This window comes from Diceros bicornis, chromosome 25, assembly GCF_020826845.1.
Source record: "Diceros bicornis minor isolate mBicDic1 chromosome 25, mDicBic1.mat.cur, whole genome shotgun sequence".
Taxonomy (NCBI): Eukaryota; Metazoa; Chordata; class Mammalia; order Perissodactyla; family Rhinocerotidae; genus Diceros; species Diceros bicornis.
The window spans coordinates 35,955,669-36,027,757 of NC_080764.1; the positions used below are offsets into that span (position 1 = coordinate 35,955,669).

Sequence of the window (72,089 nt, forward strand, 5' to 3'; positions counted from 1 at the left end):
TTTAGCCTTATTTTAAGGGCAGGTTTGCTAGGCTACAATTTATCTATTTTTTTTCATCTGAGAATGTCCATATGCCCCCTTCTAAGACCCTCATGGAGGATACTTTTGCCAGTGTGAGTATTGCCCAATAAATCATCCTATGATTCTCTTCCATCCTCAGAGGATGATATGTACCTTTCGTCTCACTTCATAACATGAGATGAGATATCTATCTAGAAATATCTAGACACATAGATTTAGACACAACCTTAGATATGTCTGTATTCTCTGTTGTCTTAATTTTAAAAAATGTGTGATTACTTATTAAATATGGAGGAAAGAGCATAAGAATTTAAGTCAGGAGATTTCGAGAATTTAGTAGAGTTTCACAGCGTAGGTAGGAAATTTAAATTCTTTGTCTCAGTTTTCCCATTTCCATAAAAAGAGGAGGAATTGAATGAGCTCTTTCTAGGTTTGTGATCCTTTGTACCATTTCCAATATAGTATTATGATGCCATGCACTTATTGCTTAACAACTTAATTTTATGTCAAATATAATAATTTTTTATGTCAAATATGTTTAATATTTTGAGGAGAAAAATCTTTATTTCCTTGTAACTTTTTATTCATTTGAATACAATTTTATCATACTTTTCCTTGATGGGTTATAAAAATCATAATAAAATAATCTCACTGAAAATTTCAGCTATACATACCTAAAAAAATCATCAGATTTAGATCTGTAATTGTTGAAATTTGGACTAAACCAAATTATCTCCTCAACTATTCATAATAACTTACAAAGTTAAGTTGGGGATCACACATATTTAATTGTTCTACTCCTTTTGTAAGTACATAAATACTAGTAATTCGTTTTCTTTCTTTTTTCTTTACTCTTCCTAATTGATCTTAGGAACTTATATTTGAGTAAGCTATAATCTTCTTATCATCTTAGTTAAAGCAATTTTAAGAATTTTCTTGAACATGACCATTTTCAAATCATCATATTGATATTTTTATAATACCCAACAATCAAATATTTTCAAAAATTATTCAAAAACTAAACACCAATTTTTATGTAGTCATAAAATAAATGAATATTATTACCTGATAAAGAACATATGTTTAAATATAAAGGAATATATGAAACTGAGAGGTAATGTAGGAAGTTTTAAAAAAAGTGATTGAACAGGAATGGTAAAATGTTACCCTGCTCAGAAAGGAGTTAATTTCAAAGCAAATAGTGAAAATCCATACAGTCAAATGCATATTCTTTCTTGCCTTTAAAATTGCAATTTCCTTCCCAAAGCTTTGAATGGAAAACAAAGATTGTAAAAAACCATTCTTCAGTTATGGGAAAGATGAAGCCATTGTTGAATTTGTTGAATTACTCAATTATTCCAAAAAAGTCCTACAGGGATTGCCAAAGGTGATAGTAATGAATAAAATTGATCTAATCTTGCAATATGAAAAGAATTTCTCAGAGTGGAATACTTGTTGCACAGAGGAATCTTCAGGGAAATAACTGGCAAAAGCATCCTTTTTTTAATGGAAGGAAACTTACTAATATGACATATAAGAGAAAGCATGGACCTTTTATATCCTAAAGCAAAACTTGTCTATTAGAGTCTCACAATAATACTGGCTTCCAGGGAGTTTGCAAGCATCCTGAAAAATGAAAAACGCACAGCACTTGGCTCAGTTATATCTGTACATTCTTGGCCAGGTCCTTGTAATTCTCTTCATGTAGTAATGTGAAATTTAATTTATTTTATGATCTGTCAGGTACAGGCTTCAAGACTTGTGAGGCTACTAGGCATATTTGATCTACTTTAAAGACTGGCACCAATACATGGCACTCTGACTTTCATTCACGAAGCAAAGCTACCACATAGAACCTTACAGTACTGGAGCCCAGTGGTGAAGTACACCTCTATGGTATTTTACAACTTTCAAAGTTCTTTCCTATATATTTGGTTACTTGAATACTGTAGCAACCTGAGCAACTGTTGTAACAACTGCAATACTTCTTTAATTCATTTCGCCACCTACTCGACTCCATGATAGCAGCTATTATAGACATAGAAAAATAGAAAACCATGGCTGATCTCACTTTAATTTCATGATCAGGAATCCCAAGTGGGCCCTTAGCACTGCCAGGCAATTTGGCTACATTTTCCTAGTCAATTTACTCTTCTATTTTTTACATGACTGTTTCACAACTCTTCTATCTCCTCATTCTCAGATGATAACTTTGCTTCTCAATTACTAAGATAATAGATGCAATCAGAAGAGAATTTTCAAAAACCTTATCATTAAATCTATCATTCTACCAGAGTCTGTACCCGCATATTTTTCCTTTGCTTCAGTTACAATGGATGAGCCATTCTTGCTCTCAGCTCCCTCACTTGTCCATCCCATCTCCTCACCTCCTCAAGGATTCACTTCTGATTTTCTTCACTTTCTCTTCCGTGTCATCAATTTTTCTTCTTTGCTATCTCTTCCACTGGAGCACAAACATATTATGTTAGTTCTCTCTCTCTCGTTTTTTTTTTTTTGTGAGGAAGATCAGCCCTGAGCTAACATCAGATGTCAATCCTCTTTTTGCCGAGGAAGACTGGCCCTGGGCTAACATCCATGCCCGTCTTCCTCCACTTTACATGGGACACCGCCACAGCATGGCTTGATAAGCTGTGTGTCCGTGCGTGCCCAGGATCCGAACCTGCGAACCCCAGGCCGCCAAAACAGACTGCACGCCTTAACCATTACCCCACCGGGCCGGCCCTATGTTAGCTGTCTTTTTAAAGTACTTCTCCCTTAACCCCGCACTCCCTACATGTAATGCCCTAATTCTTTAAAGTCTAGAGAGTTTTAATAGCTCCATTTCCTCTCCTCCCATTCTGGTATTACCTACTCCTATATATGTATATATATATATAATTTTTTTTTGTCACCATCATTCCACTAAAACCACTCTGGTCAAGGTGACCTGTGATGTCTACATTGTGAAATCCCAGGGTCAACTCTCATTCCACATCTCGTTGGACCACTCCGCAGCCCTCAACACTGCTAACCCACCACCATTTGGAACGCTTTCATCACTTGAATACAATCTATCAGTCTCACGTGGTTCTCCTACATTATTAGTTATTTCTTCTTTGCAGTTTTCTCCTTCTTTACCTGACTTCTAAATACTGCAGCTTCACAGGGTTCAGTCCCGTACTTTTCTTCTTTATCTACAATTAATCTATTTTGATCTTATACAGAGTGTATATTTAAATATCATCTAAATGCTGATTACTTCAAATTTACATCGTCAGCTGATTCCACTCTCCTGAACACCATATTTAAATATTTCAACCGCCTATTTAACATTTTTACTTGAATGTACCATTCGGCACCCCCAATGTTAATGTATATAAAACTGAACTTCTGCTTTTTCCTTGCAAATGCTGATTCCTGAGTATATGTCAAGTCAGTCTTTCCATTTGCTTAGATCATCCTTGATGCACTGTATCAAGTGCATCCCTTGATGTTCCTTTTTTCTCTTTCTTCACATTCAATTTATTAACAAATCCTGCTGACTCTACCTCTGAAAATCATCTAGAATGTGACCAAGCCACCGTCTCCTACCAGCATTGTTGCAATCACACCTAACTCCTTTCTCTGTGTCTACACTTTTCTCTCTTTTCAACACCACAATTAGGTTATGTAAAATAATAAATCACATCCAGTCACTTCTGTGCTGAAAACCCTCCAATATGTCCCCATTTTTCCCTTGGCTAATGAGGAACTCATAATCATGGCCCCACATAATTCTCTGACCTTAGCTCCTCTGATTTCTCTTCTCATTTGATGTACTCCAGGCACATTATCCACAGACTTTTCTGGACCACAACAACGATACTCCAATTTTGAGTTTCTTCTACCATGTTCTTTCGACTCCTCTTCCTCATTTTTTTAAGGTCTTTGCTCAAATGTCCTCTTTTGTTTAGAGATATTTCCTGATGATTCTGTTAAAAATAACGAACTCTCCAAAACTGGCTTCAGTAACTCTTTAGGCTCATGTCCTGATTTTTTAGTCTTAATATTTTTTATCTAACATAAATGTACAGTGCAAAGATTTTTGTGTATTTTAAATGGTGATTGGCACACAGAGGTGCTCAATAAATATTTGCAAAATAAATAAATATTATAGATTTTTGGTACATTTACTTGCTTCTGTCTCTCTAACCATCTGTCACTCTAGAGAGCTAGGTTATATTCTCCGTGTAAGAATGGTCTTTTGTCATTTGTTTGAGGCTGTGCCCTAGTGATTAGGCCAGTATCTGCCTCATGTTGATCAATACGCATTAAATAACTAAAGATCCACAAAAAAATTATCAGGCATTTAGACTGCATGAACTTACAGTGTTATATAAATTAAAACTGAATTGAATTCAGATCATTATTTATAATCTGGCGTCAATCTACATTTTCACATCGTCTACTACGGACCTCTCACATTTTATATACAGCTTATAGCTCAACAAAACCAGACCAAACACTCTTCCTGAATATAACAGGAAATTGCACCTATTTTGTGTGCTGTTGCTTCTGGCTTGGATGTTTTGCTCTTTCTGACTGCTTGTTAATATTTCATTTATTTTTCAAGACCCCATTCAAATGTCAACTTCTCTTTGAAACTTTTCCAGAATCTCTCATGCAGAATTAATTACTCTCTCTTCTGGTATTTCACAACTCATTTATGCATTCATTAAACAATTATTTATTGAATTTTCCAAGGAGCATACTAGGCACTGTGGAGAAAGAAACGGCTACCTAGAAGAACATTTTACTGTGAATGCCCTAGAGTAAGTTTTCTAGAGAAATTGCATATTGTTATTATTATTGTTTTATATATATACTACCACAATTTTTCTATGAACACGTTCCATGAATTATCCTATTTGTGGTAGTTGTGGTTCTGAATGCTGTCTTTGGCATATAACCAACTCAAAAAATGTTTGTTGTAATGAAATTAAAATATTCATTCATTTCAGGGCTGCTTCTACAGCTGTATGCTAAAACTTCCAAAGTTTTCTCTGTTATGTACATTATTCTCTGTTAAAAACAATACCTGATCTAACCATACTCAAATCAAGTGGAGCACAGTTTCAATAAATTATATCTCAAGTTTCATCTCTGCTTCCTCCCCAACTGGCCATTGGCTGTTCCTTCAGGTGAATACTTCCACTGTAATTTTTTATATAAATTACTAACCTATTAACTAGAGAGACAAATAAAACATGTTTTTGACCTAGAGATTTGAGAGTGTCCCATCTTCTACATGTGTTTTGTTTATTTACTCACTTTACAAGATATTCTTTTTCTTCCAGCCAAAACAGCTCAAGAGTTATAGACTGATTGGAATAGATTTGAAAGATCTATTCCCTTTAGAGATATTCAAGCCAAGATAGAAGCACTGTTTAGGATGCTCTGGCAGGCAACTTACACCTGCTGTTTGACCAATAATTTATGAGTTAGAATACTCTTCAGAAAGAGGTGTCAAGATTTTCGCCATTGCCATAGAGCGAAATTAGGAAATTTCCAATTGTGTAAACTCTGTATTCTTAATCTAATTCAACCAATGAATGGATGTAGGTTCATATTCCCTGCTCTCTGCAATATATTTTCTCCCTAGACTGAAAACCAGTTCTTCAAAATGGCAGGAGTCTTGATCTTTTCCATGGTTACTTAATCAGTCTTGCTGGTGATTCTTCTATATGTCTCCCATCTCTGATCTTTTTGTTTGACGTCAGGACACATGTATGGGAGTCTTCTGCTATAATCAGCTCATATCTGCATGAAGAAAGACAGTTGTCAGTATTTGGCAGCTGTGGTCAAGACATTTTAAGAGAGAGTCCTTAAAGTTCATTTTTTTTCAGTTTTATAACATATCATAATCATCACATTTTTTTGAACATATCAGCAACACCCCTTTCAGTTTTATAACAATGTGTGTTTTTTTTGTTTTTTGTTTTGTTTTGTGAGGAAGATCAGCCCTGAGCTAACACCTGTGCCAATCTTCTTCCACTTTATGTGGGACGCTACCACAGTGTGGTCTGACAAGTTGTGGGTGGGTGCGTGCCCAGGATCCGAAACCCGGGCGCCAGCAGTGGAGCACGCACTTAACTGTTGCGCCATGGGGCCGGCCCCAACAATGTGTTTTTTTTAAATGAAGGTACAACTTTAAAATTATACTTTATAATGAGGTTATAGCTTATTTAATTTTGATTCTTTAAAGAAGGTACAGTAAGGGACCGGCCCCATGGCTTAGCGGTTAAGTGCGCGCTCCGCTACTGGCAGCCTGGGTTCAGATCCGCCCGCGCACCGGCGCACCCCTTCTCCGGCCCTGCTGAGGCCACGTCCCACATACAGCAACTAGAAGGATGTGCAACTATGACATACAACTATCTACTGGGGCTTTGGGGAAAAAAAAGGAGGAGGATCGGCAAGGGATGTTAGCTCAGAGCTGGTCTTCCTCAGCAAAAAAATAAAATAAAATAAAGAAGGTACAGTAAAACATTCACTATTATAGTTCATCAATAAAATTAGAACATTTTAAATTTGAGAATACTAGATATTCACTAGAATTAAGTAACAGAAAATGCTGATTTAAAGAAGCAATTCTTTCTATCAGTATTGATTTATACTTGAAAATATAGATTTGTTTTCTATGAAAATCAATAAACATGTTGATTAACAAGGATCATTGTCATTTTGATCTCTTTACGTATAGGCTTTTGAATAACATGTGCGTCTAAAAATATGATTTTCAGTCTAAATTTCTTAATCTTTTTTTTTATTATTGAATTAGCAGGATCCATATACCATAGGGCATATTCCTCTGTGCTAATAAAATCATCAAGAGTGACAATGCTGTTAATAGAGAAAATTGGCCACAAAACAAGGAGATTTAGAGGAGGTTCAAGCAAATTATCCATTGTAAAACCATTCACTGTTCTACTCCGTTACAATTCAGCTGAGGAAAACGTGAGGATGCAGGCATATTCTCTTTGTTTGTCAGGCCCAATCAGTATAGAAATATAAATGCCACATGTGTATAAAACTGGAAGCAACTCAACTTGATTCATCCTAAAATACAGATACAACATCGATCCTAGACAGAGCAATAGCTCGTTGTGCGGGTTCTGAGGAAATCTTCACGGGTAAAAATTTTCATCACAACGAAGCTGAATCAAGCGTTTATGGGTGTTTTGGTAAGTCATGAATTAGATATACAACAACTATTTCAATACTTTAACACATTTATTGCATCTTTTTTTTTTTAAAATCTCACTGTGGATGTGTCAGAAAAATACAGTCGGCCCGTCATATTTGCATGTTTTACATCCTCAGTCAACCAACTGTGGATCGATAGGCCCACGATGGATGGAACATGTATAGACTTTTTTTTATTGTCATTATATCCTAAACAATACGGTAGAACAACTATGTACATAGCATTTACATTTTACTAGGTATTATGAATAATCTAGAGATGATTTCAAGTATATGGGAGGATGTGCATAGGTTATATGCAAACACTACAATGTTTTACATAAGGAACTTGAGCATCTGTGGATTTTGGTATCTGTGAGGGTCCTGGAACCAAAGCCCTTCAGATATTGAGGAATGACGGTGCTGAGGAATTCTTTTTCTGTTTTAAAATTTTTTTTGAACCACATCTTTCACTGACGAGAGCAACTGCAATTTCTTTCTCTTCAAAGTAGGATTGACAATTTTAGCAAATAAAAATATTTCATGGGACATACTTTCACAAAACATTATTTATTGTTTATCTGAAATTCAAATTTATGTGGGCACCCTATATTTATCTGACAACTGTACTTGAAATACAAAACAAGAAAGTCTTAATTATCACTCAGTTTCAACCTGAAAATATGAAAGGTCTGATTGGGATGCTGAGAGAAGGACATTTGCTTTCTGGTTTATTTAGAGTTTTAATCCACTCCCCTGAAGTTGGATATTGACGATGGTGCCTAGAATGTTTTGGTTCTGTAGTCTTCTTAGGATCTTAAGATTTGAGCCTCAGTGAGTAGGGCATGAGCTCCTTTTTCTTCCACTCTGGTCCCAAAGAGCATACATTTGCAAAATGAAGAAGAAAAATCAGTCTGAAAAGTAGGTTAAAGAATCTGGTCAACATTTTTCAGACACCGAGATTCCAGGGTGTGAATCTTTCCGAACACACTGTTGATCATATGTTTTCATGACAAACTGAAAGGAGGGTGTTATGGTGGAAAGAATTTTGGTTTTGGTCTCAGGAGATGTGTTTCATCCTTGCTTCTATCTTTAACTGGATTAAATAATGTAATCTTTTAGAAACTCAGTTCATTTCTTTTTAAATGATGGAAAAGACCTTCCTAAGATAGGCCCTTTCAAATTTAACAAGCGTAAAGACATATTTCTCATCAAAATAAAAACTTTAATCAAGCCATTATTTGGAGAATCATTTAAAAATTTTGTTATCCCTGAAATTCTGCTGTGTTTTCTTTGCTTCCTCATGACACAGATCTCTTATCCCCTTTTCAATATCATATTGTCAGGATTGAACACATATCTCATACTTAAGAGGGACAAAATAAATATGTGCCCAAATACTGAAGGAATTTTGAGTATAGAATGATAAGGTGAAATTAATATCTGGCTTTATGTTGGTTTAATTATAGAATTTTTTTTCCCAAAGTAGTCAGTATCATGACTTGAATGAAAGCTCCGTGAGGAATGGAATTCTTTTCTGTATTGTTCCATTCTATATTCTAGAATCTAGGAGAGGGCCTGGCACATACTAGGCATTTAATAAATATCTGTTTCATGAATTAAGAAGTCTGCAGAACCTGTTTACAGCACCTAAAATGCAATGCCTCTTTGCTTTGAAATGAAATTCAACATAAAATTCTTGGTATAGAGAAGAGAAAATATGATTTTCCTAAATGTGGTCAGTTTATTTTAATTTTATGAGAAATATAATTAAATCTGTCAGTTAATTTAATATGATATATAAACAAAAAAGTTACTTATTGTTTTTAACTTTTGGTTTTTAATCTTTTTAATTATAAAAGTAATAACTGCGTATTTAAAAATGTCTTTCTGAAACTGCTAAATTAAGGGCCACTTTTTTATGAGTACATCTTTTGCTTTTTTAATTTAAATTTTAATATAGTCATAATCAACATTTGAAGATTTAAAATGAAAAGGTCCAACAGTGAATTCTCCTAACTTTTTTTGATCTGAGAACCATTTTCTAGTATTAATTTCATAAATGTAAATAACCTGATAAATGTAGTACACACATATGTTTTTACATATATTATACAAGAGTACTCAATTTTTCTAATCTCCTAAATTTACTTAATTTAGTTAGATCTTACTATCAGGTTCCAGTTAAGACATTGAGGAGACAGACAAATCTGAATAAATACATTTCCTGCCTTTAAGGACATTCTGGTATAATCCTTCTGATGTGAATCATTTTTCTGTAGATATTTTGTATGGTTTTAAGGGATAGGCCATTTGACTTTTCCACAGCACATCTGGCATAGTGAATTTCAGATTAAAGCCAATAAATTTTTAATCAAGTGCTTCTGTGGGAACAGAAAAGTTATTCAATGAATGCTTTTGGCCAGACTGTACAGATCTCTGTAAGGTTACTAATGATGCTTGCTTTACTGCAGTAACCCTCTCATTTCAATAACTTTACACCTTTCTACACCATAATCACAGTATTCTCAATAATAAATGATGATTATTAAAGATTTTAATGTATCAGGTACCCTTTAAACAGCTTTTCAGACAGCATCTCGTTTGATTCTCACAAAGAGATAGAAAGAGTTATCACCGTGTTAAAATTGGAAAATGAAGCACAGAGCAGCTTACACAGTGTGTAAGTAGTAGAGCTAAGATTTAAGACCAGACGACAACGGTCAAAGATATATTTCCGTTCATAATTAACACTACAATTAAGTTGCCTTAAGAACCAACTGTTTGCTAACAACTTTCCATTGGACTTCGCAGACCAGAATTGATAATTCATAGTTTTTTCATTTCATAAAAATTTATTTAGCACCTATTATTTGCCAGTTACTCTTGTGCACTAACAAAGCAGACAAGATTTTTGACTTCATAAAGCTTACATTTGGTAAGAGTAGAGACTGAAAAATAAATGCACAAGATCATTTCAGAGAAATTGTTGTATAACGTAGAATTTGGCTGGCTGGCCTTTGCCTCAGTTCTTGGGAGGTAATCTCTAAATCCTTGGAATTTCCTAAATGATGGGAGTGTCTTTGTTGTTCAAAGTGGATCCTGATAGTTTATGCTAACAAGATGATTTATGGTGGGCTCCTAGGTAGCTCGCACTAATGAGAAGACTCGGGATCGGGGCTGGCCATGCCAAAAAGACTAACCATGTGATTAAAGTGTTAGGTTTTCAGCAAAGTGATAGCAGCCGACCTCTGGGAGGTGGAGAGGGGCTAGAGATTGAATTCAATCACATGGGCAATAACTCAATCAATAAATCTCCAACAAATATAATAAAACCCCAATAAAAATTAGACATCAAAGCTTTGGTGAGATTTGTTCGTTGGAAAAACACATTGATGTGCAGAGAGAGTGACTTGTCTTGACTCCACAGGGAGAGGGAACCAGTAGCTTTGCATTCAGGACCCTCCCAGACCTTATCCTATGTGTCTCTTCTTTTGGCTGGTCTTTAATTTTGTCATTTTTGCTATAATAAAAACTACAATTGTAGGTATAGCGTTTTTCTGAGTTTTATGTTTTGTCTTAGTGAATTATCAAACCTGAGGGAGTAGTAGGAACCCCTGAATTGGTAGCCAGTTTGACAGAAACTACAGGCGTCTAGGAACCCTCAAGCTTGAGAATCATGTCTGAAGTGATGTCAGTTTTGTGAAAGAATGTGCCCTTACTCTGTGAAGTTTGGTTTGACTTTGGGTAGTTAGCCTCAGAAATCATTGCAGAAAGCGAAATGTTTTCGGAGCAGTTAAACAAGGTGATATGAAAGGGAATGTCTGTGAGTTGGTATTTAGAATGGGAAATCACAGAAGATGGCTCCCAGGGGTGACACTGGAGCTGCGATCTCAAGGATCAGAAAAATCCAGAAATAAGTAATCTAGGAGTAGAATACTCCATGCAAGAGGAAGCAGTAAGTTCAATGCTTTAAAAATGTTTTGGGCAAAGAAAGAAGCTTACTGAGTCCAGAGCAGAAGGAAACTGATAGACAAATGACAAAGATAGACAGACGTTGGATCATTAAAGTTAGATTTAACAATTGTGGTAAAGACTGTTTCTGTTCATCAAAGTCCATGTTCTCCTTTCTTTTTTTCTTTTTGGTGAGGAAGTTTGGCCTTGGTCCAACATCTGTTGCCAGTTGTCCTTATTTTGCTGAGAAAGATTAGCCTTGAACTAACATCCGTGCCCATCTTCCTCTATTTTGTGTATGGGATGCCGCCACAGCATGGCTTGATGAGAGACACGTAGGTCTGCACCTGGGATTCAAACCTATGAACTCTGGGCTGGTGCAGCAGAGTGTGTGAACTTACCCACTGAGCCACCGGGCCAGCCCCACGTTCTCCTTTCTTTATGGGCACACAGCCAGATTACATTTCCCAGCATCTCTTGCAGTGAGGAGGGGCCACGAGATTGAATTCTAGTCAAGGGAAAAATAGTATAAAATATGTGTGTTCTTTCTAGCCCACTATTCTATTTCCTTTTGGAGACCTTGATGCAAATGACAGTGAAAATGTAGGGAATGTTAGAGCCACAAGATAGAAAGGAGCTGCATTTCTGAATTATTACTTGGAGGAGAACCAACTTTCTGATCAGGAGAAGAACATATTACAATGAACAAAAAATAAATTTCCATTGCTTACAGCCATTACACATTTGGGAGTCTACTCTGACTAATAGAGAATCAGGTTTCTTACCCAATGTAAACCAGCGTGATGGCTTTTGCAAACCTTTTGACACTGGAGAGCTTTTAGGTGAGGAGAGATTTGATACTGAGGGTTGAGAGTAAGGTATTGTTAACCAGAATTTTAAAAAGGAATTCTAATCCATAAATTTTAGAAAATGGTAGGAATCAAGCCAATAAGAGAATAATTAAAGGTAGGTGCATGGGCAATATGGCAGTGAAAAATAAAATATAATCTGAGGGCCAGGAGTTTGATGAAAAAATAAATTAAGAAGGAGCACGGACACAGACTGAGTCATTGGCAATTGCCACCAAGACACTAAAATATCCTTAGCTTGTTACTTTTGGCTTAGTTGTAGAGTTCTATTATATGCTAGATGTGAAGGGATAAGTTTGGAGTAGACAATAATAACTATAATTTATTAATTATCAAATATGATTTGGCCTTGACTCTTTACGTATAGTATCTCAAAAAATTTAGATTATCCAAAACATACTATGCTAAAAAGATTACAGCAAGTTAAGATAAAGAGATTTGGGAAGGTTGAGGATAAATAATTTGCTTAATGTTGTTCAGCTATTACGTAGTAAATCCTAGATTAGAACCCAGTTTGACTGACTTCACCGACTTCACTCCTACAAAGCAACTGCTTCTGAATACTGAACTTAACCAGAAATAATCACTTGTGGGTGATTAGACAAATCCATCTGAATGACTGACTGATCTTGTCACTTTCAATGTAGATATCTTGGCATTGGAAAAACATAATCATAGTTGTATTCCTCTGTCTGCAGAAGATCTTTTTTACCTACCTGTCTCAAATTTAATTGAGCACTTCACTAATGGAAAAGAGAAAGTAGAAGGAATATCAAGTGACTCTAGGTCTTTATTTTATATCACCTTGAGAAAAGCTGTCCAAAAGTACTCTTCCCCATTTGCTTTAAGAGTGGATTAATATGCTCTGACAGTAGGTGTAATACTCCTATCGCTATAATTATGCTAGGCACAAAGTCCGAAGCGAAACTACATCAACTACACAGCAGGTCTACCATTTGCAGAACCACACATGGAATAGATCGATTGAAGAGGACAATAGTTTATTTTTTTGCTTGGGGTGTCAAATACATAACTTCTCAGCTACTTCAGTGGTGTAAGTATTTAAAGGAACGCCGTAAAGTAATATTCTGTTTCCATTTGGCATTTACTAGTAGTTTTGTTCTCTTTAAGTGATTTCCAACATTTCTGAAAGAGAACGAAAACAACTTTTATTCAAGCATCTACTTTTTGTCAGGTACTTTTGTCGATGCCATATTTTACAGACAAGGAAATAAAAGCTCAGAGAGGTTAAGCTACTTACTTGAAGTTACAGAAAGTCTGTGGCAGCAACCAAGATTTATACTCAGATCAATCTCAATATAAAAATCTGTGGTCTATTAAAAGTTTGGATTTATAAGCAAAATTGTTTTTATGTTAGACTTTGGCATTTAAAATTTTGAAAAATGAGGGGAAACAATTCTTTCATTTTTTTTTCTGGAAACATATTTGAGTAGACTTTATTCACTCACCCAGTCATTCAACAAATACTTATTGTGTGCCAAATATATACGAGGCATTTTGCTACCTGTCCTAAAACAATAAACACGGACAAAACTCTGGAACCTCATAGAATTTACATTTTAGGTAGGAGAGACAGATAATAAATTAACAAAAGTTTGTTACATGGGGAGATACTTTAAAGTTCCAAATATACGATAATATGGAATTTTCTTTTTAAAGTTCTATTAAAATAGACTTTTTTTGTCTTCATCTTCAACTGAATATGAAGTTATATGGCTACCAATGCAAGATGCTGAATTAATTTGTTATATATTTATCAACTTGTTTTACCTTATAGTGACTTACTGTTGTTGTTGAGATACGCATAATTCTTAAATGACAAAGAAAAAATAAATCCTGTAACTATGTTCTTCTGAAAAAAGATGTTTTAAAGATTCCGGCAAAGTTGTTTTGACTACTAAGAGAACTCTCTGGATATGCATAGAATCACAAGTAGTGATGGCTATTTTTTTAATCTGCATTTTATTTATCTATATTTTAGAAATCCCTCTATATGTAACAGCCTTGCTGATTAGTCAAAATTAACTACTTTCTAAAAATCCAACTAACAACACATGAAAACTAGGGTAACTTTTAATAAGAAGAAAAAGATGTTTCACCAAACTCTAAATCGATTCACTGGGAGATGATCTAAAGCTGTTTGAACATCTGTTTAAAACGGCGCTGGAGAACATGGTTCTTATTGGATTAAATGAAGATACTTCAGTTTGGAAAATTATAGCTTCTAAAGGACAATGCATAACGTCGTCCCCATTTCTAACCCGTGCATCTTACCGAGTCCAAACCAGATGTAAACAATTTAGTGGCATTTAATGAAATCTTTGTCTGGAGACCTACAGTGGGAGAGTGCCCACTGGTCATTACTCAGGCTTGCGTGGAATTCCATTTATTTTACAGTTGCTTCTAAATATAGAAAATATAATAATCAATATGTCACAATCACAGTTGTTCAATACATTGCACCTTTTTCTTTCTTTTTTCTGCCTCACAGACTATGTTTCTTTTCTTATTTCTCTTTATTTAGGTGAAAGAAAATGGCTTTAAATGATAGGAACATCATCCTTTAGCTCTGTTTTCTCCATTGTAGGAGACAGAGCTGCACATGCAAAATTACTCTGCCCAGGGACTTGTTATTTGAAAGCTCTTTAAATCCACTGTGAGAAAACAATCAAGTGGACATATAAATGTGATTGAAACAATTCCAAATTGTTGCCTTTGAAGCTACATTTGCAAGATAAATATGTTTCCATTTATTCTGTGGGTTTTCTTTTGTCTTTTTCAAGATAGTAGTAACTAATATGAAATATTTTTGCTCATTCATTTAAATGAAAGCTTAAAGGTGCATGGATTATACTTGATATTTTTGTGCCAAAATGTGCTTATATCAATTTAACTTTCTAAGAAAACCTTTCAGTTTTTATCTCAGAAAAAGGCAAAACAACATTAGTTTAACCTACTTGTTAAGAATAATCACATTATAGTTACAAAATTCTCTGGCTATATGGAATTTATTATGATTTGGGAAAAATTTAAACAGATATTTTCCTAATGTATTTTTATCTTTCACATTACATATGGTGATTTTATTTTTCATGGGACAGGCCCTGCCAGACAAGTTTGATCAGAAATATGTAATCACATTCAGTTCTCCCCAAAGAGAGCCAAGAACCACTAGCCTTCTTCAACCTAGATTCAGACATGGAGAGCAAGGAAGGATTTATCTTTACTGAGAATGAAAGGAGAAAACTGTATATATTTTTAATTGCATAATAGTCACACAAATCAGATAAAATAGTTAATTTGAAACATATTTTCAGTTTCTCAGAAAAATTTTTAAAAAGTGACTTTTTTTTTAGTTCCAGAAGATTTGGGATAATTTAGTACCGCTAAAGTCAGTAGTTCCCAAGCATGACTATTTCCACACTCCTTACCTCTCCACTCCGGAGACATTTAGTAATGTCTGGAGACGTTTTTGATTGTCACGTCTGAGGATGTTACTGGCATCTATGGGCAGAGAACATATATGCTACAAGTACAATGCACAAGACAGCTGCCACAACAAAAAGTTATCTGGCATATGATGTCAATAGTGTCAGGGTTCAGAAATCCTGACTAAGGTAAAGATGATCTTGTTTTGCCATCACTAAGGCTAATTAAAAAGTTCTGTAGAATCTGTCCTGCATGAAAGGAAGTAAGTAATTAAATAATACTGTGTTGTTTGTGTTTATATACAAACATCTAACAATGGCAATATGACCTATATTTAATATTTTATATCAACTACTACAGAAAAATAATTATACAGAAAAAAAGCTGTGTGATTAACAATTTTTTGAACAGTTTTAAAAAAGGCATTTTCATGATTCTCTTATTCCGTGCACCTTTTCACTGCACCAAGTCACTATGGAAATTCTTAGTCTAACAATTTTTATTGAGCTAAATTATCGAGAACTCTGCTACGTGATAAAAAGTTTTGATATTTCTGATTAGAAAATAAAGTTAATCCCATGGCATTTACTCATGCATATTTGACCATGAACCTTTTTCATGTTTCCAGAATGATTGAAAAGAATTTCTGTAATAAGAAGAAATTCACCCAAAGATTTTCACAGAAAGAGTTTATTTTCTGAGACTATCATTTACCCTTTAGAAATGGGTAAACAAAAGAACGATCTATATATTTCCTAATTGTTTTCTGTTACATATATATATTGGCAATCTGACACTTATTAGAACATTTCAATCAAATGGTCAACAGATGTTATGAGAACATAGGGGAAAAACATGAAATATGGTGAGTTGGGTATTGTGGATTATATAAAAAAGGGTAAGACACAACGCTGTTTCTAGAATCTTACACTGTGAATGTTTTATGCACCAATACCCAAAATATCTCAACATTAAAAAGGATAAAGTTTTGATGACTCATCCATCTATTAATTAATTTATCCAACAAACATTTATATATAAAAACCATAAATGACAATTCCTATGCTATATGCAGATACGTGGTCTACACACAAGGGCATTACAGTTGGACATAAATGTTCAATAAGCAGGCAATCATGCTTGGTGGTTTGTTCAATGCAGTATTTTTCAATTACTAGCATAGAGCCTGAACATATAAGGCTTAATAAATATTTGTTGCACTAACAAAAATATTGATGAATATATTAATATATATGACATGACAGACATACACCAAGTATAATCGCAGTTTAGAGAAGGAAATAATATGCATAGACAGGCATGTCATAAGGGTCTTCATGATGAGGTAGTATTTGACCTGGGCCTAAGGGAATGATAAAATTATTAAAAAATTATGGGAAAATTGGGGAGGGGTGAATGATCCTAGAAAACAAGATAGATTTCGTTTTTGTGCAAGGTAGGCTTTAGAAGATAAAGCATTCTTGTTGAATTACCAGGTAGACTATTAGAAATATGGGTCTGCACCTCAAGAGAAAGGCTAGAGCTAACAATACCAACTGAGGAGGCAGCCACATAGTGGTAAAAGAAGCAGCTTGACAGTGAAAGAATATAGGAGTGAGAAAATAGGGGAATATAGAGAGAAGGGCAGAGAGAGAGACGGAGAGAGAGAGAGAAAGGCAGAGAGAGATATTCGAAGCCTGTAGAAGTGAGGGATATATGTAAGGATTAATTTTTCTGTGGTCGTGAGTAGCAGGAGAGCCAAGAGAAAAATGACTTTTAAAAGGAATTACTAGGTCACAGCGACAAAAATGAAAAGACATCAAAGAAGATGAGGCTTCAGAAAGATCATCAGATTTTTCATGAGGAGGTCTAATATTTCATACACATAAGCCAAGTAATAGAAAAGAGGAGGGACAGAGGTCAAGGGAAAGTTACGTGAAAGAGACATGTAAATTTCACTCCTCCTTCCAGCACCACTTTTCTGGTTCATGGCCTCATTATATTTTACTTGGGCTACAGCCATTGCCTCCTAAATAGCCTTTTCCTGGCGCAATGCCTTTTATGCACAGCTGCAATATGAATCTTTTCAAATCTCAAATTTGAACGTATGGCTCCCTTGCTCAAAAGCCATCACTGACTATTATTTATAGTCCCCAGTTTTCCTCCCGGCATTCAAAGCCCTTCATTTTCAGCTTCCCATCAATTTTTCTTATCTTATTCTTTTATGTTTCATCGCAGTTTGAGTAATTATATAACGGAGTTTTCTATATTTATTCCGTTATTTCTTGCCTCAATGTTTTTTTCCATGTTTTTATTTTACCAATCTTGGAATATCATTTTTTGCAATTTCTCAGTGTGAATATCCTAGGCATCTTTCACGTCGTAGATTAAATAGTTTGTATTCAATTAGACTCACCTTAATTCTCCCCACCTGAAGATTCTCTTCTGAAGTATCTTCGGATCTTCCTCATGGTACTTATATACTTATTTCTTTATCATATTTATTTGCTTCAGTTGATACACATTGCTTGCCTGCTCAGCATCTATTCCATATGCTTCTGTTGATGGCAGCCTAGTTTCAATTAGGTAGATATCCAGGCCATGTATTTCATGTAGGATTGACCCTGTTCCCATGGCTGTGGTGAATTGGCTTGTGATCCAAGTGAGCAGGGTGGAGCAATCAAGCATCAACACTTGGACTTTTCTGACACTATAAAGAATGTGTTCACATTCTACTGGAGTCACTTAAGCGACAGAATTAATGGCACGAAGAGGACCTGCCTGAGAATCAAGTCAATACAGATTAAAATGGAATTGAGGAGAAATGAGAGACGAAAAGAGAAAAGTCAAATTCTAACGAAAAATTTTTAAGACTCTGGGGTTAGGAATTCTGTATTACTTAACTCCAGGGAGCACCATTCTTTTGTGTTCTGTATGAATGATGCCCCCTGGAATTGTGTGATGTGGCAGCCTGACATTTTAGTTATTTGAGCCAATAAATTACCATTCTCAGATTAATCCAATTTAATTGAGTTTCTGCCACTGTGTTTCTCAAATGAAACAAGTAATAGATTCATATGTAGCTTTCAAAAACATTTCTTCTACCAGGGAATACATTCTTGAATACTGCATTTGCTTATTCACTTTGAATTCAAATGGTTCCTAACAATGCTTTCCACATAGTAAACAAATGTATGTTTTAGTGTTTTCTGTTAAGGTGGCCGGTTCTAAGATCAATAAGTGAATGTCAACAGAAAGAAAACAGAAATATAAACCATAGAGGAAGGGTTTACGTGCTATGTACAGGGCTAGTAGTTCAGGGAAAACATCAAAATTTTGTTTGAGGGAAAGTCATTTGTTTTTGAAAAATTAAATTGAAAACCTCAAAACAATTATAATTTACATTATATCACTCTGGTTATTTGAACTCATAAATCATTGTTATAATTCATTGTTTATGCTATTATTTATATTATAGGATTTTTATTTGTATAACTGTGGGTAACAAGGAGGACTTTCAGCTTTGTATCAATAGCTGTATCCATCTATCTATGTATCTATCTCAATAACTATATCTTAGAAGAAATATGAGCTTGTTCTAAGTGCTTGAGAAAGTAAAATATCTTCACACACATACACACTTAAAACTCTAGTAGAGCCGTAATAACAAGGAACATTCTGCCAGTATTTGGTAAGAAATCTAAAGAAAATAATCATTATGTATGAAAATGTATGAGATCTGGAACAGTGTTTTACTGGTTTTAAAAGAGCAGTGAAAAGAAGCAGGACTTGGGATAGAAAGTCCAGGCAAAAATTATTTTGCTAGTCTTTATGTAGTTGAAAAGAGTGATTATTAGCATACTGCACATTAAATTAATGGGTTTCTCAAATGGCAAAAAGTATTTAAGTTAAAGTGGGTAGAAATTTACTCTTTGAAGGTTTGGAATGCTAAAGAGGACGAATATGCTTAGGCGTGGAATCATTTTCTCTGATGTTATTAATGCTAAGTCAAATCACTCCTTTTCTGGTCTCTTTCCAAGGCAGTTATGCCTGGAGATGTGAGGAGGGACCAGATGACTTCTTAAAATGCTTCCTTTGATTTATAACTATCAAGATGAGTATATGTAGACATGAATACACGTGTACTCAATTTGAGAAATAGGGGTGCTCCAGATATGTGTGGGTATAACAGATGTGTACTCCCTGAAGAAACCAATGGAAAAATCTCCGTAGCCAAAAACATGCAACAGAAATGCAAAGAAGTTTCTCAAGATTATTTTTACCTTTCACAATGACAATCTACTTAAGACATTTTAGTGCAAGTTCTACAATAAAACCTTAAAATTTTCTATCTAGTACTCTTTTCCTACTTAGAGAAAAAAGGTCAGTATATTAAATAATGTGATGCAAATTACTACCATTATAAACAGCTCCAGAATGAGCTTAGCTAACAGGAACAGGAAATAACCCAATATGTCTTTTAATTACATTTACATGGTTACTATTTAGAGCAAGACATTTGCATTTCTGTTTCTGTGTAGTTCTGACTCTAGAACATACGTTTTTTTTAAGCAGCTCCAATATTTCCTTTAAAATGACAGACTTAAATTATCTAAGAAAAAAATCAAAACATGGGTTCATCCTTGGAAAATTTTAGTTTTAGCCTTGGATATTTATTCTAAGTGGATTTTAATGCTGTTATTCACTTTTAACTTTACTTACATAGTAGGAAACCAGTTTGAGGCAATTGACATTATTTCTCTGAACAGTTTAAGCTTCAAAAATCCTGAATATTGATAATGTAAGGTAATGAGAATGGATGGCATAATCTTTATGTAAATATAAAGAACTTTCCCACAATTTTCAGCAGAGCTTGAGTTAAGGTTAAAATATTGCTGAACTCTTTTATAAAGCACAACCTTTAAAAACAAATAGAATTAGTAATAATAATAAAACTTGTCATGAAGACTCTGTCCATTACAAATAGGCCTGTTTTGAAACTAGTCTATAACTATACAAAATAATCCTTTCTAATGGGATTTTTTAACAAAATTCTAAAAGGATCTTTCCTTAAAATTTTTAATGTAATACTTATCTGTGATCAAATATGATAAGGTTTAGGGTGCAGTAGAGAAAGCTATATACTCCTCCATCTTATATGGTGAGGTAGCTTACTTTCTTAATTCCTAAACCAACATTCTAGCACACAGTGCTCTTGGTTAGGTGATTTCCTTTTCTCTTGTATTTAAATAATATATATTCTTCATTAACTTTGATTGCAATGTAGTTCAAAGCTTTTCAGTAAGATCTCCCCTTTTCCCCACCATCAATAACTTTCCCATTTTATGCCTGTTCTGCCATATCCACTAACAGTCTGGGACTCATGACTCAAATCCAAGCTATGTCCCAAGACAACTTCAATTCCTTGAAAACACTTTGCAGACTATGTACCTGGAGGAAGGCCTACTATTTCTGAGAGTTAAGCCACCAAGCTATCTATCCTCAAGGAAACTTGGGCACCTCTAAGTTTATAGAAAACTAGATGAGCTCTTGGCTTAATCCAGCTATTCTAATTCTACTTCTCTTTTTGTGATTGATTTCCAAATGATTTGCCTTGTGTTTAAATAATGTGTAGTTCTGTTTCTCTAGTAATGCTTGTGGCCTAAAAGTTTTTGGTCTGACATTACTATGGCTACTCTAGCTTTCCTTTGATTTGTATGTATCTGCATATTTTTCCAGGATTTTACTTTCAATATTTGTCCTTATGTGTGATATGTCTTTATAAACATCACATAGATGGGATAGGGTTTTTTTGGTGTGTGGTTACTAATAAAATTTGGATTGATTTCTACCATTTTATTTTGGTTTTGGTTTTTCTCTGTCCCACTTTTTACATTCCCTGCCCTCCCTCACTTTACTCCTTTCTGTTGATTGGGAGATATATTTACATCTTCCACCTAAACAATGTAAGGATCTTTGAAGATATTAGTTCTAGTTAGAAACCTCATGACTCATAAGGTTTTACAGTATTTTAATTACATCTTTTTTTATAATTCAACAAAACAAATATTATTTTGTACAGTTTAAGCTTGTTTAGGTTTACCTTTTTGGATTTTCTTTACTCACCATTGGCTCGTGTATTTTAGACTTTTCTTTTGGGTTCATTTTGCTAATTCCTGTTGTATAATCTAAAAAATTCATTTAACGAGGCTCTATTGGTTGGTTGTGTCATTTCAGTTTTTAGTTTTCCTAAAACTGTTTCATATACTCTCATTGAATAACAGTTTCTCTAGGTATATAGTTTTAGGTTGCTAATTGTTTTTTTCTCAATTATTTGAGGATATAATTCTGATATCTATTGTGGCAGTTGAAAATATCAACTGTGTCAGTTTAATTTTTATTTGTCTTTAATTTTGGGGGGAATAGTTTGTCTTTTTTTCTCTGGTTTCTTTTGAGATATTCTCTTTATCTTCATTCATCTGAAGTTTCATGATAATGTGTCTTAGTCCAAATTTCTTTTTATTCATCATGGTAAGGTTTATTTTGCTCCCCTAAATCTGATTATTTGTACTTTGGGTCAGTTCTGGACATCTCATCCAATAGCTCTTTGAATTTCATTTCTCACTCATAATCTATTTTCTTTTTCTGAATCTCTTTATTTTACTTTTCTCATATCTTAATCTCTTTTTGTCTCTCTTTCTGCATTATGGGAAAAATCTTCAGATATATTTTCTAGGTCACAAGTTCTCACTTCAGCTGTTTCCAATGTACTATTCAGTCCATAAAAGAATTTTTAATTTTAATTGTTACTTTTTTTTTTTATTTCTAGAAGATTTATTTGGTCCTTTAAAAAATTCTGCTGGATCTTTTTTTATAGTCTCTTGTTCCTTTGTCATAATTTAAATACCTTCTTTTTAATTTGAAACATTAAATAATTCTTATTTTATATTCTATCTTATATAATGCTAAAATCTGCAGTCTTTATGGATTTGTTTCTGTTTTTTATTATTTCTTACTCTCATGCTGGCTTGTTTCATTGTTTATTTTATGGCTTTTACTGTGAACTCAATTTCCATGGGACTTTACCTATGGTAAGACATTGAGCTCTGGGCTGAAGGTGATTTCTTCGAGGGAGGAGTTTTATTTCCTTCTGCCAGGTCTTTGGGACACTACCAATCTGGAACTATTTTAAATTCAATTTTGGTTTTTGATTAGAAATTCTTAGGGGGAGATTTTATTTTTCCCCACCACCTATCCATAACTAAGGCTGCAACAATCTTCCATAACATCTCTTTTTGGGTCATGGCATTATGTGAAGGCACCCATCCAACTTCCCTTCTCACACAGGGCCTATAGTTTGCTTTCCATCCCACAGATATGTGAACTTTTAAAATGGAAAACTGTAGACAAGGACTGGCAGATGTCTCATGGATAGCTGTTGGCTTTAGTCCTTGATGGCGTTTCCACAGTCATATTTTCTCATAATTTTGTTCCCTGACAATTTCCCTCCCTTTATTGCCAGTGAGCAGCCATGGTGGTGTAGTGGTTAAGATTTGGTGCTATTATTGCCATGGCTTAGCTACATTTCCCAGTAAGAGAGACACACCACCCCTCTGTCAATTGTCATACTGTGGCAGCTGCATGTTGCTGTGATGCTGAAAGCTATGCCTCCGGTATTTCAAATACCAGCAGGGTCACCCATGGTCAACAGGTTTCAGCAGAGCCTCCAGACTAAGACAGACTAGGAAGAAGGACCTGGCCACCTACTTCTGAAAAAATTGGCCATGAAAACCCTATGAATAGCAGTAGAGCATTGTCTGATACAGCACTAGGAGATGAGAGGATGGCGCAATAAGATGGGACCGGGTTCTGCTTTGCTGTATACAGGGTCGCTAGGAGTCAGAATTCACTGGAAGGCACTAACAACAATTGCTAGTTCAGCTATAAATCCAAGATGCATTAATAAATATTGTACTCAGCATTTTTAATTTTCCAGTTTTGAGTGGATTTCTTCAGTTATCTAGTCTATCATATTTCCAGAAGTAGAAGTGCCTAGACTAATTCTATATATTTACTATGGGCAGATAAATGAACCTAGTTCTGCAATGAGTGCATGTAGACCATCCACCTCATGAGCCTAATTATATATTGTACTGAGTTGAATAGTGTCCCCCCAAAATTCATGTCCACTTGGAACTTGTGAATGTGACCTTATTTGGAAATAAGTTCTTTGCAATGTAATGAAATTAAAATGAGGTCATACTAGGTTAAGGGAGGCCATATATCCAGTATGACTGATATCTTCATAAAAAAAGGAGAAGAGACACAGAGACAAAGACACACAGGGAGCACGCCATGTGACAACAGAAGCCGAGATTGGAGTGATCCATCTACAAGCCAAGGAATACCAAGGATCGCAGGCAACAACTAGAAACTAGGAGAGAGGTGTGGAATAGATTCTCCCTCAGAGCCTCCAGAAGGAAACAACCTTGTGGATACCTTGATTTCAGGCTTCTAGCCTCCAGAACTGTGAGAGAATAAATTTATGTTGTTTTAAGCCACCAAGTGTCTGGTAATTTGTTTCAATAGCCCTAGGAATCTAATACATATTAACCATGTGACCCCATGTTTCTTTCTAATGTATTCATCCTAAGTTTTATTTGCATCTGTGGATATGCATCAATAGTCACTCACTCTATACATAGAAAATATTTTTTATGCCTAAAACCCTGAGGCATTATTGTAGCAACTTTATTTGCATGATTTAGTAAGAGAGTAAAATCATATAAAGTTCATAACATTATGTCTAAAGAGAGAGAGTAAAAATAACTTAATCATTTTGATGTATTAATCACTAGTTGATTATAGAAACAGACTCTAAGCAGTTAAAATCAGATCTCTTGTAATAACCTTTTAAAAATAAAAAAACCTAAAATATTCTATAGTATATCCATAATAGAGAAATTTCCAGATGAAAACTGCCAGGATAACTTCCAAAATTCTTTAATTCTATCAAATCTATGACATATATACACTGAAATATGATGTCATAGATATATGTTATATTGGTTTCTTGCTTGAGGAAGTATTAAGATATATTGTTCAAGGTAAATATTGACTTTAGAATTTGGACACTCAATATTTGCCTCATCTGTCAACGTATTTTGAGACTCCCTTCAGCATTCAATATTTCCTTAGAGGTAAATAAAATGACAGAAGTAAAAGCAGTTTATCTTTGTGTTCTCTCTAGCAGATTTTATAGAAGATTTATTTGGAACTAGAAACAAACTACTCTAATAGGGTAATTTTTAAAAAACTAGCCTCTTGCTCAAGGTGTGTGTGTGTGTGTGTATGTGTGTGTACACCTGTATTAGCAGCACAAAACAGATGAAACTGTAATGTGGACTTTAGTGAGTTGTAAGCAAGAGATATGGGGAAGAATCATGCACTTGAGATGTCAAGAAAAATTCCCAAGCATGATTTACTTTCTTTTTTTTTTTTTAAAGGCATATTTGCCTTCATCTGCTGTATTTGCTCTTTTTTTTTAATTTTTATTTATTTATTTTTCCCCCCAAAGCCCCAATAGATAGTTGTATGTCATAGTTGCACAGCCTTCTAGTTGCTGTACGTGGGACGCGACCTCAGCATGGCCCGAGAAGCGGTGCGTTGGTGCGCGCCCGGGATCCGAACCCTGGCCGCCAGCAGCCGAGCATGTGCGCTTAACCGCTAAGCCACGGAGTCGGCCCTACTTTCTTATACTAACCTCAATTGCTTCTTAATCACTGTCCAAATAACTGTTTCTGTTACGTGATAAATATATCTTTATATCGTATTCTATATTTATATATACGAATCAATTAATTATAATTAGTATATTATATTAATATTATATATATAGATAAATGCATATACATACACACATATGATGAAAACGGAAAGCTACTAAATCCTAAAATAGAAAACAAAGGTGAATCCCTGGTGTGAGCCAACCTTATTCAAGCTATCTGCTTACATGCTAGTAGATACATACTTCACTCTGAAGGCTTTTAGGCTAATTTTTTAAAGTTTAAATATTCAGTTCGGTTGGAGACTGGTGCCCATTCTCCTTCCATGACATTACTTACCACATAAACAATCTCCAAATCATAACACAACTATCAATCCACGACTAATACCTGATAATGGTGATATATAACTACACCGTTGTGAATATCCTCATCTTCACTGACGCAAACTCCTTCCACTGCACTCGTCTGGTAACACTCTTCTCACTCCCTCCAAATGGTCTCCACATATGCACCTGTTCTCCAGCAGCACAAAGTTGTTAGAGAAGCCATACACCTGGGCCAGCTCTTATCACTTTAAACTAATCACCACAAACCTCAGCTGAGTACTCAAAAATGTTTTAAAATTATACTACATTTTCAGAGTGTGTTTGGATAGTAGATATTAGTTTTTCTCCTTGTGTTTGAAGCTCCTTCTTTACCGAAAGGAAAGAAAATACCAAGAAGTTCCAAGGTTAAGTTTCTCACTAGTCTGCATTGAGGAATTTTAGCCAGAAATTTAATTGAATAATAGAATATAAAGAAATTCAACTTCTTGCAAAAGTGGGTTTGTGACCTATCGTTTATATTTGTTATAGTATTAAATGACTTCTCTTTGAGAGAAACCACCTTATAATACTTTCTTGTTCTCATTCTTACTTCATGACCATATTTTGTTCTTCCTTTAGAAACTAATTCTTTTAAAGGGGAAATTTTTAAATTTTCTCTAGTGGATACACAATGTGGTCACATTTTATCCACCTGTCACCCTCGAAGTCTACATAATTCAAGTTTAAATTTTCCATTTGAATGCAAAGAGGGAACATGTGCAAGTGTGGGCACGTGCTCATTATTGGAGCAAATAAATCTAAAAGCATTAATATAATCCCTTTGATGTTGATTTTTATTTGTGCAGCATTATCTCTTATATTCTGCAGTGCACGCTCCCCCAGATAAACTACATGGCATATAATGATGTCATTTGTCCTCTTCATTAGCTTTTAGGGCATCTAAATTCTTCTCAAAAGTTATTGGTTATTAAGCACATTTTTAGCATGAGACATAAATTAATGAGAGTTTAGATGATATTATTATAAGACAACATTTTAATTATATAATGATATAGAAATAACAGCATAAAAATAAATAAATCCCTTTCAAATGTACTAATGCATATAAACAACAGCAGGGCAGATTCTGTGGTTCTCTTCTCAAAGTGATTCCGCAATGTGAAAATACAGTACACACACAACGTGAAAATATAGTTTACAGTTCACTTGGTCCCTGATATTTGAAATTACTCAAATTCTGGACAGTGTTTAAAAATTGAGGGATTTTCATAATTAAAGAATGTGAACATAAAATGAGATTTATTAATGTTTTATTGTATAATTTAAAGTTCACATCATATATACACAAAATTCACTTTATATTGTTTTCAATCCTCAGCAATCATTCATTTTTCTCTTGGTTACTGTACTCCAGAGTTCCACTGGAATTCCTAACCACCATCTCAACACACAGCAAGGTGATTGGGTAGAATTGATCCCAACCCAAGATAGGAGAAGAACATAATTGGCTTAAACCAATTAGTCTATACTCTATCCTTAAATAAAGATGATATAATGAAGAATATGTAATCAACCAAAGACAGTGAAATGAAGATCTTTCTTTCTGATACTATCAGGAAAGAGAAGCTTGCAATTTCTTTCAGATTAGGTAGCACAAAATTATAAGATTTGAAGCTGTTGCCATTAATGTAATGCCACAGGCTAGCACAGAGAATTAATGCACAGATAGAGGCAGAGCCAAGACAGAGCAACCAGGTAGAATTATATCATGTGAATAACTGATTCAAAGACTCTAGAAACTAGTTCTTCTCTTGGACTTTCAGTTTGTGTGAGATAATAAATTCCATTCTTTTAATTAAACACATTGAATTGTGTTTTCTATTTTTTGCAATTGAAAATAGTATATTTCCATTACCCAATCTTTAAATTTTCTTTTATTAGCTTCTATTTGCTCCATCTGAATCTCTATTATAATGGAATAAATATTCCTCCTCCTATCAAACAACAAATCCTCCATTTGTTCTCTGGATCACGTCTCTCTCAACTTCTCAAGAAGTTCTTCAGTTATTCCCTCACTCAGTTACAACATTAATTTTTTCCCTTTCTATAATCCCTGTCACTAAAACCTTCCAGTATCTCCCAGCTTAAAGACTAATCACCTAAAACAAAACCTTTTCTTGTCCTTACCTCATCCCCCAAATACCATTAAATTGCTCTGTTTGTGTCTTAGCTGTTACTAATTATTTACTTCTCTTTTTAGAACATTCTAATCTGGCTTTTATCATTACCACTTTACTTAGAAGCACCATTTTCCAAACCAACACACACAAATCCTCCTGTCTTTCCTCAATCCCCTGTTTCAGCATAAAGTAGTATAGACAAGTTTCTCCTCTTACCTCACAAGCTTCTTCTCACTGCATTTTGTTACCACATCTCTACATTTTAACATGCTTCTGGGATTTGATTCCAATCTCCCCTTCCTTGACTTCCTTTTACCTTTTCTTCTCTTACATCTGTTCTCTCCTCTCTTTCCTCTTTCTTTTCATTAACATGGTACTTTTAGGGAATTTTATGTAATCCTCTGACTTCAAACAATGACCATGCTGATGCTCTCAAAATGTCTATCTCGATCTCGACCTGATCTCCGACATTCATTCTTACAACACGTATTTATTATGCACCATAAAATGCCAGGCACTCTTTTTGGTGCTTGGAATACACCACTGAAAAAAATAAATATCTGTAACAAGATCAGCAAACTTTTCCTATAAAGGACCAGAAACATTTTAAGCTTTGCAGACCATAAGCTCCCTACTGCAGTTCTGCTGTTACGGCACAGAGGCAGCCAGAGATAATACGTAAATGAATAGGCGTGTCTGTGTTCTGATAAAACTTTACTTACAAAAAGGAGCAGCGGACCATATTTGGCCCATGAGTCATAGTCAATTGACCATAGTCTATACCATCTCTTATTGAATTACCCTTGGGTATCTCAACTATCACATGTCTAAGACAGAACTCTTGATTTTCCCTGTCATATCTTTCTCTTCTTCAGTCTTTATAAACTCAATAAATGGCATCACCTTTAATTCAGTTACTCAAGTAAAAAAAAGTAGTGTCAATTTATATATATCTCTTTCTCTCACCATCAACATCCAATTGTTCAGCAAGTCATGTAAATTTTATCTCCAAATGTACTTCACATCCATCCATTTCTTTACATCTCCAGATCACCGTTATTTTTCACTGGCCTGCTGCAAGCAATGTCTTATTTTACTCTCTACTTTCTCTCTTTTCCTCCTCATGCATGCTCCGCACAGCAGCCAGAATGATATTTAAAAAATATAAATCAAATCATGTTATTCTTCTACTGCAAACCATTCAGTAAATTCCCGTTGCCCTTTGAAATAATTTCAAATGTGTATGATCCAACTTTACTGGAATCCTTGAAGTTTCCTGAATACACCAAGGTCTTTCCTGTCTAGTGGAGTTTGCATCCACTATTTCTACACCTGTAATATTCTGTCCCAGTTCTTTGCATGACTGGCTCCTTGTATATCTTTGTTAAAGTGCTGCCAACTTGTATCTGCTATGCCAGTTTCTATCATATCATTCTGTTTATTTTCTAATATTTATCATAATCTAATTATTTATTCTTTTTATTATTTTTCTCTTCCACTGGTGTATAAGATCGTTGAGTATAGGGTCCTGGTTTACCATAGAATCCCCACCACCATGAAACACAATGCCTAAGAGTCAATAAATACTTAATAAGTGAATGAATCTATCTTTATTAAAGGAATTGTAGAGGAAAATAAAATACTAATAGAAACAATTTTTGTTTATTCATGTTCTTGAACCTTGCATTTCTTCATAATACAAGATTAGTTTACTCAGTTATTTGACTTATTCATTCAATAAATATTAATATGTAGAGCAGATTTTCCCAATATCAGCACTATTGACATTTTGGGCTGGATATTTCTTGTGGGGGCTGTCCAGTGAACTGCAGGATGCATAGCAGCATCCTTGATATTTACTCACTAGATATTAGTAGCATCATCCCTTTTCCCCCACCCCCTACCCAGTTGTGACAACCGAAATATCTCCAAACTTTGCCAAGTGTGCCCTGGGAGGAACTAGCCCCTTCCCAATTAAGAACCACCAATGAAGAGATATCTGTTGCAGCCTACATATTTTGCTAGATGCTGAGATTACAAAATAAATGAGAGGCTTTCTAGCTCCCTCAACAAACTAAAATCTAGTAGGGAATAGAAATATTGAACTAGTAATTTTAAATAAGTGCTATGAAGAAGTATAGGGTAAAATCAAAGTATGCAACAAGGAAGTTTAACCTAAACCAGGGGTTGGTAAAAGCTCCCCTTCAAGAAGTGATTGTAAGCTGATATATTAGAGTTCTAAAATAATAGGCTAAGTAAAAGAGATTGAGAATGGGGGGTGGGTGTAGAAGAAAAGAGCACTCCAGACAGAGGAAGAAGCGTGTAGAAGAACAAAGTATAGCTCATTTGAAGAAATGAAAACAAAATGCCAGTCTATCTGATGTATAGAGGGCAATCTATCATATGAAACCTGGAGAGGTCAGCAGGTGCTACGTTATGTTTACACAGGTGCATTCCATTAAAGATTTGAGCCTTTATTCTACAAAAGCCATAAAAGGTTAAGAACATGATCAGACATGAATTTTAAAAATTGGCTCTGGATTATCTGAATAAAATGGATCAGAGGGAGAAAGAGGGCCTAGAAAGTGACCAGGGAGGGCTTGATGTAGTGTTTCAGATGCCAGGTAATTGTGAAAGCAGTGGGGAAGGAGAAAAGTGGGTGGAAATGGGAAAGTTTTTGAGTGTGAATCAAATGGGCTTAGTGATTGAATAGACGTTAGGGGGCAAGGATTAAAGAACCATGATGTAAGCAACTGAGCAGATGTAGGTATTTTGTTATTATTAATGCTAGGTCCACACTCCCAAACTAACACAGAGAATATCTCAGAAGATATAAATATAATTTTGAGAGTGAAAAAAGCTCTTCATATTAACAATTCATGACATTTTAAATTTTGTTCTTTTGATTTATTTTGATTGTTATATTACACTATGTGTTCTTTATCTGTTACAGCCTAACAAATCATCACAAATTCAGTGATTTAAAACTATGCATATCTATATGTTTTCATAGTTCTTGTTGGTCAGGAGTCTGGGCATGGCTTGGTTGGGTCCTCTGATTCAAGATCTCTCACAAGACTGGACACAAGGTATCAGCCAGGGCTGGGGACTTATCTGAGACTTATCTGAAGGCTTGAGTGTAGAAAGATTTGCTTCCAAGCTCATTTGGTGGCTGTTGACAGGATTCGGTTCCTTTCGGACTGTTGAACTGAGGCCCTTGATTCCTTACTGGGTGAGGCCTGGAGTTTTCCCTCAATTCCTTGTTGCGTAGGCCTTTCCACAGCATCTTGTTTCATCAAGGCCAACAAGAGAATCTGGTGGCAAGACAAAAGTCATAATCTCTTATAGCCTAATCATGAAGTAACTCCCTCTTAGTGTTTCCATATTCTCTTGGTTAGAACAAATTACTCAGAGGAAGAGGTTACACAAGGCCATGACACCAGCAGGTTGGGCTCTTTGGGTACCATCTTGGACGTCTGTCTTCCACAATTTATATATTATATCAAGCACATAGATTAAAATAAAATAAACATAGTGTGAACATGCTGGCATTTAGATGTAGTGAGAATCAAAGATAAATGTTTTACTTAAAATTAGTTCTTCCCAGGAATAAATTTACACAAATATGGAAGCTAGTATGTAGCACGGACAAGGAAATATAAGTTCTATATAGAACATGCAAGTTGAATGGAAATAATAAATTGGGAAAATATTTCCTTTAATTACACAACTATTTATAGTATGGGATGGGATTAAGCAGGGACTTTGGATAGGAGGCCTAATGATAACTGCCATCGACTATAAACTTGAAAGCATATATTGTTTCAATATTCTTTAGAAATGCTACAATATTTCTTTTAAGAAACATCTGATTTTGACTAATCCTCAGGCTTGATGTCCTACTGTCTTTGTACAAGTTGAGACATGCAGCATAACATCTTTTTGCCAAGCACCTTATTTTACATAACTTCCTGCACGTTGTTTGGAATTGATCTTGACAGACTTTAATTGAGTTCATGGAACTCTGCAAATTATCAAGCATAAAACGCAATGTTTGGTTTACCAATTTTAGAGGACTCTCAAAATGAACATAACTCATCTGTGGCAGTAGCAACAAATGTTTAAGAATGTCTTTTTCTTTTTTCTGTCCTGTCCTTAGAGTTAGGGGATTTGCAGAGGATGAAAATTTCCAGATCTTTTGCCTACCTTAACATGACATCTTATAATGGCGATATTTCTAGTTTGTTGATGTTGTAAACATGTATGATTTAAATTTTTTCATTAATATTTTCCCACTTTATTTTAAGTTGATGTGAGTGCTCTAAATATTGTTTTTATCTTTCCCAGCACACATTTTTAAGAGTTAAAAATAACTCAGTTCTATTTCATAATTCATTTTAGTAAGAATTTTCCATGTAAGTAACTCAGGAAAGGGCTATTATTTTTAAATATCAGTTTCTATGTTCTGTATTATTCCTGAATGTCAGGTCAGGATTGCCAATTTTATGATTTAATTATTTGGTCCATGATGTCAGACACTTATTATAAATAATGAACAGTACTTCCTTTCATCTAGAGCAAATGTTATTCATATGGAAATTGGCCAATTTGGAATTTAACAAGAAGGGAAGTAAGATAATTTATTAGATTTCTTCTAACTTTGCTCACGTCCAATAATGTGCAATGCATATTATTAATACTGTCTGCTGTAAGTCAGTGAGATAGTAGTCTCAGGTTAACAAGCTTAGTGAAATTTTTAAGTTCTAAGACTATTTCTCTCCGTTTACATTTCCACAAACTAAAATATTAACAAATCAAACAATCTATTTAAAAAATGTTTGCTAGCGTTGAACTGTGTATGCTACGTCACCGTAACGAGGAGACCTAGTAAGAAAAAAAATTTGGATTTCAGCATTTTTAACAAGCTGTCAAACAATAGGAAAAAGAGACCAACATTGGATTTTTAAAGGTTCTTTGAAGGGAAATCATGAGAGATCCAGACTTCCATCACCAAAGAGAAGGGTATGGAGAAAAGCGTTTGTAAGGGAGAAGTGGAAGCTACCTCTCCTGGCAGGGGAGAATAGAAACATTCCCAGTGCTGAAAAGGGGACAATGGTTTATTCCTTATAGCAGGACCTGAGCCCAGGAGAACAGTGCCCCTGTGGAGTGGTAGTGGGACCTCAGATAGGAGTGGATCCATGAACCATGGTGTACCTGGGAAGGCTGGCTGTATAACATGCACTTCCTGTCATGGCAAGGGTTCCCAATGGATACTAAAGCAATGGAGGTGTCCACCATCTGGGGACCATATGAACTTATATAATTAATTGATCAAACTAAGGGACCTAGCGTCACATGTATTAATATGAGAAGGAGCTTCAAGACCTCAGGAACTGGTAGAGCAAAGAGAAGGAGAGCCAATGACAGAAGTTGTTGTTGTTTTAACTCTCTGGTAAGAGGGATCTGGGCTGAGGAGTGGACAGAGGCACATTTGGTTAGATTTATACAAACAGTCACTGGGAATTTTTCTTTTTGGTTGTGTAAAATATATAATATTACTTTGAATATATTTTGTTTACATGCAATTGAGGAAGATAAGTATAAAATGCTCTTTGCCGATATGGAATATGTATGCTAGTAGAGAATATACTAGTAAAACAGAAAATATATAGCTCCCTGTAAAAGGTATTGTATCACCTAAGACAACTGAATAATACTGGAAATTATTGCTGTAGTAGTTGAAAGGAAAAGAAAATACTTCAAACTAGTGAACCAAGAAAGCCTCCTAGAGGGTGGAGGAGATGCTGTTTGAAACGAGATTTAAAAGGTGGCTCTTGTTTTCTCCATCTGAAAGGAGTGGAAAGATAACTGAGTGACAGCTTGTAAACAATAAAGGGTAATAAGAATCACTTTGACAAATTATCTTCTCAGTTAACTTGCAATTCTAGTAGTACATCATTGATACTTTGTCTTAAGATTGTTTTAATTTCTGTGAGTATATTAGAGTTGAAAAATGAATCTGTAACAGGGAAAATCTATTAGATAATTTCATTAATTCCTGTCAATCAAAATGTGAATTTCACATTTATTTACAAATTGATTTTATTTATATTTATATAAATATATATAGTTTATTATATATATTTTATATATATTGTATATATAAATAATATATTTTATATATATTATATATATAAATAATATATTTTATATATATTATTAAATATATATATATATTTTTTATTTATAAAAGTATTTTTAAAATCAACACACAAACACCTCTTGTTCCAAACTTGTCTGTCAATGAACCATTGTAAAAAATGTTCAGAGAAGTGCAGAGATTTCCTATATACTTCTTGCCCCTACATGTACATAGTCTCCCCCAATAATGACATCCCCCACCAGAGTGGTGCATTCGTTACAATTGATGAACCTTCATGGACACATCATAATCATGCAAAGTCCATAGTTTACATTATGATTCACTCTTGGTGTTGTACCTTCTAAGGGTTTGGACAAATGCATAATGACATGTACCCATCATTATGGTATCAAACAGAATATTTTCTCTGCCCTAAAAATCTTCTGTGCTCTGCCTATTCATCTCTCCCCACCCCCCAAAACCACTGATCTTTTTGCTGTCTTCATAGTTTGGCCTTTTCCAGAATGTCATTTAGTTAGAATCATAGAGTATATAGCCTTCTCAGATTGGCTTCTTTCACTTAGTAATATGCATTTAAGTTTCCTCCATGTCTTTTCATGGCTCGATAGCTCTTGTTTTTCTTTTATCGCTGGATAATATTCCATTGTCTGGATGTACCATAGTTTATTCTTTCATCTACTGAAGGACATCTTGTTTGCTATTATGAATAAAGCTGCTATAAACATCCATGTGCAGGGTTTTGTGTGGATATAAAGTTTCAATTCCTTTGAGTAGATACCAAGGAGCACAGTTGTGGATCAAATGGTAAGAGTATGTTTAGTTTTATAAGAAACTGCAAACTGTTTTCCAAAGTGGCTGTATCATTTTGCATCCCTAGCAGCAATGAGAGGTTTCCTGTTGCTTTACATCCTTATCAGCATTTCATGTTGTCAATATTTTGGATTTTGGCCATTCTAATAGGCCTGTAGTGGTATATCATCCTTGTTTTAATTTGCATTTCCCTGATGACATATGAGATGGGGCATTTTTTATATGCTTATTTGTCATCTGTATATATTCTTTGGTGAGGCGTCTGTTAAGGTCTTTGGACTATTTTTTAATCAGGTTGTTTGTTTTCTTATTGTTGAGTTTTAAGAGTTCTTTGTATATTTTGGAAAACAATCCTCAGATGTATCAGGGACATCCTTTTTTAATCCTATGACCTCCTGGCAATAATTTTTTCAACCAACCAGGTCCAATCTACCAGCAATCAGCCACCTAGCAACTATAGATTCTCTTCTCTTCTCTTTATCTCCAAAAGGCAACAAGATTAGTCAGTAAATTCACAGTGGGAGGCTGATGTATAACATGGATCAGAGTCAGCACATTGGCTGGCTCAGGTCACATTCAAACCCAAGTTATATTGTGTGCAGAAATCTTGATTAAGCTGAGAATGACAGTTTTCAAGGAGAGAAATTTAGTAAATTTGCACAGAGAAGCAACCACAGGAATCTCAGAAGTAAGGAAATATAAAGAGAATAGCTTCTTTAGAACCTGGCACCTTCTTGGTTCCTTGTTCCAGATTCTGAAGACCTAGCTGTGCATTATTTCATTTCATGATTCCTGCCAGTTTTATATGAGCTAGCCTGAGCAAGTTACATTTCTTATGGCCAAAAGAACTTTGACTAGAACATGTAAGAGATGGATTCAGATTACAAATACATGGTTCACATTTTTACGTGGGAAAAAAAGCACTAGGCTTTGGAGCAAAACCTTACAAAAGAAAGGAAAACAGATCCAGGCAAAAAGTTCACCTATGCCTACAATTTTGCTTCAGGTTTCTGGTCCAAAACAGATGCCACTTTATCCAATCAACCTTTCTCCTAGTCTGGTTCTGGACTTGAGATTTTATTCAAGGAGTTGTGTTTTTTCATTGTTTGGTTAGTGTGAAAAAAAAATTAAAAATTGAAAAAGAATATTCATTGGACATGTGCTATAGTATCTCTGGGAATTCAAGGTCTAAGATGCATATCAGAAACAGAAACAAGCAGAGTAATGGGGAAACCGAGAAAGTTCTCTCTGTCTCTCTCTCCTTCTCTCTCTCTCTCTGTCTCCCTGGTTCCCTCTATTCTGCAGTTTTCCCTCATCCACTCCCCCCCCCTTGGATTCACTTCCTTTTACTTCTGTCTGCATATCTGCTTCATTCTTCCCTCTAGTCGTCAACCACCTTTTCCTGCTTGTTGGTCTGCATGGCAAAATATGGCCAAGAATAGCTTTTGGATTTACCTATGCTCTGGATCAGCAGCCTGAAGAGAGGAGGAGGTCTCTTCATTAGTTCCCAGGAGTAGACCAACTCAAATAAATGAACCCTTGTCTTCGTACCCACTTCCCGAGTCCTTTTATATCAAAAAGCTGTCTTTGCAAATATTCTTTGATTTGTGGTTTGTTTGTGAAATATCTCATATGGAACTTGCTATATTCTAAATACATTGCAAATGCAACCTCATCAAATAAGTTTTTGCATATTTGAAAGTCAAGTTGTTTTTTTTGTGTGTGTGTGTGAGGAGGACTAGCCCTGAGCTAACATCTGATGCCAATCCTCCCCTTTTTTCTTGAGGAAGACTGGCCCTCAACTAACATCCATGGCCATCTTCCTCTACATTATATGAGACGCTGCCACAGCATGGCTTAACAAGCCGTGCATCAGTGCGTGCCTGGGATCTGAACCTATGAACCCTGGGCTGCTGCAGTGGAGCGCACGCACTTAACTGCTTGCACCACCAGGCCGGCCCCGAGAGTCAAGTTTTTGAAGGTAGATATTCTGTGTTATTATTTTTTTTTTTTAATTTTTTGTTTATTGCAGAAACATTGGCTTATGACATTGTAAAAATTTCAGGTGTACATCATTGTACTTCTATTTCTGCATAGATTACATCATGTTCACCACCAAAATACTAATTACAACCCATCACCACACACATGTACTGAATTATCCCTTTCACCCTCCTTCCTCCCCCCTTCCCCTCTGGTAACCATCAATCCAATCTCTGTCTCTATGTGTTTGTTTATTGTTGTTATTATCTACTACTTAATGAAGGAAATCATACGGTATTTGACCTTCTCCCTCTGACTTATTTCACGTTGCGTTATACCCTCAATGTCCATCCATGTTGTCACAAATGGCTGGATTTCGAAGGTAGATATTCTGTGTTATTAATCTTGTTATCTGTTCAACCTAAAGTAATAATTATAAAAACAGAAACCACCAATGCAGTTTTTTTAAAAAAAACAATGAATGTTATAATTACCTGATTCAAATCTGCTAATCTTGCTTCCTATCTTGCTTTTGCAAATGATTCCCTCTTCTTGATGACTGGGGGTGGTTCTGGGAAACCAATTGTATGCCTGGCACCATGTTAGCTATGTAGCTTTCTTCGCTCACCCAGATTTCCTATACTGCTGGCTGCATCTGCCTGGCCCTGTTGTGCTCTCTCTGTTGAGACATCACACTTACACTGGCCCTTTTTGCTCCTTACCTGGACCCTAATTTTATCCTCAGGGTACTAAAAATTGTCCTTTCCAACTCTATGTATATAGTTAAGATAAATAAATTGTATTGAATGCAAGAATGAATCAATAAATGAATGGAAGAGTGCAGATAAGTTTTGCCTATAGAAGCCAACTGTAATATTCCTAAAGATGGCTTTGTGTAGTTACACTGATTTTGTTGACTTAAATATTTTAAGATACAGAAGCATTGGTTCAATGTTCTTCCCTATGCCTTTCATCCCATGATACTTTAAATTATTTTAAGAGAAATGAGAGTACCATCAAATATATAAATATATATGTGTGTGTATATACATACACATGTATGTATGTATTTGCAGGTACATATGCATACATGTATATGTATTTGCAGGTACATGTATACGGGCATATACATACATATATCATATATACAGACATATATAATTTTTTTCTGTAGGACTTGATATTGTACTGGGGGTTTAACAGACTACAAAATTTGCCTGTAGAAAAAAGTGTAGCGGACATTTGCTTTTCTCGCCAACATATCTCTACTTTTGCTCTAGGTGACCACCCTTCCTCTCTGCTTGCAACCACGTGTTTACATAAAGCTTTTTGCCAAGGCACATTTGCTTTAATCTGCAAGTGCCATAAGTGTTATCATCATATGTTATCAAATGACTTGGGCTTATTAAAAATATAAAAATTTGATAAACTAGAAATGCAGATGGCTTCCGTTTATCGCTTCTTTACACAGTGTTTAGGAAATATGGCTGGCACAGTCTTTCTAGTTTAAACTCAGTTTATTAACTGGAACTAATACCGCTGCAACAAAGACCCTCACATTCAAACCTTCCTTTTAGCCTTTAATTTTAAACACCCACAAAAGCCCCCAAAGGAAGGTTAAACTCAGGGGAAAAGACAAAAGTATGGGATCAGCAATGATTTGAGATCTCTTGCTTCAACAATGCTCAGGGCAACTGGTTATCAAATTCTGACTGTTTGCTCTGGCAGAGGCAGAGAAGCAAAAAGCAAAGGTTTGTGAGTATGCTTGCAGCTCAGCCAAGCTCTGTCTGCTGTCTTGTGTGCTGAGATCCTTTTAAATCTTACAACTGTTTTGCTACCTAGGTGAGCCATGTCAGAAGTGCACGTGGACTCTTATTTCAAATTCCTCTGAATTCCTAAGTACCTACCACCAGTCAAGGCCTTCCTTTGAGATGAAAAATTGTTTGAGATGTTCTCCTAGACATAGCAACAGGGAGGGAAAAAGAAAAAGGCTGCAATAATCAAAATTGTTTTAACAAAGAGAAAGAACACAAAGATGTCTCAACCATTTGTGAACTATAGCTATAGAACTTCAATTTTATTACTTACAGGTTATAGGAGGCAGTGAGAGGCATTACATGATGCGTAAAACTAGGTTTGCAAGCTTGGAACCAGTCTAAAATGTTCTCCAATTTACTTGCAAAACCGAGAATGGAAAAAGGTTTGGCTGATCCCCGCCCCCCCAACACAGTGGCCTTCTGCAGTGCCAGAAGTTCCATCTCGATGGAGGTTAAGATAATTATTAACCTTGCATTAACTCACTATTATTTCAGAATCACTTATAGATCCATTTAGTCACAAATGCTTAATATTTTAAGCAGCTGCTAGAGCTTTCCATTTGCCTTGGGATAGGAACATATATCCAAGAAGGAAGACATCATCACTCAACTTTGTATTTCAAATTAAACTTCTCCTAAAACCCAAAGAATAAGCACTATTCCAGAAAGCCAGGATTATAATTGTAGAATTGGGACTATTTGAGAAGAAAATGTGTGTTGAGCTTCAAGGAACTAAGAAGCTTAGAGAACCCAGAGAATAGAATTTAATTAACACCACAAATCAGATAAGGGAAAATCAGATACGGTGTCTTGACTAGAGACAAATGTAATGATTTTTCTACCCCCTGACTCTATGGTTTGAATTTTGAATCAGAGCTTTAAGAATTCCTAAACACTCCTGAGGATTTGAACATAGATTGTCTTTTGCTAAAGCCACCCACAGGAGGTACCTGGATTAGGAAAGGAATGATCCAGTCACCAGTAGTCACTGCCAAGCCTCATGGACACCATTATTGGGGACTATGAAATAGTCAGGAAATCAGAGCATCTGGGAAAATGCTAGTTTTGATATTATAGACCTCCAGCTCTTTCAGAGGAAAGCTATAGAGCTAGTTTTTGAGGAACTAAAGAAGAGCATTTCACAGGGTTGCACACTTAATCCTTACAAGAAGTCCTATGAATTAGATATTATTTTCTCCATCTATAATTGAAGGAATCGATATTTAAAACTCTTAAGTATTTGTCCCAAGGTTTCACCCAGTCTGAAGCAGAACCAGAATTCAGAAAAACTGAGGTTTTTATGATTCCATGTTTTTATCATGGAATACTAATTTTGCCACAACCCGATATGTGAAACTCAGCTAGACACACAGATGGACAGTGAAGGCCACCCATGTTCCTGTCCATTGTGAAAAGCCATCAACAAATCTTTTTATTTTTAGATGTTATATTCTGAGCATATGTCTCTTTTCAACTCCAAAATACACAGTACCTTATTTTTTTTTTTTTTAAGCAAAAAACTACTTTGCCTATTTGAAGGGAAAAAGAGAGATGCACTTTAGGTTATACCTGGGGTGAGAAGCAGAAAGAGGGTCTCACTTTAGCCTATGATATCAGCACTTATTGTAAGTGAAAAGACTCTGCTAAGTAAGAGACAGCTCTTCCTGATCAGGAAGCAGTGCTCTCTTCTGACATAGGGAAGAACTCTTCTTTAGTGAAACAGTTTTGGAATTTATAACAAGGTGTGGATTATCTCTTCATTCAGTTGTGTCTCTCCAAAATCTATTTGAATGTGCATTTATTTAATAAAATATTTGTTGAATATATATTATATTCCTGGCTCTGTAATAGGTATTGAAAATAAAGAGTTTAATAATGCACTATTGTTATCTATAAAGAAATGGTAATTGCATGTGGAGACAGACAAGCTCATATCCCATGTGTATGGATATGCTGTTTAACTCGTTTCATACAATAACTATTTATTGCTGACATATTTGATATTAGACATTGTGTGAGTAGATGTGGTTCCTGTCCTCGTGAACAGTTTATAAAGAACACAGAAAAGTAAACAGGCAAATACAGTGTGTATGATAAGATCTCAGAGAGAGAAAACGAAGGGTCTGTGGAACATTTGAAGGGTGCATCTAACCCGTATCTGAGGATCTTTTCCTAGAGGAAGTCATGTCTAAGCTGAGAGCCAAAGTGTAGGTAGAAATTCTGGTCGAAGTACTTGCAGAGTTCCAGGCATCAGGAAGATTAAGGACACCTGAGAGAGTATGGTCTATTTGAGGACTAAAAAAAAGATTAGCTAGACTAAAAAAATGGAACCTTCATCTTCCAATTTTGAAATCTTGAATAATTGAGATCTTTAATAATTGAATCTTGAAATCTTGAAAATTGAAGCCGTATTAACTGCTTGTAAATAAAAATCAAAACTTGAATTCTTTTCTTAAGCTTCTATGACAGTATCTGCTTCAGTGGTGATGACATATTCTCAGTAGTTTTCATTGTTTTATATCAACATTTTACGTCATAACTTGCCATCACAGAATCCAAGTTGTGATATATTTCTTTTAAGAAGTTCCAGTAGAATTTTAATATTGTCCTCATATAATTGGATTCCTTTTTCTGAATGCAAATTAACAAAACTTGTAAGACTTACCTTATAAAAAAGAATAATGCTCAAATGTACAATTCAGAAAATTAAAAAAAAGGTTGAAAAGATTCTCTAATTTCCTAACATTATGATTGGCTCACTTTCAAATTTCTTTCTTCCTGTTGTATTCTCAACATTTTCAAAGTTAATTTGAGTCACTATTTGCATAAGCCCACAATCTGTTAAAGTTTTTCTCTTTCTGAAGTTCAAAGAGTTCGCATGTCAATTTTCATTTCCACTGTCATCAGGGAAGCAATATTATATATCAATGAATATGCTTTGCTAAACTTCTATCGATCTTAAACTGCAGGAAATAAGTCTAGTCACCCTTAAACTCATGCTGTCATTCAGAAAATCAGAAAGCAGGGTACAAATAACATATGTTCGTAGCATTGTAGAATCCACATGTGGTTGACATGCTGAATAATTCATAAATATATATCTTTTACCCCCAGAAAAGAAGAGAATTTGAACGAATAATAAGAGGCCAAAGTGAATCCTAAACATTCAAGTTATTTCCAGAAATCAGAAAAGGGAAAATGAATTTTTCATTAAGGGCGACAGAGTGAATAAGGTATAGGCAATTTGTTATAAATGGCTTTAGGATAAGCTAGGTAAATTTTACATTAAACATGAAATATAAATGCTGACTTCATATATAATATGTGTATATATATATAATTTTTTTTTGTTTTTAAAGGGAAAAATAGATATAATCTATGAATCAAGATTGCCTTTATACAAGCCTATTTTAAGAATTGGTTACCAGTTTTAACCTATTTATAGTTGGAAGGAAACCTTTTATTTTAAGATTAGTTGTCCATGTGCTGTATCTATCTTGTTTTCAAATGAATATTATGTGTTTTAATCATTTACTTTGGTTGACTTTGATTTGGGCTTTAGCTTGAATGGCTGCATTAGAGATTTATAACAAATTCTTACAGCAACACTTTAATATGATCATTTGCAAGTCAGAGTTTAAAAACAATTTTAAACATTGTCAATATTGTTCTGATTCATTCAAGGATGGAGAATTTCTATAGCTATCTGGCACTAATTTTAAGATCTTTGGTTAAAATTCAAAGTTTTCTTTGGTGGTTGAACTCTTTTTTAATGATTTAATGTGTACACCTTGGGTGTTCATTATGTTAAATCTCTGGCAATTTATGATTTTCGAAACTACTGAGATTGCTTCTGCAATAATGTGGCACAGAAATGAACATTTACTTTTTCCTCTGGGACTATATGGAGTACATCAAGCAGTTTCATTAAGGTCTTTTAAAAAATCTTAACAATTAGTGATTTATCTAAAACAACTAAACTATTTCAACCAGTTCACATAACTAAGTACATTATCCTTAAGGAAAGGAAAAATTTTTAGTATGTTCAGGTAATATGTTATCTATGGATTCTGAAAGGGTGTTCTATTAATGATATTAACATCCCATAGGACAATTCATGGAATTTTGGAGGAAAAACTAACTACAGTATTGGTGGGTACATGCTAGAAACCGTATGTCTAAGTGGCTAGGATGGCTGGCCGTGGAGACAACTTCTTTCGTCAAATCTTGACCCTACTTGGCTCAAAATACTTAATATTATTTATTTACCTATTATTGAATATAACAATATAGTCAGCTTAGGGGAAGCTAACGCATAATCAGAAATCATTGTCACATGGACAAGAAATTCCAGAAGTCAATAAATACAAAAAGTTTTTCCACATGGGTAGACTTAAAGAGAAATCGGAAGTTTGTTTACTTATTTATTTATTTATTCACTTTCTGGAGCATGGTCTCAGAATAAGGAATATTATACAACTCAAAGATTCTGAAAGTTTTAGTACAGATTGCAGAAAACTTATTTGAAATGTTATTTACATCTGCATTTCGAAAGGTATGATCTGTCATTGGAAGACAAAATATCTGAAATTATTTACTATATTCCCTGATCCAAATTTCTGTATTTGAAATAAATTATCACACACATCAAAAATATTTAAAGTCCAATGATTAATACTGTCTCCAAAACAATGCTAATGTTCAATATTCAATCTTTCAATATATATTTTCTGAGCACCCTGTGTGACTGTAAATGTAATGCTCAGTGATAAGCACATGACCCTCAGAAAATGTATTGAGTGAAGAAATAAAGAAGAGAAGAAATTGGTTTTATGTAAGGCCTTTTGAGTTATTAAATAAGAATGTCTGTCAAAACAAAGGATACTTGGAAAAGATAGATTTGAAAGATCTATCAGATTTGTAAGGGACCAAAACAGATCAAACAGATTTGTAAGCTTGAAGAATGTTAAGTTTTTACTGTTAGGTGTCTAGCATAAAAGACCTGGCCTTTTGTATGTATAAAAAATATCCTCTATAATGATGACTTGAATAGTGTCTTGAAATTTATGTAAGATTGCATGTCCTACTATAAAATTCCACAGGTTACATTTCCATTTCTCAAATTAAGTAATACCTGAACCTTTTGGAAAGTTTAAAATTAAAAGCAAATTCTCTTTTCCTTATTTCTGATATTGAAGAAAACTTCCAGCTTTTCTTTAAGACACCATGTATTCTGTTATATTGTACATTGAATGCTTCTTAGAATAATTTTTAAATATTGATAAGGTCCAACCTTAATTTGGTGACTCAGATCACCAAAACATCACATATCTAAAGTCATTTAAAGATTAGAGATACTTATGAATCTTGATTTTATTGTTTCATTTTAATAGTTTATTATACAAACAAAAAAAGTATGTCTTTATAAATAAAATCAAGAGACTGTATATCTTCCTCTTTTTTTTTCAAATCAACTTTCTCAACTCTAATGTATTTCTTGTGCTCTGTCAATCACAACTGTTTTGGACTTTCTGTAACTGTGAAGTAATTACTTTTCATGCTTTCTAATCACGTGGGCATTTTGTAGCTATTAATCAATTTCCTGCTGTGCCCTCAGTTAAATTAAATTATAATACTAATACCAGAAGGGTCCCCAATAGCTTTTTTTCTGTACTTTAATAAAGCAATCATCAGTGTAGAAGCAGGATTCTGGTCTTCATATATAGAATATAGAGAACAACTGTTTTGCTGGAGCTGACGTGTGCTATCTTCTCTTCTTTAGCGCTTACTGTTCTGCAATAGCAAAACTGTGGAATAATATATTATAAACAATTGATGTGGTACAATTGCCTAGTGACTCCAAACGGCAGCCTTTGCTCCTTTCTTCTGCAGCTGCCTGCCCCTTGCTCTCTCATCTGATGAAAATGAATGTAGAGTGAATGTAAATAGGTTTCTGCTCTATTCTCACTTACATGGCTACATTGCTTTAGTCAGGCAACGAATTTAAACCGGTACATCCAGAACTTCTAGGTTATAGCAAGGTGGATTTCATGCCTCCAGTAGTTCCAATTGGAGCTAGACCCAAAACTTAAACCGGCAGAGCTTCACGTTAACTATATAGATATATCCTGGTTGCCATATAGGGAAAGATGCTTATGCAGGGATCCGTTGCATGTAGTTCAAAGTTAGTGGGCAATTATTTAAGCTATTAATTCATCAGACTTTAGCATTAATAATGTTATGATTAGGCACATTCAAAAGTTGAACCATGCTGAAGTTTGACGTGAAATATATGTGTATGTATAAAACATACACAAGAATGAATTTAAATAGCTAACAATGGAAAATGCTTGTCACATTTCACTATTGGAGAGAATTTCAATGCAACTTGCCCATGATTCTTGCAATTAAATAGAATTTAGCCTTCCATTTTGTTTAAAAATGGACTCTTGCAATAGGACCTTAAAGTAAAATGTATATGATTTGACTGCCTAAAATGTTGCAGGTAAAGTATAATAGGAAAAGATAATTTTTACAATTAAAATATATATATATTTTTTTTTTGTGAGGAGATCAGCCCTGAGCTAACATCTGCCAATCCTCCTCTTTTTTTTTTTTTTTTTTTTGCTGAGGAAGACGGCCCTGGGCTAACATCTGTGCCCATCCTCCTCCACTTTATATGGGACCCCGCCACAGCATGGCCTACCAAGCAGTGCGTCGGTGTGCGCCCGGGATCCGAACCAGCGAACCCCGGGCTGCCGCAGCGGAGCACGCGCACCCAACCGCTTGCGCCACCCGGGCCGGCCCCTAAAATATATTTTTTATGTTGAGGTTTTTGGAATTTTTGATGTTGAGGTTTTTGGAATGTTTTCTGCTAAATGCATTGTTATAGAGCTATAAAATTAGAGTTATTATGTGAATTATTGCCATTTTATGTGTTATTGAGCTATTAAGAGACTTTTTTTAAGAAGATGTTTATAGCAGTTGTGCCATAAAGCAAAAGTTATATTAAAATAGATAATATGAACTGAATGAAAAAGTAAAACAGAAGTTTAGAGAATAAATATAGATGTTAAAGCTATAATAAATGCCAGTGTTTGAAAATATCAAATGAAATGGCACAAGTAAATATGCAAAAGAAAACATAACGAGTTAAGGAAATGTTTTCTATTATAATTTCTTTGCTGTAGGAGACTTGGTAAAGTATTTTATTAATTTATTCTTTTAATAATGAAAAGTTTTCTTCTCTTACCAGTTATACACAGTATCATATCCTTTTTCCTTTTTAAAAGAAATTCTGTTGTTTTACACAATAAGAATTGAAACAAAAATATGTGAAAGTAGAAGAGTAATGCTTCAGATCTCATTTAAGTACAATTCTTCGCGCTCGTGAACTGTTTCTAGGGGAAGAGAGAGAGCTGTTAAGGAAGACAGATATCATACAGGCATGTCAATCACATTTAATAGGCAGTGGTGGAAGGTAATCTCCTTCTCCCCATCAGTCTCTAGCAGACTAGTAGACAGAACTCATTACTGTGCAAATGAACCTGCCAGACGCTTCAGCCGTCTGCCTCACTAGAGGTCACAAAGAGTTGACACCAGTTAAAACTGGTTAAATGTGGCCATGGAAGGAACAAGGGGACAGAGCAGCTCTATAGATTGAAATAAACAGTTTCATATTGACAATAACCTCAAGGGAGTTTAAAAAGTCCTTGTGGAATTTTGGCAGGGAAAAAAGGTTGCATCAAAGTGGTTCATGTGTTTAAAATTAGTTCCTCCCATCATTTAACATATATGAAAAATACTCATTTAAGTTTTCCAATATGATGGTAACAAAATGTCAGCTCAGCATCCTTTAGCACATAAAAGACCTATAGATTTTTAAAAGGTTCATTTCACTTTCAGTTGGCCACAGTTTCTTACTGGGTCAATCTTTTGACTTAAAAATACTGGGAAAGCATCATCTTATTAATAACGATATTAATACTAATTATTATTGTTAACCCCATTGACTGTTACTCTCTTTGAAGAGCTCTGCTAAGCATCATCTTAATTTATTTTCAAAGCCACTCTGTGAGACAGGCACCATTATCTTTATTTTACAATTGAGGAAACTGGAGATACCAAGAAGTTGGAATTTGCATAAAGTCATCAACTTAAAAGCAGAAAAGTTCTGATCTGGGCTGAGGAGTTGTCTGATTCCTAAGTCCAATCTGCTAGAGTCTCATTTTTGTTTTCTTATGATTTCTCAGTTTATTGTATTTATCTTCAACAATGTATATATGTGGGTATAATGAGAACATACATATTGAAATATAAAGTATTCTAAAATACCTCTCCTAAGGAAGCCAATTATAATATATCAATTTAATTTTAGGTTATTGTTTAATAAATACTTTATAGATCAATAATTTCAGGGTAATAAATAGCTTAATATTCAATTTAAGGAAAGAAAAATGAACAGATAATTTTTTTTTCCTTTTTTTAAAAAATTTTTTGTTTATTGCAGTAACATTGGTTTATAGCATTGTATAAATATCAGGTGTACATCATTATACTTCTATTTCTGCATAGATTACATCATGTTCACCACCCAAATACTAATTACAACCCACCAACACACACATGTGCCCATTTATCCCTTTCACCCTCCTCCCTCCCCCCTTCCCCTCTGGTAACCACCAATCCAATCTCTGTCTCTATGTGTTTGTTTATTGTTGTTATTATCTACTACTTAATGAAGGAAATCATACGGTATTTGACCTTCTCCCTCTGACTTATTTCACTTTGCATAATACCCTCAATGTCCATCCATGTTGTCACAAATGGCTGGATTTCATCATTTCTTATGGTTGAGTAGTATTCCATTGTGTATATATACCACATCTTCTTTATCCATTCGTCCCTTGATGGGCACTTAAGTTGCTTCCAAGTCTTGGCTATTGTGAATAACGCTGCAATGAACACAGTGCTGCATGTACCTTTACGCATTGGTGTTTTCAAGTCCTTTGGATAAATCCCTAGCAGTGGAATAGCTGGATCATATGGTAGTTCCATCCTTAATTTTTTGAGGAATCTCCATACTGTTTTCCACAGTGGCTGCACCAGTTTGCACTCCCACCAGCAGTGTATGCGAGTTCCCTTCTCTCCACATCCTTTCCAACACATGTTATTTCCTGTCTTGTTAACTATAGCCATTCTGACCGGCGTGAGGTGATATCTCACTGTAGTTTTGATTTGCATTTCCCTGATAGTTAATGATTTTGAACATCGTTTCATGTGTCTGTTGGCCATCTGTATATCTTCTTTGGAGAAATATCTGAACAGATAATTTTTAACACCGCTGTCAATAACGGCTATGGAATACATTTTTAGGCACTCTCAATGGTATTTTTCCATTTGTATTAGGGTTAATTCTTGCAATAATTATATAAGGTAGATACTATTTTTCCCATTATACTTATCAGAAAATTCTGGCTTAAGAGTTAATTTATTTGCCCAAATCTAGAAGGTTAGTAAGAGCTAGAGATTTGAATCTCTTTGAATGTCTAAATCTTATTCCATAAACTGAGCCACTCTTGAAGCTGGCTTTCAAATATATTCTAGGTATAGCACCTACAAGAGAAACAAGTCTTAAGATTAAGTAAATAAAAATCCTATATAGTATTTTTAAAGATTTTTTTATGAATTTAAAAATATCTCTAATAATAAGTGACCTAGACTAGAACTCATTTAATGAAATTTTGAATACCACTATGTAGCGAGAAAACAAAGCTGTGGAGAACTGAAATAGACTCACAGATACAGAGAACAAACTGCTGGTTGCTAGAACGGAGGGGAGTGGGGGGCTGGGCAAAATAGGTGAAGAGGATTAAGAGGTTCAAATTTCTAGTTATAAAATAAATAAGTCATGGGAATGTGATATATAGCATAGAGAATATAGTCAATAATATTGTAGCAACTTTATAGGGGACAGATGGTAACTAGACTTATTGTGATGATCATTTCCTAATGTTTATAAGTATCGAATCACTATGTTGTATACCTCAAACTAACAATGTTGTATGTCAATAATACCTCAATTTAAGAAAAACTATTATGGAGAATAACGAGAAGTTCTTTTTATTTCTCCAGTATCCTCTTTGTTGGTTCTCAATTCAGTCTGACGTCCATGTAGCCCTTTTCCTCAAGTTTCAGACTTCGTGGTAAAATGGTAAATTAAATTTAAAGTATTTGAATGTCCCTGGCTTTCTTCTTTCTTATTTCTATGTTCACAGAGCAGAGAAACTGAAATGAAGCCAATAATGACTCCAACTTCTTGCTCTAATAAATTACCATATTTTGAAAATAATGTTTTTAATTATTTCATTTTAAATAAGAAAATATTTACATAAAAGAGGTAGTTTAAAACCTCTTAATTATATAATTGTACAATAAAGTCAATTACCATACTACCTGACAGTGACAAATATTATGTGTTCAATACTACTTTAATTGTAAAATCTATGCAAATAACTTAATATTGGACTGATTTTTTTAAAGGAAAAATCATAAAATTAACTGACAATCTTTATCTAACATATTTTCCTAGTAGACTTTCCAGTTTTTCTCTAGCCATGATTCCAAAGTTAACCTTTCAAAGATGAAAGAGCTGAAAATAAACAAATCAATGTGAAAGGAAAACTGGAAAGATTTTATCTTTGGAGACAGAGGAAGAAAGAGAAGGAGACAGAGACAGAGGGAAAGATTAGAGATACATTCATCATAACAAATATTCTAGCCTAAAAGGGAATACTGGAAATTAAGAACTAGTGATGGGTAAGCCTTTCAAGGTTTAAAGATGGGGTCCAGATAAGATACTCAACATTCTTGTCATTATCCTAACTTTTCTTATAGGGGTTGAAATCAGACTGGAAATATGAGAACAAGCGTTCTTGTAATATATTGCTCCTTCCGGAGTCAGTCCAGCTGGAAATGCGTAGAAGCGTGAAAATGAAAAAGAAAACAAATAGAAATAAGCTAACCAAATTTTTAACCATAGCAAAGGTTCATTTGGGTTTGGATAGGCATAGGTCACTTCTTTTTTCATTTGAACTGATTGTTCCCTTGTTTCTAATAAGAGCACTTTGTTGTTTTTTGTAAATGAGCCTTCAATGGAAATAGTTCATCATGTCTTCACAAAGATCTGGGACTATTATTTTTTCCCTGAGAAAGAGTTTAAAAACATCATGGCAAAAGTGTTGAGGAAAAGGACATGGTTTTGGATTAGGGCATAATGGTTGAAATTGAAAATAATTAATGAGAACCTTCTTGTAAATGGTGCAGATAGCAAAATGGATGAATTATGCTATATTGTAATAGACTCAGGAAACCTTTGAAGGCCAGAAGTCTGACAGAATGATATAAAGGGATCAATGTACAAATTGCAGTATAAGTGCTCTGATTCCATTTTTCTAAAAAGAAACACTGTAATTACAGAGCCAATTATCTCAATCTGTAATAACGCTCTGAATAAATGTCTACATATTCATATCTAAACTTACTTTATGGTTCAGGTAACAAAACCACTTGCTAGAGAAGCAAAACTGCTGAGTATTTTAATTTGATGTGAAGAACAATAGTTTTAGGCTGTGCTAGAGAGGAGGGAGTACTTTATATACGGCAAGAAATTCTCTCTCAATTTTAAAAACAAAACGAAAAACAAACTTTGTTTTCTCAAAGTCCAAATCTTACAACACACACACACATTTTGTCCATATGAAGTAAAAACCAACTCACTTATCCTTCAACAGTAGAAAAGATCTATTGATTTATATAACTGAAAAGCCCAGAGATGAGTCTGGTGGCAGACATGACCCAGACAGCAGGACTCCAGCTCCGTTTTTCTGTGACTCTTTTCAGCAATGTTCTCTTCCCTGGGTTGGCTTAGGCCTCAGGCTTTCTTACTTAGTGTGGAGAATGGCTGCCACTAACAACCAGGGCTATACGTTCTCTGGTTTACATAAGGATGAAGGAGAGCATCAACTCTGACCACCATCACATAAACCCCTGAATTTTGGTCAGAGAATGCTAGCTCTTATTTATTGAGTCTGCTATTCATTCTTAAACTAAACCTTCAGCAAAGGGACAAGATTATGTTGATTCAATGATTCTACTAGGGAGTATCCATGGAGCTTGGTGTAGGTTTAATACTATCAAAATCATAAAGATGAATAAAATTGGAGGATCGCTGGTTCCCCGAAGGAAGATCTGGATGCTGTTAGAAAAAGGGATAGCTGGTGAGTAGAAAAGCAATGACTACTCAATATAGTAACAAATATGATGCCTATAGAGATAAAAGTCCATGTATAAGAAAGACCATAAAAATGACCACAAAATAAAGCTATTTCATTTCTCTATATAATCATTATTGATTGAATCATTATAAATTTAAATTTGATGCTTTACACAAGTACCTTATTCTTATAAAAGGTGCAAGAGGTTAAGTGCGCACGCTCTGCTGTGGCGGCCAGGGGTTTGCCGGTTGGGATCCCGGCCAGGCACTGACGCACTGCTTGGCAAGCCATGCTGTGGCAGCGTCCCACATAAGGTGGAGGAAGATGGGCATGGATGTTAGCCCAGGGCCAGTCTTCCTCAGCAAAAAAAAAAAAAAAAAAAAAGAGGAGGATTGGCAGAGATTAGCACAGGGCTGATCTTCCTCACAAAAAAAAAAGTAACCTAATCTGTGTACTGTTTGCATTATAGGAAATTCAAGATATCTGAGTTTAGCTATATACCACCTCTTACTAATTTGCCCTCACTCTTACCTCTTCAGGCCCTGTTACTCAAATCGATTTCCAAACTTCTTCAAGCAAAGCACGCTGAAAAAAACAGAATATGCAATTAAAAAGATAATTTTGTTTAAAAAATGGTATTTTATTTCTTTATTTAAAATATTAAGATTAGTTGTTTTTCTTGCATCTATTTGGTATGTTATTTGATGTTATTCCACAGGTACTAAATATTGAAAATATCATTCCGATGTTTTCACTAAGAATAATCAAATTTCATGTAGATTTGAAATCCTATTCCTATAAAGTTGTAAATTATTTTATAATTTTTTATCTTCTGTATGTCTATAGCTGTTTTTCTTTTTTATTCCTTTTACTCACATTTATTTATGTATTTATTAAACAGCTATTGACAGGTACTTATTATGTACTAGATATTCACTTTTCTGTTATTGGGGTACAATGAACAAACTATGTAAAATCTCTAGCCTCATTGAACTTACAGGCTAGTGGAGGGCAGTGAATAACTGCTTAACTTGTTTAAGATACTAAAACGTACAGTATCTCTGATGATGATAAAAATTATGGAGGAAAAAAATAAGAGAGAGAGACAGGGAGGGAAAGAAAGGATGGTTTCTAATAATGCCATCAGGAAAGATCTTAATGGAAGGAAATACCGAACACCTGTATTAAAGATGCTTACGTGGATATCTGGTGAAAAAGAATTCCAGGCAAAGGAAAAGCAGGTGGAAAGTTCTGAGACAGAACATGGCTGGAATTTTCCAAGGATGACAAAGAATAGTGTTTTTGAGGCAGAGGGGGATTAAGTTAGAGGGAGAGTTAGTGGGGAATTAGATCAGAGAGGAAACAGAAAGCCAGATTGCCTCTCTCTCTCTCTGTCTCAGTCATAAATATGAAAGCATTATCTACTTGATGAATCTTTCCATGAATTGTCTTTATTGATTAACTCTATTTTTATTTTCTCTTCAAGTTGTATCTATATTAATTTTTTTAAATTCATGATTATTTTTTGTCCTTTTTCTAGATCTTTAGGAATATAAATAATCTCATTTATTTTCAATCTTCCTATTTGATGATAATGAGCACAAAAGATACCAGTTCCTTTGAGTATCACTTCAGCTCTACCGCCAAGCTTTGATGCCCTGTGTTCTCAATGTTTGTATTTATGACTAGGTTGTAAGTTCCATTTCAACATCCTTTTTAATCCATCTGAACAGTGTTTTATCATAGGGTTTATGAATTTCCAGATCTATAAATATTTTTAGCTACTTTTGTTATTATATTTCATTTTATTCCATTGCACTCAGACAAAATGATCTGCATGATTTCTGCATTTCGGTATTGGTCAGTATTGCCTTTATATTCGTTTTTTATAGATGTTCCACATGGATTTGAAAGCGATGTATGTTCGTGCTCTTGGAGGTTCAAAATTTAATTACATCCGCATCAGGCAGAATAATGATCTTCAAAAAATGTCCATGTCCTAATCCCTAGAAACTGTGAATATGTTACTTTATGTGATAAAAGGGAATTTGCAGATGTAATTAAGATTAAGAACCACGAAATGGGAAGATTATTCTAAACTATCTGGGTGGGCTTAATCTAAACATATGAGTCCTTAAATGCAGAGAAACTTTCCTAGCTGTGGTCAGAGAGAGAGACGTGACAATTGAAGAAGAGTTTGAGAGGGATGTGACTTTGCTGGCTTTGAAGATGACGGTAGGGAGCTATGAGCTAAGTATGATGATCAGCCTCTAGAAACGTGAAAAGGCAAGGAAACAGATTCTTCCCTAGAGCCTCCAGAAAGGAACGCAGGCTCACTGGCACATTGATTTCAGCTCAGTGAGAACTGTGCCAAACTTCTGATCTACAGAATTGTAAGATACTAAATTTGTATTGTTTCAGCCCCTAAGTTTGTGATAATTTGTTACAGCAGCTGTGGAAAACTAATACAATATGTATTAAATCAAGCTTGTAGATTCAGTTATCTACCTCTTTTATATTATTATTTATTCTTTTCACCCTGATGTGTCAATTTCTAAAGTTGATTTGATAAATCATTGGTTTATCATTGAAAACTCACATTTTTCTCCTATTTCCATTGCTTTTTCCTTTATATATATATCTCAAAGCTATATTGTTACTTGAATAACAATTTAAGGCTGATATATATATATTCTTAATATCTCCCACAAAAAGAAATGAATAAAGATATTATTCCAACAGTCCTGGTAAGTATTAATAAGGGCATATATTAAGGAACAGATATTCAGAATGCAAATAGGACACTGATGTTAAAAACATTTAAAATTGGTAAGAAGTAGCAATACAGTGAATAAGTGAGATGAAAGTTAAGTATTTAAGGCTGAATTTCAGGTTTTTACTTTGAGTGACTGTGAGGATGGTAATATAAAAAGTACAATGTTAATACACTTTTGTAGGGAACATCTTTCACTTCTCACCTATAAAATAACTGAATATTCAGATTGTTTGTAGGGAACCCCATGAAGGTGTAAGTCTCATGTGGCTGCCCTTGGTGGCTAGGGAGCTGGACTGTTTTCCCCACTCCCAGTCAGGACTGGGATGAAAGTCACAGGGTGGCGTGACAATAACCCCAGCAGAGGCAGTGGCAGTGTCCTCGCTGGACTGCCCCTGTCCTGTGCTCCTGGCAGTGTGTCCTGCCGCCCGACCAAAATAGGCTCTAGCCATTTCCCAAGCCTTTTCTCCATGCTTCCTAATGATTCTTTCATATGTCCAAACTCCTTTGAATAAACTAATTTTTTTTTTGATTTTTGGTTTACTGCAGTAACATTGGTTTATAACATTGTAAAAATTTCAGGTGTACATCATTACACTTCTATTTCTGCATAGATTACATCATGTTCACCACCAAAATACTAATTACAACCCATCACCACACACTTGTGCCGAATTATCCCTTTCACCCTCCTCCCTCCCCCCTTCCCCTCTGGTAACCACCAATCCAATCTCTGTCCCTATGTGTTTGTTTATTGTTGTTATTATCTACTACTTAATGAAGGAAATCATACCGTATTTGACCTTCTCCCTCTGACTTATTTCACTTTGCATAATACCCTCAATGTCCATCCATGTTGTCACAAATGGCTGGATTTCATCGTTTCTTATGGCTGAGTAGTATTCCATTGTGTATATATACCACATCTTCTTTATCCATTCGTCCCTTGATGGGCACTTAGGTTGCTTCCAAGTCTTGGCTATTGTGAATAACGCTGCAATGAACACAGGGGTGCATGTACCTTTACAAATTGGTGTTTTCAGGTTCTTTGGATAAATACCCAACAGTGGAATAGCTGGATCATATGGTAGTTCTATCCTTGATTTTTTTGAGGAATCTCCATACTGTTTTCCATATTGGCTGCACCAGTTGGCACTCCCACCTGCAGTGTGTGAGAGTTCCCTTCTCTCCACATCCTCTCCAACACATGTTGTTTCCTGTCTTAATTATAGCCATTCTGACGGGCATCAGGTGATATCTCATTGTAGTTTTGATTTGCATTTCCCTGATAGTTAGTGATTTTGAACATCTTTTCATGTGTCTGTAGGCCATCTGTATATCTTCTTTGGAGAAATGTCTGTTCATGTCTTTTGCCCATTTTTTAATTGGGTTGTTAGTTTTCTTGTTGTTGAGATGCATGAGTTCTTTATATATTTTGAAGATTAAGACCTTATCAGATGTATGGTTTGCAAATATCTTCTCCCAATTGTTAGGTTGTCTTTTCGTTTTGTTGATGGTTTCCTTTGCTGTGCAGAAGCTTTTTAGTTTGATGTAGTCCCATTTGTTTATTTTTTCTATTGTTTCTCTTGCCAGGTCAGACATGGTGTTTGAAAAGATGTTGCTAAGACCGATGTCGAAGAGCGTACTGCCTATGTTTTCTTCTAGAAGTTTCACAGTTTCAGGTCTTACATTCAAGTCTTTAATCCATTTGGAGTTAATTTTTGTGTATGGTGTAAGGTAAGGATCTATTTTCATTTTCTTGCATGTGGCTATCCAGTTTTCCCAACACCATTTGTTGAAGAGACTTGCTTTTCCCCATTGTATGTTCTTGGCTCCTTTGTCAAAGATTAGCTGTCCGTAGATGTGTGGGTTTCTTTCTGGGCTTTCGATTCTATTCCATTGTTCTGTGTGTCTGTTTTTGTGCCAGTACCATGCTGCTTTGGTTACTATAGCTTTGTAGTATATTTTGAAATCAGAGAGTGTGATAGCTCCAGCTTTGTTCTTTTTTCTCAGGACTCCTTTAGCTATTCGAGGTCTTTTGTTGTTCCATATAAATTTTAGGATTCTTTGTACTATTTCTGTGAAAAGTGTTGTAGGAACTTTGATAGGGATTGCATTGAATCTATAGATGGCTTTAGGAAGTATGGACATCTTAACTATGTTAATTCTTCCAATCCAAGAGCACGGAATATCTTTCCATTTCTTTGTGTCTTCTTCAATTTCTTTCAGAAATGTTTTATAGTTTTTGGTGTACAGATCTTTCACCTCTTTGGTTAAGTTTATTCCTAGGTATTTTATTCTTTTTGTTGCAATTGTAAATGGGGTGGTATTCTTAATTTCTCTTTCTGCTACTTCGTTGTTAGTGCAACTGATTTTTGTATGTTGATTTTGTATCCTGCAACTTACCATATTCGTTTATTACTTCTAAAAGTTTTCTGGTGGATTCTTTAGGTTTTCTATATATAAAATCATGTCATCTGCAAATAGTGACAGTTTCACTTCTTCCTTTCCAATTTGGATCCCTTTTATTTCCTTCTCTTGCCTGATTGCTCTGGCTAGGACTTCCAGTACTATGTTAAACAGGAGTGGTGACAGTGGGCATCCTTGTCTGGTTCCTGTTCTTAGAGGGATAACTTTCAGTTTTTCACCATTGAGGATGATATTAGCTGTGGGTTTCTCATATATGGTCTTTATTATGTTGAGGTACTTTCCTTCTATACCTATTTTATTCAGAGTTTTTATCATAAATGGATGCTGTATCTTGTCAAATGCTTTCTCTGCATCTATTGAGATGATCATGTGATTTTTATTCTTCATTTTATTAATGTGGTGTATTACGTTGATTGATTTGCGAATGTTAAACCATCCCAGCATCCCTGGAATAAATCCCACTTGATCATGGTGTATACTCTTTTTAACGTATTGTTGTATGCGATTTGCTAGTATTTTGTTGAGGATTTTTGCATCGATGTTCATCAGTGATATTGGCCTGTAATTTTCTTTTTTTTGTTGTCCTTGTCTGGTTTTGGTATCAGGGGAATGTCAGCTTCATAGAATGAGTTAGGGAGCTTCCCCCCCTCCTCGATTTTTTGGAAGAGTTTGAGAAGGATAGGTATTCAGTCTTCTTTGACTATTTGGTAGAATTCACCACGGAAGACGTCTGGTCCTGGACTTTTGTTTTTGGGGAGGTTTGTGATTATTGTTTCGATCTCCTTACTGGTGATTGGTCTATTCAAATTCTCTACTTCTTTTTGATCCAGATTTGGAAGGTTATATGAATCTAAGAATTTATCCATTTCTTACAGATTGTCGAATTGGTTGGCATATAGCTTTTCATAGTATTCTCTTATAATCTTTTGTATTTCTGAGATGTCTGTTGTAACCTCTCCTCTTTCATTTCTGATTTTACTTATTTGTGCCTTCTTTCTTTTTTTCTTGGTGAGTCTAGGTAAAGGTTTGTCAATTTTGTTGATCTTTTCAAAGAACCAGCTCTTGGTTTTATTAATTTTTTGTATTGTTTTTTTGGTCTCTATTTCATTTATTTCTTCTCTGATTTTTATTATTTCCCTTCTACTGATTTGGGCTTTGCTTGTTCTTCTTTTTCCATTTCCTTTAGGTGCATTGTTAGATTGTTTATTTCAGATTTTTCTTGTTTGTTGAGATAGGCCTGTATCGCTATAAACTTCCCTCTTAAAACCGCTTTTGCTGTATCCCATAAATTTTGGCATGTCGTATTTTCATTTTCATTTGTCTCCAGGTATTTTTTGATTTCTTCTTTGATTTCTTCGTTGACCCAGTCGTTGTTCAGTAGCATTTTGTTTAATCTCCACGTATTTGTGGCTTTTCTGATTTTCTTCCTATAGTTGATTTCTAGTTTCATACCGTTGTGGTCAGAAAAGATGCTTGGTATTATTTAAATCTTCTTAAATTTATGGAGACTTGTTTTGTGGCCTAATATGTGATCAATCCTGGAGAATGTTCCATGTGCATTTGAAAAGAACGTGTATTCTTCAGTTTTTGGATGGAGTGCTCTGTATATATCTACTAGGTCCATCTGTTCTAGTGTGTTGTTTATGGCCAATGTTTCCTTATTGATCTTGTGTTTGGAAGATCTATCCGTTGGTGTAAGTGAAGTGTTAAAGTCCCCTACTATTATTGTGTTACTGTCTATTTCTGTTTTTATGTCTGTTAATAATTGCTTTGTATATTTAGGTGCACCTACATTGGGTGTGTAGATATTTACAAGTGTTATATCCTCTTGGTGGATTGTTCCCTTGATCATTATGTAATGCCCTTCTTTGTCTCTTTTTACAGTTTTTATTTTAATAAGTCTATTTTGTCTGATATGAGTATGGCTACTCCAGCTTTCTTTTCATTGCCATTTGCGTGGAGTATCTTTTTCCATCCCTTCACTTTCTGTTTTTGATTGTCTTTAGGTCTGAAGTGTGTCTCTTGTATGCAGCATATATATGGGTCTTGTTTTTTTATCCAGTCAGCCACCCTATGCCTTTTAATTGGAGCATTTAGTCCATTGACGTTTAAAGTAGCTATTGATAAGTATGTACTTGCTGCCATTTTTTAACTTTTTTTTTTTTTGTCAGTGTTTTAGTAGTCCTTCTCTGTTCCTTTCTTCTTCTATACAGAATTCATGGTCACTTTAGTTTGACCTCTGTCTGAAAGCTGTACTCTTTAACTCCCCTCTTCCCTCATTTTATGTTTTTGATATCATATCAAACCTCTTTTTTTGTGCATTTGTATCCATTACATTCTTATCATGGATATAGATAATTTTTCCTATTTGTGGTCTTCTCTTTTCCCCTTAAATCAGTCCCTTTAACATTTCTTGTAGCACTGGTTTCTTGGTGACAAACTCCTTTAATTTTTGCTTGTCTGGGAAATTTTTGATCTCTCCTTCCATTTTGAATGATAACCTTGCTGGGTAGAGTATTCTTGGCTGTAAGTTTTTTCCTTTTAGCACTTTAACTATATCGTGCCATTCTCTTCTAGCCTGTAAGGTTTCTGCTGAGAAGTCAGCTGATAGCCTTATGGGGCTTCCTTTGTATGTAACTTGTCTTTCTCCTGCGGCTTTTAGGATTCTCTCTTTATCTTTAATTCTGGACATTTTGATTATGATGTGTCTTGGTGTGGGCCTCTTTGGGTTTATCTTGTTTGGGGCTCTCTATGCTTCCTGTACCTGGATGTCTGTTTCCTTCCTTAGGTTAGGGAAGTTTTCATCTATTATTTCTTGAAATAAATTCTCTGCCCCCTTGTCTCGCTCTTCTCCTTCCGGGACACCTATAACACGGATGTTAGTGTGCTTGATGTTGTCCCAGAGGTCCCTTACACTGTCCTCACTCTTTTTAATTCTTTTCTCTTTTACCTGTTCACCTTGGGTAATTTCTTCTAGTCTTTCATCCAGCTCACAGATCCGTTCTTCTGTATCCTCTACTCTGCTTTTGAGTCCCTCTAGTGAATTTTTCATTTCCAGTATTGTATTCTTCATTTCTGATTGGTTCTTTTTTATATCTTCCATTTCTTTGTTGACATTCTCACTGAGTTCATCTATTCTTCTCCCCAGATCAGTGAGCATCCTTAACACTCTTAGTTTGAACTCTCTGTTGGGTAGGTTGCTCATTTCTGTTTCACTTAGTTCCTTATCTGGTGTTTTGTCCTGTTCTCTTACTTGGAATGTATTCCTTTGCCTCCTCATTTTGCCTCTTTCCCTGTGCTTGTGTCTACGTATTAGGTAGGTCAGCTACGTCTCCTGCTCTTGGATAGGTGACCTCATGTAAGTGATGCCTTAGGAGGCTTCCAGTGTGCTTCCCTCAGTTCTCAATGTTCCAGGGGTGACCCCTATGTGGGCTATGTGTGTCCTTCTGTTGTGGCCTGTTTGCTCTCCCTGTAGGCACCCGGGGAGCCCGAGTTATGCTCCTGGCCAGCTGTTGTAATGCTCAGCTGCTTGTAGTTATTGTGGGCCCTTCAGTCTCTTTATCAGGTGTGGGGAGTCCCAGGACATTTGGCTGCAAGTTCTAATACCACATTTGTTTTACAGTATTTCTTTTAAGTGAGTAGGACCTCAGCGTGGCAGGTTGTTAGGCTCAGGGCCTTACAATTGCTGCAAGCCTCTAGCCTATTATGTCTCTTGTCAGCTCACTGAGGATTGCAGCTGGGTGGGGTTGGCCTCAGGCACAGGAGCACCCAATTGTTTCAGGCTTTGGAAGGTGGGGCAAACCCCCTATGTGTGTCTTTGAGAAGCAGAAGTCTTCTGCAGCTGACAATCCCTGCAGCTGACAAGCCCTGCCGCCCACAGGTCCACACACACAGTCAACACAGTCCTGCCCCATGTGCATGTCCCGACCTCCCCAAGTGGACCCAGTCTCTCCATGGTGGGAGCCCCACACCCTCCGCCACCGCCCCACACTCTCCACCAGCTCCTTGTGCACACCCTGCCCCGCTACAGTCGGCTCAGTTGCCAGGCTGCAGAGAATCCAGTCACCAATCTATGCAGGCCCACAAGTTGCCTGAGGGCTTGTTGTTGGGTGGGGCCAGTCTCTAGGGTGGGCTGCCTGCCCTGGCTGAGCTGGATTAAATTGGTGCTCTAGCTGGTGGGACAGACCCTGGGCTAGCAGGCCCCAGGGAGAACTCCAATGGTGTCTGTGTCAGCACACCCACATCAGACCACAACAATGGCCGCCGCCAATGTCCCAGTCCCTGGAGAGGTCTCACCTCTCACCGAGACGCACACAGGGCCTATTAGGTGAGTCTCTTTTCACCACAGCACTGTGTACCTTTCTTTCTGGTGATTTTAGGTTGCGTTCTTAGACGGGTGAGTTTGAGTGTGGGCCCTTTAAGAGCCGGTTTTAGTTTCTTTGTGAACCGGCTTTTCTGGGGGTGCTCCCCAGTGTTTTAGCAGCAGGCAGAGTCAGATATTATGCCGCTGGTCTCGATTGTGCTGGGTCCACAAAATGCCCACAGCGGGGGCGCTCCCCGGCTCAGGGCCCCGCGCCTCCAAGGAAGGCTCGTACCTTTTGGCTGCTCCCGGCGGCCGTGAAGCTGGCGGCTTGTGAAGGCGACATTTTTCATCTCCAGAAGGAAGTTTCTGCCTCTTCCACCTCAGTTAGGATTGTGCTTTGTTGCAGGAGTTCCTCTCATCCAGTTTTCAGTTCTGTCTCAGGGGTAATTTTTCCACGAGTAGTTGTCAATTGGCTGTGTCCACGGGAGGAGGTGAGTTCAGAGTCTGCTTACGCCGGCATCTTGACTTCCCTCTCTCCTGAAGAAGCTAATGTTTTAATTGAGCCAGAATCAGTTTCGGTCATTTCCACACAAGATCCCCTGTGTGATATAGCCTTTCCAGCTCTGGTAGCAATGTTTTATAAAAAAAAATAAAATGAATTTACAAAGAATTTAACATACATTATAGAATAAACTACCCAGAAATAGTAACATAGCCAGACATTGTAGTTTCTAATTGCATATACATGTTTTATTTGGGTTCATCTTGAACCCTGAACTGTTCTTTAATTATGAATGAATCACATTTGTGACTGCATTAAAAAATATTTTTAGGTTGTATGTCCACATTTATACTTTAATTATTCAAGAAGAAAAAATATTAATATACATAAGTAAAAGTTATAAGTAAATATTTATTATGTATTTATATTCTATTTTATATATTTATTATAAATAAATATTAATAAATACTTAGGCTGTCAAATTAATTCATATTTTAAATGTACAAAATCATTTTACAGTGTCATATTTTAAAATTAAAATAAGTTTTATTATGAAATTATATTTCTTATAAGAATAAAGTGCAGTGAGTATAGATATTTTGTAAAATATAAAAAAGTATTAAGAAAAATATTACAAACACCATTGCTTAACCAGGAAAATATAGTAATTGTAAATACTGTATTGTGTATTAAGAAAAATATTACAAACACCATTGCTTAACCAGGAAAATATAATAATTGTAAATATGTTTCTGCATTTCCTTCCATTTTTTCTATGCATATTTTTCTTTATGTTATATACCTATGATTTTAGAAAATCTTGTACTTAACTTTTCACAACTAACAGTTGCATAACACTTAGTCTTTATTTAACTCTTATCCTATAGTGATCATTTACTTTTTAATCTCCCAATTTCTGTGTAGTATATTATAAATGGTGCTATAATTTTAGATTGCTTTTCTATGGTAGATTACCAGAGGTGGAAATTGTAAGCCAAAGCATACAAGCTTTTTAAATTTCATGCAGCCTCCCTAGTGGTGGGTTTTATTTGTGTTATGTTATATTATACTGAGTTGTTAGTGTTGTGATGGAACTACAAAATATGCCAGGGAGACAATAATGAAAAATACACATTTATATTTGCTCTTAAAAGGTGGCTTAGGGAGTTTTTGGATGGAAACTCTGAGGCCACTTTAATATACACAATAACTAATGATCTCCTGTTGCCAAACGGTCTTAAACATAGAGTTAGAATATCACTTAAGACTGTCAGTTAGTATATAATTAACAAAATTTGGTCAGAAGGTATTCTAAATCAGACATAGGTGAAAGAGGCAGGGATTAAGAATTCATATTTATATACAAGAAAAAATAAAAAGGCCTGATTTCTCTGTATACAAGTAAGTAGATTTACATTTGATAAAATAGTATATTTAAAAGCAAAAGATTGTCTCCATCGTTAACACTGTTATATTAACATAAATGCAATATCTATGCAATAATTAAGTATATTCAAGAAAATAAACTAAATTATGACTTAAGCTTTCCTTTACATTTTGGGGTTAGTTCAGGCAGTCTTGCTATACCTATGGGGTAACTGAAAATTGCCAAAGCAGATCTGTTAAAATGATAAAAGTATTAGGTAGTGATTATTAAAGAGAAGCTTCAATAATTGGTTTTATTGAACCTACAGAAAAGAAGACAGAGAAGCTTTAATAAAGGTCTTCAAACAAGAAGTGATGCAGGACAATCAGTAAATCATCTTTTTTCTCTAAGACAGGGTGTATATATTAGAACACAGCTTAATTATCCTCGACACAACAAAAATTCCTAATTTTGAAATTTTAAGGATCACAGATACACTTTACACTTATTCCCCTGAGATATTTAAAATTTAATTTGAAGATCTGATTGTCTGCAAGTTTGCTTATCAGACCCTCCTTTCAGAACAGACTCTAACTTGGCATGAACATCCTGTCCATCTTTCTACTGTCAGTGCCCTTCAGTCAAACACCACCAGAAACACAGCTGTAATGAAACAAGTTGGGTTTATTACCAGTTGCATCGAAAGAGAATGCTCACCATGGAAACGATGGTGTGACACAGTAAGAGGGTGTTAGAACTTGTACAATTTGGGCATTGGTTGAGTATTTTGGCAAAAGGTCTAAAGAAGCGGAGGATGTTTGTTCTTGATTGGGCATTACCAGAAAGTGGGGACAATTTTGTGATTGGGCATATCAATAAATCTTATCTAAGGAGAGCATAGACTAGAGTAAGCATGAAGATATAATAGGTAAAGAAGCAGCAGTCACTCATTTAGTAAGAGAGAGGGAGATGTTTGATATTTTATGGGTTGCTCAGTAACCTTATCTGAAGTGGATGTTTTGTGAGATTATGTCCAATGAGAGCACAGCATGATGTAGCTTTAAGCATCAGACAGATGTGTAATAGCACGGAGGCTTAGCTGTGAGCATCGGATGTGTTGTCCAATCTCCAAGGGCTGCCCTTATTTTTACCCCCTACACTGAATGTTTAGCACTAAATCGCATTAGAAAAAAGAGGTAAGATAGTGTTTCTTTGGTTTTAACAAAACCTCTTTTTAGAAAGAATAGTGTGATGTTGGGTAATTTTGCACATTTTTGAGAAAATTCTATATTTGCTACATTTTTCATTAGCTAAAATATTAAGCAATACATTTTTTCTGAAGCTGATTAAAAGTTTCTTCTATTTGAAATTTATAAAAAAATAATTTTTCTTCCCTTGTATGAACTGTGTGGTTAAATTAAAATTGTTTTCCAATAATTCTTCAGTATTACATACCATTTCATAAGTATCTAGAGATTTACCCTGAAGACTCATCAGGAAATTGGGCCAACTTCCTTAAACTGATTTGTTGGTGTCTTATCCTACATGAGGAGGATTTATAGCTGAATGAAACAGAGCATGAAAAAAAGCAAAGATTTATTGGAATCAAATAAGAGCAAAGAAGTTGGTACTTGAGCATATTCCTTAAGGAAATTATGATCAACTCTGACCTTTGGGGAACATTATGAAAGCTATAAGGAATATCAAATTGATTTGATTTTAAAAACAACTCATCTTTGATTTCACAATATAGAGAATAGTTATAAAGGGTTTTGTTCCTTCAATCCATATTAGGATAAGGTAGGGTAAGAAATTTTGCTTCGTTATCAAAAAGTAAAGCCAAAGTAATTCAATTTAATTACCTTGTGATATATATTATGTGTGCTTTACTCAAGCAATACTTCAGAAACTCGATTCTACGAGGCAAGTGCCCAGCCATTTTCAACAGAGTAATCAGGTTTTCATTTTCTTTTTTTTTTTTTTAATTTTGAGACTAAAGTTACAATCTTAATTTGCAGCAAAGATTATTATTTAAATTACTAAAATGCCACCTAAATCTGGGCTAAGTGGAGTTACAAATCATTCTACTTCCACCTCGCAGAGATAATATCTCTCTTCAAATCTGTATATTTACATAAAAAAACTCTGACATTTCAGATTAATCAGAAATTACTCTCTCAATGAAATTCTTTTTGAACTTTTGAATCTAAGATGAATTTCATTTTAGACAAAATTATTATTCTCATGTTGGGTGGGATTAGTGCCATTTACAGTAACTGAATTAGTCTGTAAGATTTTGGCAGTTTTCCTTCAAAATTAGAAATTAAAAATAGATACACTGGAGTTTTTAACCAAAGAATCCATATATTAGTAAGGAATAATTTGATTTCCGCTTTGGCAGATGCCAAACATCAAAATTTATTTTCATTATTCAAATATGCATCATAAAAGAAGAAATATATTTATTTTCAAAACTGGCCACGTCTTTCCCAGGACACAGGACTTTCAAACCCTTCCTGTTATCACAGCCGGTTTCTTCACAGCCACTTCTTTCAGAGCAGCACTGAATGGGCTGCACTTTTTTTGAGGATTGCATTGTGAGACTTAAGTACTAAGATGGCCACTTAATTCTGAAGTTTGCTATTAGTTCAACTGTTCCCTTCCATTGGTGGTTATTATTACTGCGGTCTGAATGCTTCTAGCGGTGGAGCTATTCAAGTAGAACAAAACGAAACAAAACAAAACAAATAATGCTTTCCCAGCCTGGGTTCCCCAGAAAGCCAACTTTGAGATGGAGATTAGCGTGCAAGAGGTTTACCAAAGAGCCTTAAATCAACACCTGCTGAAAGAAATGATGAAGCACGAGTAGACAGAGGGAGAAGGTGAATTTTGATGAGGGCTCAGTGGAGGCCGAGGCTGAGATATTCCTTCAGAATTTTCCCCAGCGGAGTGAGGGGACCTGGCTTTGGAGTCGTCCTAATAGGCGCATGTGACCTTGTGTGAGGTCACAACCTTGACCTGAGGCAGTCCTCACAGCTGGCCGTCCTACTTTTCTGAAGCAGGGTCTGGGTGTTCCATCACAGCACGTCCGGAACACTACACATCTATCCTTTATACTCTGGTCTCCAAACGTGAAGTCCTTTTGCCTCTGATCACAATTGTCTCACTAAAAAGAAAAACTCTGCTACCCTTCTTTAAAAAAACTAACTTGTTTTTAAACTTTATTTTGTAATAAATATCTATATTTTACTGACTTCCTGCAAGAGGAGTTTAATGTGTATGTTTGTGTATGTGTTTTCTGTGTATTATTGCAGTTACTACACTACAAAAGAGAATAAAATTTCCTCAGAATATATAAATAAACTAAGTATTTGCGTATCCAAGGCATTCCATTTTCCCAATATATCGAACTGCATAGAATTTATGTGCTCAGGATTATAGAAGGCTCTAGGTTAAAAAAAAGAGCTGAAAAAACAATGTTAAAGTTAGAAAACGGTTTTCGTGAGTAATGAAAAACCTTTATAATCATCACGGAACACGTAAGAAGCACCACCAGAAAATACGAAAAACTTTGAGGTGTAAATTATACAACTAAAATTATTTTGAACTGCTAAATGTTTCAGATTGTATAATGGAAAAATATTTCCATTAATGTAAAAACCCCAAGCTCTATATAGCATACCACATAATAGCTGGATATTTTATTGATCTCAAAAATAGGTAGAAATTAGATTTTTAATGGTGACTTAGAAAAATTTTAATAAATTTTTTTACATGAAAATACTAATTTCTACCATTTCCATGAGCAAGAATGATTTTTCTCATTTGTTAAACGAGGGCATTAGTAACAGTCCTGTTGCGTTATTATGATATTCAATTATATGATGCTTCTAAAGCGCTGAGCACCATGCCTGATACCTTGTAACTATTCAATAAGTGTTAATGCTTATTTTTGTTGTTGTTGTTAATGTGAAACTTTTATTACAACATTATAAAAATAGCTAATATGAATTGAGGCATTCTATGACATATCTGGCAATAACTTTTAAAGTTCACACCCTCAATGCTAAAATGTTAGTCCAAAAACACCTTTTAAAATGTTTGTATTTACTTTTATTTCCAGTATGGAAAAACTTCACAAAATGTGCATTTTAACTATTACAATTTACTAACCATATTCTAGATATAATGTTTTTAATATTGTAATAATAGTGTTTTCTGATGTAGCCAGATATATGCTTTTTTTTTTGGTTACTATTATATTGTTAAGATTACTTATTGAAATGACCAAGAAGTTTGTTTGTTAATAAAGTTATATCTCATCTAAATACATTTTAGACAATGAGTGTATTATTTCCTAACTATGAGTATTTGACTGAAAAAAAATTGAGCACATCCCCCTTTTAGCCATTTCTTCTATGAATGAGGAGTAAGAACAGAATCTAAGTTAAAAAAATTAATTTTATAATGAGAGATGGTTGTCTGGGTCAAAGTGAATATAAGTTTTAATTATGCACCTCAGAATCAGGAATTATAAAACATCTGTGTTGGCTCTAAATTGCACTGTTTACAACCTCCCTCTCTTAATAGGTGACAGCTATGATGTGCCCTTAGCTTCCTTACAAAAATCCTTTCTCTAGAAAATGTTTCTGCTCATCATAATATTTTTCTATTAGGCATTATGTTATTAGACTACTTATTTCAGGTAAGGACCGTTCTGCAGATTAGACATCCAAGGTGAAATGTGAGTAGTCATCACTGTCAGGAAACCAGCTGAGTCAAATACCTTAAGTGAAATTTACTTGTAATCTAAGTGAACGAGTCCGGGCTGGGCAACAATACAAGTAAATGTAGAAAGACTGCCTCCTAGTAAGACTGAAGTGTAATTAGATGCTCAAGACATTTCCCTAAGTAAATAAGAAATTCAAATTCTAACCAGAGGTTCATGAGAAACAACTGAGGAGGAGAGAGTGGAGGAAAGTGCTTGTTATACATTTGTAGACCATAAACAATTTAGTGAGGGGTTTATATATCTGTTCATATCCTAGAAAAGGAGGGAATGTCTTTAAGTTTCATTTTATTTGAGTAGAAGTGAATCTTTAGGCAGAAAGGGAGCTCTGACCTTCAAAATGTCCTGTGAGTGGTCTACGTAATTCTAATTCTTTACGATGCACTCATACCATCTACGGAAAAGAAGGTAACGAGGATCTGTTAGGAACAGAACTTCTCCTTATTTGATGATGTGTGGAGTGGTTTATCTCAATGTGAATAACTTGCCAATGTATTACAGTCCACCCCATTGCTTGCACTGTTGATTGATTGCATTGTTATGTTCTATCACTAGTCCAATGTTCTATCTAGTTTGAACTCACATCTAATTAGAGGATTTTGCATTCCCTCTCAAAATCATCAAATATCCTCATATGGAATATGAAATTAGCTTGATTGGGAATTGTTTTGTGTGAAACCTGTGGCTTTGAAAATACTAGATAATTGTTCATGGCTGCATGAGTTGTTCTTTCTGAAGTGTATTTTTCCTAATTGGTTTATCTTAAAAATATTAACTATTTCTGTGAAATTTATACATCAGCAATAGTTAACACTGAATTGACAATGGAACAGATGGTATGTGATTTATATACTTTTGAATCGGTCTCTACAGTGGGCACAGGGGAGGGACAGTGAAAGTATTTGTTAGACGAAAACAGAAAGATGGAGATTCATGGAAGAAAAGGAGAAGAACAAAGATACGCTGCTAAAGGTTTTGTCCCTAGTCCCTTCATTTTTATTTCTCCCTAGCTGCCAAGATAGCCATCTTTTAATTATGTCCTTATACTCCCCCTTTCCCCCCATTTTCTCTGCCTTAACAGGCAAAGCTGGGGTGGGTGATGTATATATATATCAAAATCAATTCCATGTTAATGTGCCAAGAGGCCACTCTGTAAAGGATGAGCCCAAGTAAACCTGTGCATATTCTTCCTGAATACTAGAATGCAGTAATTCATGCCATATACAAGTTTTTGGTTTTGTTTTTGCTTTGTTACTTTTGTTTATAATTTAGTTGATTGTATTATAAAAATTTGCTTTGCTTCTGTTTTCCAATATTTTGGAGAATCCTATACACATTACTAACACTGTCTTTTCCCAAAGGTGTGATGTTTCAGATTTGGTTTAGGTCATTTTATTGTATATCATTCAATAATGTGCAGGAAACTGTACATAGAAAATATATAATTTCCAATGTCCTGACAGTAAGATTGATTAGCTGCTGTAGCGTGCATAAAGAAAACACTGTCCTAGGGAAACTAGAAAAATGTGACCTCAGTAAATTATAATTTTCTGTAATTATTACCCCTTTCCTTTGCTTGCTGTCTTTGTTTACATTTCTTTGATCAACCAATGTAAACTTGAGCTTTAGTCTTTTTATCATAGTTGATTTCTAATTCCCCAAATCCCAGTAACCCAAGGTCAGAAAGTATATTTGAGTGACAATTATAATATTTAATTTAATTCACTGGCTAGAACAACCTCTTGCTTTTGTGAAATGCTTCTATGTAGGAGAGACTTCAGTAATGTGCCAGTTGTTTTGTTTCAATGCTGACTTGCTGCCAATACACAGAAGATGGAAATCTATTTTGTGAATATAATTGATCTTGAATGGGGTCAAACTGTTTATTTCATTCAAATATGATGCTAAATTAACTTGTTAATGTGTTCACATGGCACAAACAAACATCTCAAACACACTGTTTATGTTCATAAATTGATGAGTTAATGAATTTTCCTCCACAGGGTTCCATCACACAAATCCCTTTGGGCTTATTATCTGAAACTCCTAATCTGTTAGAAACTGCTTGGGAGGTGGGGATTACACAAGGTTAGAATTATTTGGCTCCTCTGTGCTATCTTTTGTGTGTTAGCATTTTTCCTCTAAGGCACAAAGCATTTTAGCTAAAAATGTACATAAAGATTACTTTCAGGGCAAATCTAGGATAAGGACTTTAAAAAAAATTAGATTGAGTACATTTGAGGGTATAAGCAAAATAAAAGCCTGGCTAATTTAGTGTAAACGATACAAATCAATACCATAAGAATTTGTTCCATTAAGTAAAAATGTAACTCTATAGAAATATATTGATATTTTTGTTCAAAAAATTGAAAAATAAACTGAGCTAGAAAATAACCAATACTCAGATTTAATGATTGTTTTAATAATTGACACATTTAAAAAATACTTGTAGCTCAACACTTAGTATTTGAATTGTTTTACTAGTACTTGATATCTCTTTATATGAGAGAAAAACTATTCACATTTTCACTAAAGTTTCCTGGGGGGTTAGTACGTTTTTTTCCCATGTCAACATCTCTCATAGAATAGCCAAATTTACGCTTAGAGAATTACTTATTAGCTGTGATAATTGGGCTGAATAAAGAAGAAGGAAGAGTTTAAGGCACTGGAATTGATCAGTTGCTCAGTATAATGCAGGAAAAAATCAAGCAAATCAAAAAGTTTATTAAGAAAAATAAAACCTATATACACAATTAATCTCTTGGGAACTTCAACTATTAGCATGGAAAAGTTTACTATTTCAGTAACTGCTATTGACTTTACTCTGTTGTTTCTTCTTCCCACCAGTTGGTAGACTCCCTTAATGACATCTCAGTCTAATTTCATAATTTGTATTCATGTTTGGATATAATAATTTTCAGCTGTTATCCATTTCCTAGTTGGGCTGGAGGAAGGAGCACAGGCTCTCTGGTTTCCTCTGTCTCTTCCAGTCTGTGCCTATTGACAGAACTTTTTCAGCCATTAAGTATTGCAGAATGGCAACTCACTCTGCCTTTTTTCACTTTCTGTGGTAAATCTATAAAATATTTTACCCTCTCTCACATTCAGAGGCAGAAGAGGCACATTAGACCAAGGAGCAGGACTTTTAAAAACTTTTCCTTGGAGAATTTAGCAACTTTGATCTCAACAGGGTGCTCACTGCCTCCACCATACCCAGCATTCTCTGGAAAGCTCTGGAGACAGGACTGTATGTCAATCAGTACCTCATACAAGCTGTACCTCATAAATTTATTTTACCTGGGGAAATGAATAGTGAAGGGAAACAGTTGCTAATAAATGTAAAACTATATTGCAGCCAAATAGAGACAATGCATTTGGAAGTAATTTGAAAGAGTGCTGCTACGTCAGAAAACTTAGATCCAAAGATATTCATTCATTCATCTAATCATACATTCGTTTATCCAATAGATATTTTTCCAACTCCTACTATGGGTGAGGCACAATGAGGGAAGCATGGAGTTTACAACATATAGCTCTTTTTATCAACAAACAACAGGTTCAGAAATGGCTTACAACACCCAGGCCTTGCAACCAGCCACATGGGATCTGCCATACCCAACAATACACCTGAAATGATTGTGTGCCTCTGTGCCGGAGGCCTGCCCCACCCATCCAAGGGCCTGAGGCAGTTGTGTGGCACTGGGTCACATAGCCAATCTGTGCTGGAGGCTTGTCCCACTCACCAGTGAGCCAGCAGCAGTCACAGGCCACACAGCCAGCTACACTGGGGGCCTGTCCACCCACCGGCAAGCTAGCAACAACTGCACAATGCCAGGCTGCACACCGAGCCACATCAGGGGCCTTCCTCACCTATCAATGAGCAAGCAGTAGCTCTAGCTGCACTACCAGACACACAAAGGGCCTTCCCCGCCTACCAGTGAACCCAAGGAAGTTGTGTACTGCTGGGCTGCACAGCCAGCCCATGCTGGGGGCCTGCTCTGCTGACCATGAGCTAGCAGCAGTCACGCACCCCTGAGCCTATCAATCAGCCACACTAGAAGCTGACCTCCTCTCCAGTGAACCTGTAGTAGTTGTGCACCACCAGGCCTCTCAACCAGTCATGCCAGGTGCCTGCCCCCCCAATAGCATGCCCACAGAAGCTGCACATGGCTGGACCTTGCAACCAGCTGGCCCAAGGGTCAACTCTGCCTACCTGTGTGCCTATTGTAATTGTGGCCCTGCCACAACAGAAGGGCACATGCAACCTAAAAAGGAGACACTCCTGTAGCATTTGACCTGGGTGACTAGAGAAGAGCATGGTGCTGGCCTCGTAAGACATCTCCAATGTAAGCCCACTTTTCCAAGATCAGGAGGTGTAGCTGATCTACCTGATACATAGAAATAAGCACAGGGAAGTAGGCAAAATGAGGAGGCAGAGGAATATATTCCAAATAAAAGAACAGGACAAATCCTCAGAAAAAGAACAAAACAAAGCAGAGATAAACAATATACCTGATAAATACTACAAAGTAATGGTGATAAGGGAGAATTTGGGATAAGAATAGATGAAAACAGTGAGAACTTCAATATAGAATTAGAAAATATAAAAAAAGAACCAATCAGAGCTGAAGAATACCATAACTGAAATAAAAAAACTCACTGGAAGGAATCAACAGCAGAGTAGATGACATAGAAAAATGGATCAGTGATCTGGATGACATAGTAGAGGACATCACTCAAGCTGAACAGAAAAAAGAAAAAAAAATAAAAAGAATGAGGAGTTTAAGGGATCTCTGAGACAACATTAAGCCTACTAATATATGTGCTGTAGGTGTCCCAGAAAGAGAAGAGAGAGACAAAGGGATAGAGAACTTAATCGAAGAAATAATAGCTGAAAACTTCCCTAACCTTGAGAAGAAAACAGACACCCAGGTACAGGAAGCACAGAGAGCACCAAACAAGATGAACCCAAAGAGATGCACATCAGGACATGTTATAACTAAAATGTCAAATATTAAAGATAAAGAGAGAATATTAAAAGCTGAAAGAGAAAAGCAACAAGTTACATA

At 35.3% G+C, this 72,089-nt stretch overlaps 1 long non-coding RNA gene across 1 annotated transcript; it reads right to left on the reverse strand.

Annotated features, from left to right (window-relative positions):
* Nucleotides 1-4,731: 4,731 nt before the first annotated feature.
* LOC131421944 (uncharacterized) lies at nt 4,732-25,809 on the reverse strand. Its single transcript, XR_009223989.1, has 2 exons — nt 25,691-25,809; nt 4,732-5,820 (listed from the first exon to the last, which is right to left on the reverse strand). It is a non-coding gene; the product is annotated as an uncharacterized LOC131421944 (long non-coding RNA).
* Between the last annotated feature and the right edge of the window lie 46,280 nt (nt 25,810-72,089).